The 50,652-nt window shown below is 34.1% G+C and overlaps 2 protein-coding genes across 3 annotated transcripts; one reads left to right on the forward strand and one right to left on the reverse strand.

Annotated features, from left to right (window-relative positions):
- Positions 1 to 12,672: 12,672 nt before the first annotated feature.
- On the forward strand, positions 12,673 to 15,319 carry LOC102605536 (NAC domain-containing protein 30). Its single transcript, XM_006351868.2, has 3 exons — positions 12,673 to 12,897; positions 13,225 to 13,496; positions 14,599 to 15,319. The coding sequence occupies exons 1-3, from the start codon at positions 12,738 to 12,740 to the stop codon at positions 15,115 to 15,117; spliced, it is 951 nt and encodes a 316-aa protein (XP_006351930.1). The 5' UTR covers positions 12,673 to 12,737; the 3' UTR covers positions 15,118 to 15,319.
- A 2,670-nt stretch (positions 15,320 to 17,989) lies between these two features.
- On the reverse strand, positions 17,990 to 39,910 carry LOC102598183 (uncharacterized). 2 transcript variants are annotated; one of them, XM_006351854.2, is made up of 12 exons: positions 39,803 to 39,910; positions 36,372 to 36,813; positions 34,263 to 34,663; positions 33,948 to 34,025; positions 31,006 to 31,108; positions 30,203 to 30,291; positions 28,719 to 28,830; positions 23,371 to 23,424; positions 23,235 to 23,283; positions 20,288 to 20,388; positions 18,561 to 18,679; positions 17,990 to 18,482 (listed from the first exon to the last, which is right to left on the reverse strand). In XM_006351854.2, the coding sequence occupies exons 2-12, from the start codon at positions 36,798 to 36,800 to the stop codon at positions 18,140 to 18,142; spliced, it is 1,878 nt and encodes a 625-aa protein (XP_006351916.1). In that variant the 5' UTR covers positions 36,801 to 36,813; positions 39,803 to 39,910; the 3' UTR covers positions 17,990 to 18,139. The 2 variants fall into 2 exon arrangements, with proteins under 2 accessions (XP_006351916.1, XP_015166182.1); XM_015310696.1 differs by lacking the exon at positions 39,803 to 39,910 and adding an exon at positions 38,101 to 38,243.
- Between the last annotated feature and the right edge of the window lie 10,742 nt (positions 39,911 to 50,652).

Below are 50,652 nucleotides of genomic sequence, written 5' to 3' on the forward strand. Positions count from 1 at the left end.
TTTTTCGGGTTTTTCCGGTAAAGTATTCATACGAACATATAATTTACTTGTACTTCAAATATTTCTTTAGTCCTACCAAAATACAACTATCTAAGATGTTTCTTAAAAATATAACACAATATGATATGATTAATGACACTAAAATATCCAACAAAAATAATAATAATGAAATCGCGTAAAATAAATATTGCAAATTAACAAGTGATAAGTGAAATGATCATAATTCAAAAGTACTAAATCATGCTAAAATAAGTTCAATAAGTATTAGTTACATGACTAAATATTAAAAAATTAAAATTAGATTATGTATTTTAATTGTCTAAACCAATGTAAATCTAAAGAACAAATATTCAATATTATTGTCATTCTTAGTGTTGAATTGATATTCTTTTTGTATTAGTTTAATTTGATTTTGATTTAAGCTTTATTATAGTTACATACATCTGTGGACTATAATCTTTATTGAACCATTCAGAATTCTAAGTTTCAAACTTGAAATAATATATTAAAAAAGATAAAAACTATGAAAAAGTATAAGAAATATTTAAAAATTATATCAAAGTAAATATTTTTATGTATAAAATAAAATTTTAAAATTATATATATAATGTCGGGTTGATTTGGTCTCAGGTTTTTTTTTTTAGTTAAAACCAAACCAACCCAAATATAGTCGGGTTTTTTTTTCCAATACCAAATCAAGTCAAAGCAAACTACTAGTCGAGTCTCTTTTACGGTTTGACTCAATTTGCGGTTTGATTCGATTTTCGGTTCGATTTTGTACACCCCTAATTATATATGTATGACTACTCAATTTTCAACAGTGGTGATTGAAATTATTTGATAATCTTTGTTTGAGGAAGTGTTAAAATAGAATCTAACTTAAATTTAAAATAATATTTGATATCTTAATGGAACAGTGAATTTCTTATTTCACATATGTATAAGTTATCTACCACTAACTTCTCAATTTTGGTTTTAAAGTGTCTTTCTTGACTTACAAGGCATTTTTTTTATAAAAAAAAAAAGTCTGTTGTATTGTATGTTTAAGTTTAATATAATATGCACTTAGAGCTTTTACTTCCTTAAGGTTTAGAGTTAACTTATTTGAAAGTTAATAGTTGGGTGGTCCAAAAAGATAAGTGACTTAACCGACTATTATCCATTTGTGATTAGGACGTTTAGGAAAAAACATCAACTTGTCATCTTCTTAATGGTGCTATATTAATCAAATTATATCCTTAACTTCTTATTTGTATAACACATCCAACATTAACTAGTCTTTTTTTTTAAAGCAAATTTATCACTAGACAGTGTCTAGCGGTCATTTATTAAACATAAAAAATATCAATAGGGACAAGTACAAGCAAGGGGGTCTAGGCCTTACCTTACTAATCCTAATGAAGTACATAACTTCTACTACCTAACAAGCATGAAGAAAATAAGAGCTAGAGAGAACTAAGTATTTTCTGATCATCACAGAATTTGTAATACGATCCATGATGATATTACAAATGAGGATGCTTAAATAATGTAAAAATATGTCAATCAAGAAGAAAGTTGAGTTACCAGCCTCAAACTTTCTATTACAAAAGCATGAATTAAAAAGGACTGATTGCCCATCAAAAGTAACTTGAAGTATTTTTCTCATCTTCTTTTTCAAACCTATCCAACAACACTTGATGATTCATACCTTCTTTATGGATTTATTGGATCTAGTTGAACCTATTGATACTGTCAAATCATTAAGTTGTTAGACATCTATTTTTATTTAGATGAAATATTGAGCTGAGCTAAATACGAGTTTTGTAACAAATATTACACAAAAATCTGGTCCTCAGCATGTCTGTTAGGGTCATTTCGTTCGAAGACAAGTTAGGTTGGGATTAATTATGAAGAAATAAGTTATGATAGGATTAGTTATCTTGAGATTATTTTTTGGTTGTTTGGTTTGTCAAATATGCTACATAAATTATAAGAATTAGTTGGTTTTTTACAAAACTACCCTCTAAGAATAAGTTGTTTGTTTATAAAAAAAGATTTAAGAGGGTACTTTTGTTATTTTTACATTTTTATCCCGAGATCAGTATTTCACCCACAAGTAGGGATAACTTATCCCATTCATAATTATTAATCATGGGATAGGTTATCCCTCACTTTGTAACCAAATAAAAAATTGAGGGGTACTAAAAACTTATCTCGAAATTATTTTTCTTTATTCATTATGCCAACCCGTTAGAGAAATTGGTTATACTTGTAAGGGTTGTAGAAATATTATGCATATACACTGAAAGAATCAAGTTGTAACTACCCACTTGATCGTCCTTTCACCCCAAAAAAAAAATACTTTTTATAGCTTTAAAATATCATTTATGACTTGCAGAAATAGGTGACACAATACGCCAGGCAATTAGATGCGTAATCCAAATTTGGCTACTGATTTTGCAGCCATGATGCCTCTAAAACTTTCTTGTCCAAATTTGATTACATATCCGAGCCTACCATATTTCAAAAATTTATTTTGTTTATATTTATATTACTCTAATTCTTTTCAAATTCAAATTGTAAATGAATATGCTGAAGCGACAAGTTTAGGGTGAGGTGTCATGGTGTATGTTATTTGTGAATAACATAGTTATAATTTGACAATCTTACGATGGAGTTGACACAAAACCAGAGATAGACCCTTGAGTCTAAAAGGTGCATATTGAGAAGGACCAAGACAAAATATTTGCAGTGCATATTTAGTGACGTAACACATGAAGCTGATCTGGAAGTAAGCTTGATACAGAGGTCATTCAAAAGAGAGTTAGTTTCAAATATGTAATATCTTAGGACTATTTTCCAAGAAAATGGTGGGGAGAAGTACGAGGATGTCACTCTCCACGGTAATGGTCCAGGGTGGATGAAATGGAGTCTCGCATCTCAGAGTCTTGTGTGATAAAAAAAAATGTGCCACTAAAATTTAAAGGCAAAGTTATAAAATGATGATTAGACCAGCTATATTGTATAAAGAGGCGGCAATGTTGGATAGTCAAAAACTCTCACTTTTAGAAGATGCAAGTGGTATAGAAAAGTTACTAACTTGTTAATGGGATGTATGAGTCAACCACAAGTTTATTCTGGCTGGAAAGGAGAAAATTAATAGTAGAGTATGTATGTAAAAGCTGCTTACAGACAAACTTGTGGCTGTTTAGATCAGACAGACATGCTGTCCATAGAGATGACATATAAGAATTTTGGATCAGATGAATCTCCAACTATATGCAGTGTATGTATGCCTGTCTGACCAAAGGACTAGTACTTTTTTCTTCTTTTTGTCCTCTTGTTGTCATACTGTCGCGGGATCACCAATAAAAATGTTAATCAACTGGCATCTATATTATATATATATATACTCCCTCCGTTTTAAAAAGATTGGCCTAGTTTGACTTGGCACGGAGTTTAAGAAAATAAAGAAGACTTTTAAATCTTGTGGTCCTAAATTAAAATTATGTTAAATGTACAAAATTGCCCTTTAATATTGTGGCCTTAAACATGCCACGTGGAAAGTTAAAGTTAAAATGTTGCCAAAAAAGGAAAGGGGTCATTCTTTTTTAAACAGACTAAAAAGGAAATAGGGTAATTCTTTTTTAAACGGAGGGAGTAATAATTTTATATACAAATAGACACTTAAAATTATATAAAATTAAATAAATAGATATATTTATTCTATGGTACAATTCACATTGACTGTTAGATAAGACACCAAATTTTGATTTAGGATGTCATTTAAGATAAGGTATCTATTTGTTTAATTTTATACAAGTTTAAGTGTCTATTTGTGCATATAAAATTGGAGGGTATAAAAAAAACTGAAACCAAGTTGAATGACACATTTATATATATATATATTTTTTATAGATGACTAATTAAGTTAATTTTCCACTAGATATATTGTTGTATTTAAGTTGATTATTCTTTAATAATCACTTGTAATTAGTGAACCCTGTCCAAGTTAATGTCAAGCAACAAATAATTTTTCTATCGTTAATTAATTGTTTTCCATCTCATATCTGTATGTTTAAAAGTTAGTGGCTCAGATCAATAATTAGTGAGGATGTTTTTCTCACTAAAATCAAACTTTTTTTCGAGTAAGAACAAAAGGAAAGAACCACTCCCTCCGTCTCATTTTATGTGAGTTAGTTTGACTGAGTTTAAGAATGAAAGGAAGACTTTTAAAATTTATGGACTAAAATAAATGATAGAAATTTGTGTAGTTATAAATCATTCAATTAAGGATAAAGTGAACATTTTAAAGTTAAATTGCTATTGATACAGAAATGTGTCATTTTTTTTGGACTGACTAAAAAGAAAAGTAAGACATATAAATTGAGACATGGGAGTATTTGAGAATATGTCCCTCTCTTTCAAATGGAATGTTCAATTTTGACTTGATAGGGAATTTGAGAAAGAAAAAAAAAATTAAATTTCATGATTATATACTAAAGATATGTTAAATGTATCAAAAAAATTTTAAAATTTTCTGACTTAAATATTTATATGAAAAATTGAAATTAAAAAGTTTTCAATTAGTGAAGAGAATTTTTTTTAAAACAAACTAAAGCAGGAAAATAGAACAAATAAATTGAATCAAGGAATACTTTCTTTTCTCGTAAAAGTTCAAACTTTATCACTTCAAATTTTCATATCAAGCTCATATCAAGCCATTAAACACCAAAATCATACTTCTAACCAACTTAGTTATTTTTAGAATTTCAACCTACTTATGTAAAAATGAATTTTTAGAATAGGAAAAAGTTCTAATATAATTTAATCCATTGATTAAAGGGAAAATTATGTGGATAAACAAACATATACTAGTTAATTAGTTAATATAGCTATAGTTTAAATTAATTACGGCTCACAACTTAATTTTAGTTGTAATTGCGTTACTTATACATATACAAATACAAATTATATATAATACAATTATATGACAAATATATATACAAATACAATTAGCTTCTCCACTCTCTGCCCTCTCTCGCTTGCCTCTCTCCTCCCTCTCCAATCTCGCTCACCTCTCTTCTCTCTCTCCCTGATCTCCCAATCTCGCTCGCCAGATATACAATTACATTTATATACTAGTTAAATATATACAATTATCTGACAAATATACATATACAGTTCACCTCTCTCCACTCTCTGCCCCCTCTCACTTGCCTCTCTCCTCCCTCTCGCAATCTCGCTCGCCTCCCTCTTCCCTCTCTCAATTTCGCTCTCCATATATACAAATACATATGTATACCAGTTGCATATATACAATTATTTGACAGATATACATATACAATTCAACATATATACATATACAATTCGCCTCTCTCTTCCCTCTCCCAATCTCGCTCGTCTCTCTCCTCCCTCTAACATGTAGATACAAATCATAATTAACAAACTATAGCTATAAAACATAAATTAAATTATTATTAAATAGCTATATGCAAAAATTCCACCGGATTAAAAGATGATGCATAGAGTATTTAAAATGAGGGAATTTAAGGGGTAATAAGTTGGTGAGAAGGGGTGATGGATGAACTTACAAATGATTAGGCACATGACATTGACACAATGGAAAAACAGGTGTCAATGTTAGATGGGTGCCAATTGTCCAAGGACGGTGCGCACCAAACAGACAAACAAAACCTGGACAGCAATTAAACACAAAAATAAAGAATGATAAGATTGGTTGGTTGCTTCTTTCACTGTACCGCCTGATATTTATACCTTGTTTTCTGTGGGAAAAAAAATCATTTTAACATAGTAATGATTTTAAATGATTCCGAATATATATGTTCTCCCTCATTTCACTATTTTTTTTATATTATATTAAAAATATATTCTCACTTTTACTTATTGTTTTAAATATAAATATAATATATAAACGTGTTTTTAAGTTAATCTCAGTTGATATTTATGTTTTCCAATTTTAAGTGTATAACAAGTAGGACTTAAATTTATATTAAGTTAAGCAATTAGACACATGTGTCCCAATGACCCCCAAAATCAAGGATTTAAACCTTTATTGTAAGAGAACGTGATAAAGGAAAGAATTGATCCCAATAGCCCCAAAAGTCAATCACACAATCTTTCAACATGTCTTTCTATATTTGAACTGTCCTTTCCGACTGACTGTCAATCTGTCGATGGAAGGTTGTGATGAAAGTGAGTTGAGTGTCCAACGCCTCATGCAAATTACCCCAAAACTTAGATGTAAACTGAGTCCCACCATCTGAAATGATAGAAAGGTGCACCTCGTGCAACTTTACTATTTTCTAGACATAAATCTTGGACAACTGTTGAGAGTTGTAATCCATTGACCGGAATAAAGTGTGTTGATTTAGTCAACATGTCCACAATGACTCAAATCGAATCATATAGTAAATCCGCATGCCTTTGATGTTCATACTTCACATATTGGCAATTTTGACATTTAAAAACATACTCAACAATGTATTTATTTATCTCAACCCATCAATAAAGTTGTCTCAAATTCTAATACATATTGGTCACACCCGAATGAATAGAGTACTGTGAACCATGAGACTCTGTCAATACATTCTAGATCAAGTCACCAAATCGAACACAAATTCTTCCTCTAAAATTGAGTACATCTCTTGCATCGAGAGTGGCATCTTGGGTCTCCCCAAACACCACCTTATTTCTAAGCTTATTCAAATCTTCATCCCTCAAATTGATTACCCTTGATTTCCTCTATAAAGGTGGGATTAACCTCAATATGGCTATTACCCTACCTTTTTCAGAGATGCCTAACCACATGAACTTAGACTCCAAACCCTAAATTTCTCTGACCAAGGGCCGCTTCATGCTAACTGTTTTATGTCTCAATGCATATGGCGCCACATTGGCCTTTCCTAGATGATATTAAATAGTCACATCGTAATCCTTGAGAAATTTCATCCATCTCCTCTGTATTAGATTCAGATTCTTTTAAGTGAACACATGTTCCAAGCTGTGATGGTCAGTGATCACATCACATTTCACTCCATAAAGATATCGCCGCCACATCTTGAGAGTAAACACTATTGATGCCAACTCTAAATCATGGATGAGGTTGCTCCTCTCATAAACCTTCAACTGCCTGGGCGTATAAGCTATAACATTTCTTTCCTGCATCAAAATAGAAATCAAGCTCGAATAAGAAGCATCAGAAAAAACAATGAAGTCCTTACCTTTCACGACAATGTTAGGATAGGTGTTGTTCAAAAGGTTCTTGAGATTTTGGAAACGCTCTTCACACTTCTCTGACACTCGAATGATACCTCTTTTGAGTCAAAGTGGTCAAATGTGTTGCCATAGATGAAAAGTTTTTCACAAATATGTGGCAGTAGCTAATATGACAAAAAGCTCCTAACTTCTGTCACGAAGCTAGGTCGGTTCCAATTCTTAACTGCCTTAATCTTTTGAGGGTCTACCATCATCCCTTCTTTTGAAACCACATGCCCAAAAAAGGCAATTGAGGCGGCCAAAATTCTTACTTCAAAAATTTAGCATACAATTTTTATTTTCCCAGGATACCCAGTACAATACGAACATGATCTGCATGCTCCTATTTTTTCTTGAAGTAGATCAAGATGTCATCTATAAACACAATTAAAAAGGAATCCAAGGAGGGTTTGAATACCCCAATATCAAGCTCCTAAATGTTGCAAGCGCATTAGTTAACCCGAAGGACATTACAAAAAACTCATAATGCCCATATCATATCTTAAAAGCTATATTAGGTATGTCCTCAGGCCTAATCTTTTGATGATGATACCCCGATCTCAAGTAAATCTTAGAGAAGACAAAAACACCCTGCAACTAGTAAAACAAATCATCTATTCGAGGTAAGGGCTACTTATTATTGATGGTGATCTTATTCAATTATCGGTAATCTATGCATATTATCATGCTAGCATCCTTATTTACAATCAAAATAGGAGCACCCCAAGGAGAAGCACTAGGACGAATGTATCCTTTATCAAGCAGTTTCCGAAGATGAGTCTTGTGTTCTCTCAACTTTGTCAAAGTCATACAATATGGAGGAATAGAAATTGGGATAATGCCTGACTCCAAATCAATACAAAAGTCTATGTCCCTATCCAGAGGCATACCAAATAGATTTAATGGAAAGGGACTCTACACTAACATTTTGAAAATGGGCCAAGTAGGACAAACAACCCTGCACTGCTAATTTTTTAACCCGAAGGAAGGATATGATCTTTAATAGCTTAGGCTTGTTCGCCCTTTCCACTCAAATCTTTTTCTACTCGAAATCTCTAGAGTCACTATCTTAGCATTACCGTTTAGCATAGCAAAATAAGGAGACAACCAAGTCATATCCAAAATCACATAAAAGTCTAGCATATCCAATATGACTAAACATACCCAAGTCTGCAGACCTATAAACATCATAGAACAATTGCAATACACATGGGTTACTACTATAGACCACTGGAGTAGCAACATACATAGGAGCATCAAGGGTATTACAAATAAAATCAAGCCCAAAGAGAAATTAACATATGCATAATAATAAGTTAAACTTGGATCAAACAACATTGTAGCCATCCGATCACAGACAAGAATAGTACATGTTATCACAGTGTCTGTTGTCTCAGCCTCTGATTTTCCCAATAAAACATAACACTGAGCTCTGTCATCATTACGGGAAAATCCCCTTCCAGGGTGTGCCACTCATGTCCTTGCATACCATTTCCTTAGCCTTCATGGCCTCCATGACTACCTTTTTGTCCACTCTATGGACGTTTTATATCATAATTACCTCCACCCAATGAAACCATTATTATATTATGCTGCTGAACTTGGCCAACAGTCTGCTTGTGAGGGTATTCCCTCTTGAAGTGTCTCGGCTCAACATAATTAAAATAGTTATAGTCAAGAGAGAGCCTGATGGCGGATGCACAAGAAGCTCTTTATCCACCTTGAGCTAGAGACTATTGTGGAACCCCTGAATGACCACTCATCGAAGTTGGCATAACCGACTGAATTGGACAAGCTAAATACATCTGCGAACCAAAACCCTTAAAATACAAATCACTGTAGTTGCCCACATTTCTAGACCTTTTAGCCAATGCCTTGGCTTGCCAAACCTGTTGAACTCCCTCTACTTTCTTCACAAAATTAGTTACCTCAGTGAAGCTCTTACTTGCAGAGGTCATATGCATAGATAAAAGTTGCAATTCAAAATTCAAACCTTTGACGAACAAGTGAATCCTCTCTTCCTATGCAGTATAACTGGACAAAGCATGGGAATTAGTCTCATAAGTAGCCACAGTTATGCTTCCTTGCTCAAGAGTCATGAACTCATCCTTCTTTCGATCTCTCAAAGTACGACGCACATATTTCTCCAAGAATATGCATGTAACTATGTACAAGTTAGTCAAGGCAAGGTTGATGATCGACATTCCACAAAATGAATTCAAAGGCATCCTTACTCTCGAAACCATGGAACACTGGAAGGTTTAACTTCAAAAGTTGGTCAAAATCTCATGTTCAATGCCAATCATCACAGGGTGAAGTAATGGACAGAAGAACGCAGCAGTTCCTGAGTCTCTAACCATCTTAGGGACCGTAGTAGTAATAAGACGAGTGATTAGAACTTGAGTAGCACCTACACAGTGGGAGTGGCGCAATACCTTGAAACCTGCAACCCAAATCTGTGTTCTCACATCCGCTTAACATCCTCCTCAATCTCTATCAACCTCTTCTTCCACATGATCCTTGGTTGGGGTGGGGTCCCTTTCCGTGGTACATTCTCTACCTGAGTTCCACCTCTGGCGAGTGTTGCCATTCCTTTGACCCTAACCTTATCTCTGCCTCTACATCTACCTCTTCATTTTCCTCTCGTTGTTGGCTCTGCTGCTGGAGTTACTGTCCTTGTACCGTTGCATCTAGTATCAACCATCTACAGACAGAAGAATGGAAGAAGCCAGATACCAATTTGAATCAAGTTATAGGACAAAGAAAGAAAGAAGAAAGAATTTTCCTAAAGTCTTGTAGCTTCTTGTAGAGAAGTACATACGTCTCTGCTCTACTAGACTTGTTTTGGTACGACAAGATTAATGAACCTAGGGCTTTGATACCAACTTTGTCACTATCCAGACAGTTGAGAGTGGCACACACATTAACCCTTCGGTGGTTGAACTGACTTCCAACCCAAACTTTACCATTAAGACTAATTATGGAAATCAATTTATGGAGAAAAAAAAAGCAACTAAATTGCAATTTCAATTGATAAAAGATTGAGTTCTCGTAAACTTAACCATTTAACCAAAAAAATTGCGGAAATAAAACCCCTTAGAATTTGAATGTCGTGGTACCCTCTCAATCTCAAGGACAATGATGCAGAAAATGAGAGGTTTTGAGATATTTTCTGCATAAAATCCCAACTTATTTCGCTATAGTGGTCCGACCCGCTATAACGACCTAGTTATCGCCTGCACATGTCCGCTACAGTGGCCTACCGCCTGCTATAGCAGATTGTACAAACTTTAGAGACTCGGAAACTCCTGAAAAACCGTTTTTTCACAACATACCTTCTTCCCTTGACATCTTAAACTATTCCCTTCACGCCAAGTTTGATTTTAGAAGTTCTACTCACCCGAATTCACTTCTGTAAAGCCCTACATGTTTCTTAATATCTTGGTTACTAGAAAATATAAACCAAGGATAGACATATCACCTCACCCTTTTCCAGATGGCTCTAGACCTCACCTCATCCAGATTCCGTCTAAGACTGGCCTAGCCTAAAAATTTTAAGTCACTACCCGGAAATTTTTCAGGCTCATTTTTTTTCACCATTGGCCTAGTCATGTCACAGTTAAACATATAAATTTATCACACAAAAAAAACAATTAAAAAATATAAATTTAATTTTTAAAATATCCCAAAAAAGACCCGTATTTATGGTATCAGGGTACAAAAGTTACTTTATTGGAGAAGATCAATTAACAAGTTGGTTGGGAAATATAAAGGGTTGGAGTGAGAAAATCTTAGAGCATAATATAACGGCTGCGTGTAAATTCGTTGTCACGCCGTCCAAACAATATGCCAACCCCACGCGTAATCATCAATTAACCCTTAGATTGCATTTTTCTTCTTTTATCTATACTATATAAAAAATATATATATATAAAGATGCAAACATTAAATTTTATAAATAACTTTATATAATAAAAAAAAACTTGTAAACGCATTGTGTCATATTCACTGAATATTTAAGTAATTCTTTTTCTGTAGTGTACCTGCTTATCACACACACTACTCCCTCTTTTACTGACTAGCTAAACAAGTCTTTTTCTATATATAAGTAAATATTTATTTCCTCACCAACAACATTTCAACTAACACCTCATTTATCCATTTTGGTTTCTCTCATTCTTAAGTCTCTCTTTCTCTCTTCTCTTCATCAACAACTCCTCCTTTCAATCTCTCTCTCTCTCTCGCTCGTCTCTTGCTCCGAGCTTGAAAAAGGGTAAAGGGTCTCTCTATCTTTGCTTATTTTTCTGTGGTACTTAAGTTTTGTGGTGTTTCCATGCAAATGAATTCATTTACAATTTGTACATTTTGATCTTAAGGTTTACTAGTTATTTTCTACATTCTTAAGTTGTAACTAGAAGATCATTGCCAATTCTTTCAATTGTTAATGTTTGCATGTTTAATTACTTTTCTTTCCTCTATGTGTAACTCTTAGTTTTTTTTTGTAGAGTATTAATTACAATGTAAGATTATGGACCCCCTTTAGCACTTGATTGGTTAAGAAAATATAAAGAGAAAAAAAAGGCAATTCTATCATTTTCTTGAATGTCATAATTCATTGGTCATGAAGTGAAAAATGTCTATATGGTAGTGTGTGAAAAGGGTTTTTCTTAAGGGATCATGTGTTATTGAGTGGAATGCACTCAAAGAAATCATTTCAACTTATAATATATATATATATATACTTCTTTTAGTATATGTTTTTTGGGTAATGCCAAATGACTAGAAAATTTAAAAATTGTATAATATTTTTTTTATTTTAAAATAAACTGATCTTTTTTACATTTTTTAGTTAAAAGATATTAAAATTAAAAGGGTAAAAATATTTTTAAAAAATAAAATAACATAGGTAAAAATCATTCTGGCCAAATTTTGAAGCCAAAAGGATTTTTCCTTTTTTTTTAACAAACAAAAACAAAGTCAATGTTTTCGTCTACTTTTTATTTTCCTTTTCATCATAGAAATTGCCTAAATGTTACTAGCATGAATTGCATGCAACTAATTAAGGCCATTGCAGGCTTACTCATTATCATTTTTCATATTTTCTTGTTTGGTAGGAACCAACTAATTATGGTTTGCCATTTTCCAAATTTCCCAAAATCAAAAAAATAAAAAGGAGGAAAATAAATCTTGAAAAAAATATTTTTAAATTGGAGGACCTTGACCCCACCACCCCAAAGAATAAACCAAAAAAGAATGAGGTAATGATTACTTTTAATTTGCTCACGAATGGATGTCAATTAATGAGTAGAATCATTACAATTCTTGCAAGATAAGAGAAGTGTAATATTCACACTCTTATATATATAAAAAAGTTTCCTTTTCATATTTACTTAACAAAAGGTGCAAAAAATATCTTCCAATAGTATATATAACATTTTTTTTGTTCTCAAAAAATATAATTTGTTAGATTGATCAAGATGGAAATGGAGTCATGTGTTCCTCCAGGATTTAGATTTCATCCAACAGAGGAAGAACTTGTTGGATACTACCTCAAGAGAAAGATAAACTCACTCAAGATTGATCTTGATGTCATCACTGAAATTGATCTTTATAGAATGGAGCCATGGGATATCCAAGGTACATTCATTCTTTCATCTCTTTAATTTTCTTGTAATTTCTACTTATTAATATTATACTCCGTCTGTTTCAATTTGTTTGTATTACTTTCTTTTTCACTTTATTTTTAAAAAAGTGTATCATTTCTTTTTTGGTGACTCTTTAATTCTGATTTTCTACTTGACATATTTAAGATCACATGATTAAAGAGTATTTTGGTATGTTCAACCTATCTTTGGTTTCAAAAATCTTTTTTACTTTCTTAAACTCCATGTCAGATCAAAACAAGACAAACAAATTGAAACGAAGTTTGAACATTGACATGAAGTTTGTAACATGCATGTACAGATAGGTGTAAACTGGGATATGAAGAACAAAGTGAATGGTATTTTTTCAGTCACAAGGACAGGAAATATCCTACTGGAACTCGAACGAATCGCGCGACAGGGGCCGGATTCTGGAAGGCAACAGGAAGAGATAAAGCAGTGTTATCAAAGGAGAAGATTATAGGGATGAGAAAAACACTTGTTTTCTATAGAGGAAGAGCTCCTAATGGAAGGAAAAGTGATTGGATCATGCATGAATATCGTCTACAAACTTCTCAACATGGACCTCCTCAGGTTACCTAATCTTTCCATCTGCTTCACAACTTGATAAATATATCAAAACATAGTGTTTTACTGCTCTTTCTGTTTCAACTTATGTGATGTAGTTTGAATTGACATGAAATTTCAAAAAGAAAGAACAACTTTTGAAATTTGTCATCTAAAATAAGTCAAAGATGTTTGTGTGGCTATTAAAGTATTTTATTAAGAATAAATCGAACATTTAAAATTTAAACAATTACTGAATATAGTAATGTGTCATTTTTTTGGGACGGATTAAAAAAGAAAGTCAATTATCTAAATTGGAATAGAAGGAGTATATTCTAGGTAGAACATATATACTTCATTCCGTCCTTATTAATATGACACTTTAATATTCTGTTTTATTCTTAAATGAGATGCTTTATAGCCACATAAATATTTATGATTTATTTTAAATCATAAATTTCAAAAAACCTTGCTTTTATTTTAAAATTTTGTGTTTAGTCGAACACCGTCCCAAGTTAGAAGTACTAATTAATATTGTGTCGCGCATGAAATGCTTTGTGTCTTTTATTTGATTAAGTTTGTTTCTTTTTGACTGTTGGACTTTTATCAAAAAATTTATTAATTGGCATAGCAAAGTACTAAAAGCAATAAGTTTTTCTTGTTCCTTTTAGGTTACTTTTGATGTTGGGAAAAAGTTTTGGAGAACATATTGAAAAGACAAACCTTGTTTATTTGTTCTTTATGTACTTCGTTTCCAGTGGAAAATAAAGGAGGTGTTTGACTATGTAGTTCCCAAAAAAAAAAAAAACTTACTTTTGGTGTTAAAACTTAAACATGACATTACATTTTTATACCTATAAAATTGTGTTACTAAGTAAAATGAGATAAATTATTTTTGCATATATGTAGAATAACATTATTCTTATTGGTATTATAGATGAATGTTACACAAAATGAAACAAAGGATAAATGGATTAGTAGCTAAAAGAAAAAATTATCGTCATTGAATGTCTCTTTTGTTATAGTGATCAAGATTTAGTTTGAAAGTTAATTGACAACTCTAATTAAGCTGAATAAGATTATTACTAAATTATTAATAACAAGTTTGGAATTTGTTGTTAATTGACAGGAAGAAGGATGGGTAGTATGTAGGGCATTCAAGAAGCCAAGTCCATCAAACAACAATATTGCTTACAATTATTATATGAGAGGAACCAACACAAGTTATTCAACTAGACCACCTCCCTCCCTTTCACAAATCCCAAGTTATAATATTAATATTAATCCTCTCAACCAAACATCAAATTTCAATCATCAATTCCCTTTTAATCATCAAGTCTCAAGCCAAAATAATATTGTCTATGACAATAATCAACTAGTAATTCATGAACTCCCACAACTTGATAGCCCTACCATTTCAACAAGTTTGGCTACAAATGATCATCAAGGCCAAAATTCCATGAACAACAACAACAATGAAGATCAATTTTGTGATGAGTGGAATATTGATGACAAGTTATTTGCACCACAAGTCATTATGAATATGGAGGCACCATCTTCTTCTTCTTATTCTTACCCTAATTTTCCATTAGTCGACGATGATCAAAATCATATGAGTCAATTGCTTCAATGTTATCCTGATTTATAGATGAAAATTAATCTTCTATGATCAGTAATAGTTTTTTTTTGTATCTTTTTTAATTGAAACAAAAGAAGAAATTTGTGAAATTCCAAGGAAAAGGTGGAACACATATATAGAATTGGAAATGTTGAAGAGTGCAAGGCACGTTAAAAAAGTTGCCTTTTAGAATTTTTTATTGTTTAACTACCTATTGACTGTTTTAAGATATTTTTGTAACTGTGAATGAACTGATGTTTAATTTTTTTTTATCTACTTCTCAGACAAGCTTAATTTTTTGTCCTTGCAATTTTATATTAAACTTTTTATTTCTTCCATTATTATGATTTGGATGTTTATCTTTTGCTAAATTAAGTTGAGATGTATTTATACAGATTACAAAGAAAATATAACAACCAATTACCTACTACAGGCTACAAGTGCTAATTTTCTATTAACAATCCTAAAACTTGATATAAAAAAATATGTACGTACAAATAATACATGGATGAAAAATAATATGAGCTGTGTATTTGTGTATATATGTAGGAAATATTGTATAACAGTTATATGTAGCCAATTGTTATGTATTGCGTTATATCTCATCTGCATCGTTCAATATCAACGTAGGGAAGCCACGTACGTGTCAAAGTGATTAGATTCACTTTCCCTATTTTCAACGTTGTGTTGCCTGTTTGGATTCGTTTATTTTAGGTGTTTTTAACCAAAAATAAATTATTCGATTCCAACCAAAGGGAAACTTAGTAGGCGTTTTGACATGTGATACCATATTGAATCGTGAGATGGAACATGCGATTTCATGCTGATTCCATCTCATGATTTCATATCATGTCATGGAATCTCATATTCTCCGAAAATCATGATTTGGGAATTCCATATCATGATTTGAGATTTTTTAAATATAAAATTGACCCACAAGTTTATATTATGTTAAAACAACCCACATTTATATTTACTAACCATTTATTTCATATGTAAAAAATTTATAATCACATCATTATTTTTAAAAAATTATTATTCTCACCAGGGCGGCTCAAGTGATTGGGGGCCTGAAGCGAAATTTCAATTCGAGTCCTAAAATATAAAGAAACTTCATATACGTATTTATTCAAAATTTATTTTTCTTACACTATTTAGATAAAAATAATTAGTATTTTAATATTGTATTTTCAGTTATTAGTTTTAGGTAAGATTTTTATCAACTCAACATTGAAAAAACATCCTTTCAGTGAGGCAATTATTATATGAATTGCTAACATAATTCTATAAGTAATAAGTTGACAAATATTAAATAAAGATAAGAGTTAAAACCATAGAATTTGATGCAAGAAGTTGATGGCTTGATATACCCCATTTTAATATGCTTGTAGTAATGCTTGAAACTAAAATTTAAAAAGAAATAAAAAAGAATTTGTAACTCACTTTATTCAACACTTTTCACTATTAGTTCTTATTTTTAACAAAGTACAAAAGATGTTAAAGTGGTAAAATGATATATATTTTAAAAAATTATACTTTTTATCATAAATAATCAATTTTATTTAATAGAAATTTTAACACATAAATTATTCTTGATAAAATTTGGGGGCCTAAGGCAAAAGCCTTATTTCCCAAAGCATAGAGCCGGCCCTGATTCTCACCAACATATATAAAATTTATTATTACTTTAAATTTAGTGAATATAAATGATAAAGTAGGAATTGATTTGGTGAATAAAAATAAGAACGGAGGGAGTAATACTTTTCTGGTTTTCATAATAAAAAAAAATTCTCTTTTGGCTACATATGAAAATGTTTAAAGCAATTTAATATGAAAAAAGACAAAATTGATCATGTATGTTTGATAATCACTACTTTCAATATGTTTGATTTTCGTACGAAATTAATGCACTGAAAATGTGTAATATCACACAAGTGAAACAAGGCATGAATCATTATGATATTGACACAGAAGTGTTGTCATAGCTTGTACATTGTTACATAATTATTTGCGAGAATATCAAAGGAGTGATGACTATTTATAGTTTATGAGCATGAAAATTTAGTTGCGAATGATATTGATCAACAAATGACTCAAAGTAACAATGTTGGTTCGTCTTCTCGGCCATATGATCGAGAAATGCAAGTTCAACATGAAGAGATTGTTCGTACTATGTGGGAGAATTATATTAAACACTAGTACACTACAATTTATGTTCAATTTTTTTTATTGAATATTTTTTATTTTTTATCTTTTTGGTAAATAAGCAAAATTTATTTCCAAAGTAAGCATTTGAGTACTTTTTTAATTGAATTAAAGTTAGATGAAACAATTACTTATGTGGAGAACAAATAATTTTTGTAATAATTTATTATGCAATTTTATAAATTTTAAACAATTGGAGCTATTTTAATAGTTTTACAACTTATGAGGTTCTTATGTTTATGAGAAAATATACAACACAAAAATTCTATATTGCATGTCCAAACAAAACTTTAATTCCATCTCATGATTTCATATTATGATATCATAACATGATTCCATATCGCATGGCCAAACGGGCCTTAGAATCCTATTCTCATGGCTGTAACGAAAATTCTATCAAAATTCCAACCAAAGGAAAATATTTTTTTTTTCATAAACTCCCCCCACCAAATCATGATTTATTTTTGCTTTACGTCAACGTTACTGTGGACTGAGTTATTACGATCACTTCATTTGTGTACTGAACTACACTAATTCTTGTTTTTAATCTAAGTTGCATCTCACTAAAAGAAAAAAAAAATCAATTTCATTCAACAGATTTTGATTGTGTGAAGGGATGAGGTGTATGAGGCTTTACTGAACTGGTATGTGTAAAGATAAGATTCAATATTCTCTCATCTTATGCTTTAAAGAGAAATAAGAAAAACTCAAAACAATTTTATTCTGCAGCTCGATGATTACACATACATCTCTACAAGATAAATTGATGGATCATGTTCAGGATATCTTAATATATATATGTTGAGGGCCAATACAAATTCAAACATCGAAGATGACCACAACTCTTCTAAAGGAAATTCCTTTGAAAGGATCCAGAAGAAAACCTGGAAGTGAGACCCTGAGACATGTCCGTAGCATCAAGCTTAACATTTTGCCTTCCCGCTGTCAAATCCTTCTCACGATCCCAAGGTTTCCATGGATGATTTCCTTGCCATTCTTCTTTCGTTGATTCCTGCTTTGATTTTTTCTTTGACTTGGTACGAGCTGTCTCTTGATGCTTTTCTACCATAGATTTTGATCGTCTCGATTTATTATACTGTTCCACCAGTTCAGCATCGACACTTAATCTACTCTTTTCTTGCAGCTCTTTAGAAGCAAGTGCTGAAGCCTCATTGAAAGCCTCCAGATAACTGAAAATACAAAATAATTGAGAACCGAGATATCTAATATCATAACCAAAAGATCTAAATAACAGAGAATGAACATACTTCATTTTGGCTTTCTGAGCTCGATCTGATGGGGTGTCTGTCCAGGCACTAGTATCACCACGGCCTTCTTTCGAGCTTTTGCTAAAGCTCGTCTTTGAGTGCATGCTCACAACGCCAGCCTAAGCAGTCATGGAATACATCATGCAGAGTTTCACGAAGTAAAAGAAAGGAAAAACACTTGAGCAGTTTCTCATTCAGAAATTAGTCAAGGATTTCATGTTGTCTTTCTTTTGGACCCCCACATTATGTATTCAAGAATTTATACATGTATGATAACATATGTTGTTATTTTCTTAGAATTACTGTTTCTTGTTACTTCAAGGTAGGGAATAAAATACTGGATTCGTACGGGAAAGAATCTGGTGCTGCCATTCAATGAACTCCCCAGATGCTGCCATTCAATGAACTCCCCAGAGCCATAGCTTCCCATTCACTTTGTTTTTTCTTCTATTAGATTATTGTTCAATATCAATTCCTTTTCAACAATTAAGATATGGTTTTGTAATATTTCATGGTCACTGAACCCTTTAGGGTGAGAAGCATGCTAATGATGGGTCCAAAATGTTTCCAGGTTACCTAACAAGGGGGGGGACAGACGAGTGAAGCGTATGGAAAGAAGAGATGGCTAAAGAAATTTAGGCACAAATATACCAATGCTTGAATTGTATGTGAATGTTCGGAGGGAGCTTTGAAGTAAAAGATAAAATTCTTGCTGACTTTGACAACCAGCACAAAACCTTGGTCTCGTGAAGAAGCTGAACATGACAATGGCAGACGAGTGAAGCGTATGGAAAGAAGAGATGGCTAAAGAAATTTAGGCACAAATATAACAATGCTTGAATTGTATGTGAATGTTCGGAGGGAGCTTTGAAGTAAAAGATAAAATTCTTGCTGACTTTGACAACCAGCACAAAACCTTGGTCTCGTGAAGAAACTGAACATGACAATGGCAGTTCAAATTTTACATCACTAATTGGTTCGGCTTTAGACTCGGATATGGTGCTGAATAATAATACAGGGCATTTAGGAGTCTAAATAGGTGATGATGACAGGAATCAGTAAGTCAGAAGGAATTTGAAATTATGGTTGACCTGCAATGCCTGATAAACTAATATGTCCAAGATAGGCCAAAATTTATGGAAGAGCTAGGGAGCAATAGGGAGGGACAAGAATTAAGAACAGGTATGTAGCGAGAAGCCAGAGACATCAGGATTGACTTCAAGCTTAGACTGCCAGTTAGAAATTATATTGGAATAGCCAACCAATATTGGATCAACCAACTACACCTCAATCCCAACCTAGTGGCGGGTATGGTTAGCTACTTGTGTCAGTTGTGTGTGTGCATATATACTATCAATAAATCCCCAACGTTTAGATAGTAACTTATCTTGGCCTGCCAGCTACATTCCACTATCCCAGTTTAAAATTCTCTTCTTTTTAATATGAGTGTATATAAACCCTTTATCTCGTACTTTGATCTCTTTCATAGCTTGAAAAATATTATTATGATCATTCCTTGTTGGGTTTCCAATAACCTATATTTAATACTATCTGTAATATGCCAAATGCATCGATTGAGCCAGCTGGAGTAGTAGAACAATTAGATAAGCAATTATGCATCTTGGCCTGAACATTTAAAAATAGAACCAAGTTTGATCTGTCAAAATCTTAAGGAAAAGCAGCAAAAGGACATTCATCAAAATTGAGTGGAAGAAACAAGACCTTACTTTTCTTTCAGGAGGCAGTGTAGTCATCCATTCATCTCTTTTTGGTGCAACTTTGACCTCCATCTCTGCTAACAGCAGATCATCACCTTCCATGGAGATACCTGAAGCAAATAGTAATTTTAATGAAAAGAAATTCCTCCACGTCAAATCGAATGTTATAAACATACTGGACCATGACTTATCCCAAAATATTGAGCCATAATAAATTACTACCGTTGTTCCAGTTTATGTGACATTTCCTTTTAATCTATTCCAGAAAGACTGACCGCTTACTAAATTTGGATAGATTATAACTTAAAACTTCTCATTTTACCCTGAATGGCAAGCTTTTTAGCCACCCAAATGTTATGACATGTTTAAGACTACAAGTTTCAAAAGTTCCCATTTCTTTCTTAAATAAAAAATTACATGCCCAATCAAATTGATTCACATAAATTGATACAGAGGGAGTACTTAGTTGGAGTTTGAAATTGTAATCATAGTATAAGAACAACAACATACAAGGTGTAATCCCACAAGTGGAGTCTGGGGAGGGTAGCGTGTATGCAGACCTTACTCTTACCTTGGGAGGTAGAGAGACTGTTTTCTAGACCTTTGGCTCAAGAAAAATCAGTATAAGAAGTTTCCAATTATAAGGTGATAGAGTGTTTATGTTATCAAGTTATTAAAGGGTATAACGTAAACTGTTGACTATGTATGGTAAGCCCCAAGGTCACTACTTTGTGAAAGATAAATTTGACACAACAAGGAAATGCAGAATTTAATTTGAGAAGACAGACAGTACTCTCTATCATTTTTTTCTTACTAATAGATTATTTTGCAAAGGACCATATCATTTACTAGTTTTCTACCAGACATTCTTTATAAATGTGGAATAACTGAATAAGCCACCGACAATATGACACAATATATAGATCTTGTATCTTGACGCACTTCATAACTATATCGTTCAGCGATCCATGAAACATGACAATCCTCAAGAAACAGCTCACCTAACAGTGAGTTTCTTATTAGTTATAACCAGTGTTGTGAAAGGCGAGGCAAGGTGACCCTTCATCGCCTTTTAGCTTTGTGGCGAGGCGATCTCCAAAGGCGACGCCATGGAGACAAAAGGCGAGAGGCAAGAAAGGGGGGAAAGCCGTCGCCTTTTGTATTATCTTAAAAAAAATGCAACCAATTAAGGGTTTTAAAAGTTAAAAGGTACTTTTAGGGTTTTCGACTAGACTAGACTCCTCCGGCGACCAGCCAGCCTTTTCCGACTACTCCAAAGTCCAACCAATACATATTTCTTCTTCAGATTTCATCTTCCTCGGTTTCTTTTTCCTTCTTCTTCTTCATACTTTAGAGTCACTTCTACCTCTGTTTTGACTTTTGTTCTTTTTTTTCTCATTCAAGTTCTAAACTGTTAGTATGTACCATCTATTTTCAGTTTTTGAATTGAAATATTTGCTAATATGTTATTGCTATTGCTATTGAGAATCTGATTATTTACATGTGCAATTAAATATTTTAACTTTTTGGTATTAATTGGTATCGCATTTCAAAAAGGCGAGTGTGGCGAGGCAGACCCTTGTCGCCTTTTATCGCCTTTCGCTGTCCAAAACACTGGTTATAACACAATGAACCCTAACCATGTAAATCTAGTGGTACATGTAGCAGCTGCAGCAGTCTCTCCAGCTCCCCCCCCCCCTTCCCAAAAAAAGGACAGAAAAGTGTTCCAGAACGGAAGAAGACAGAAATCTAGAACTGCGTAACAAGAATTGACTCCACCAAAGCATGACAGCAGATTTACAGGGAATGGAAGTTCAGACAAATCACCGAGGTAAATAAGCTAGTAAGACAACATATGAGGGCGGAGGACATGATCTCTCAAGTGAAGAAAATAAATATATAAACAACCAGAACGTGAAAGTCCAAGCATGAAAATTAAGCTAAACGATGCATTACTGAATTCAACATTAATTGCATAGACACTATCATCTCTATCTCTTCCTAACTCACATCTGCATGTGTTTGCGCTATCTATATTCAACTGTGTCAGTCTCCTCTAAAGTTGACTGCATATCTTAACGAGAAGCATGGTTGTAGTGGTACATAAACAAACAGGATTCCTGAAATGGATTGATAACGTAACCAAACCTGCAGATAGTCTTCATATGTTTTATTCATCAGTAATGGACTATCTAGTACCACAAATGATAGATGGGACCATATATCCTTCAAAGGTGTGGAGCATGACAAAGGAAACAATCACATACCTGGAACAACACAACAACAACATACCCAGTGTGATCCTATAAGTGGGGTCTGGGGAGGGTGGGGTGTGTGCAGACCTTACACACCTACAAAAGATTATTGTTTGTGCTGCAAATAGAATTTCTATTGTCTAGTCACATGCACCATAGTGTAGTCCAAGCAATGAAGCATGGAAGAAGTAAAAGAAAGTGGAGTTAGGCTTTTAGTGAGAGAAGAGTACTTTGGGGATTATAAAATCATGAAAGGTATATTAAGGCAAACTACTTGAAGAAGAGCTCCCTTGACAGACCCCTTTAAGGAATTTTCTCAATCCAGTTCAATTGAACCTCTCTCGAATTCTTCTAGTAAGTATAGACATATGAGTTCATTTCTTTTCCTCTATTTCATTCTAGTAATTGAATGCTAATAAGTGGGTTCAAGTATACTTGCTTGGGTTGATTACTTTCTTCCTTTCGTTCTTATTCTATTTCTACTTTTTGATTTCCTTGTGTTATTTCCGTCGTCACACATCCACACCCAAATCGTGTCGGATTGACATGGGTGTGGCAAGAATCTGACCAACATAGATGGAGTTCATAGACAATTAAGCAATAGCGAAGTTGAATAAAAAATTAGGTACCAATCACATAAAATTTGAGCAAGATAGTAGAATAAAATGAATGATAAACCATGTTTAGCAAAATGGACCAACCTTGCAAACGTCTCCATTGGGCAGCTTCACGCATAGCTTGTAATTCTGCCTACAGAACCGAATCTTGTGTTAACAGATTGGTAGTCAATAGTGTTTTGAGTTATCTTCATACCCAATGGGACACAAAAAAATGTACCTTCATTTCCTCTTGTTCTTCCTTGCGCTTTATTTTCTCATCCAACACTTTCCTCTACAAAAGAAAACAACATCTTCTTGATAAATTAAATGAAAACAACATTTGGAAAACCCAAAATAAAGCATAGTATACTGTAATGTTCTCCATAATATAGGAAGTTACAAAGTAAGCTCAAGGAACTGAATGAAACAATTGTAGGCCACAAAAACTAGAATACCTGATGTTACGGCATCAAATCATAGCAAGTCAAATTTTCAATGTGTTAATTCTGAGTGGTTATATAATATCCTACTGATTTTTCTCAATGATTATTCTTTTAGACTAGGAATCAACAAAGTGAGGTGAAAGTGATCTAGTAACAGAAACATCTAGAACTGCAGTCCCTAGGGGAACAAACCTACACGTGATCCAATCCAACTGAGTGTTCTCTAATTACAGTTTTCAAAGTTCCCTGCAAAAGTATGATCGTCTTCCTAAGCATTTTTTTTTTGAACTTGGTAAGGTTGTATTATATCACAAAACAGTACAACCCATTGTACTGAAACCTTATATACAAAAGCCCCAAATTCTTACTGCTCTATGGCTAAATTGAGTCTAAAACATCAATTATAGAGACAGTATCATTTGAGTATGACTGATTACACCAAAAACATAATAGCAAAATGCAGTTGAGCTTCACTTTCTGCACACTATTTTCTATGCTCTCAAAACACCTAGAGTTCCTCTCTTTCCATATTGCCCACCATATTCAAGAAGGGATAAGTCTCCATCTGCCTCTGGCAATCCAGTACTCCTGCTTCCTCCCAGCTCTTTAAAAAAGCCTCTGAAACTTTCCCAGGCATAGTCCAGGAGATGCCTTTGTGACTCAAAAAAATCCTCCATAATTGTTGAGTGTACTTGCAGTGTAGAAACAGATGATTTACATTCTCTAAAGTCTCCCCACAGAGAAAGCATCTAGAGCATAAGGTTATCCCTCTCTTCATGACATTGTCTTGAGTAAGAGCTGCTTCCTTGGCCAACAACCAGACAAAGCAAGATACTTTGTAGGGTATTCTGCTTTTCCATATTTGTTTCCATGGCCAATTTTTAATTTGTTGGTTTTTCTGATCCATTAGCTTATAAGCTCTACTAACTTTGTATACTCCTCTATTGTTTCCTGTCCACCATAGAACATCCTTCCCTGTTTGAAGTCCATTGAAAGGTTCCACTGTGTTAAGAAAATCAGCTACTCTCTGAACCTCCCAGTCATTTAGATGTCTTCTGAAGTTGAAGTTCCACCCCTGTAGTGTCCATAAATCTGCTATAAACCCTTGCTGAAATGTAACTAAGTTGTAAACATCAGGAAATAACTCTTCCAAGTTGCCTTTCTCATGCCAATTATCCTTCCAAAACATGGTCTTTCTCCCATCAAAAACTTTCACCTTTGAGTTGTTCTTCACTTCATCCCATAGATTCCTAATGGACCTCCAAAGGCTGACTCCATAAGGAGTAGTCACCTCTTTGGTCATCCATTTGTCTTCTGGTATATATTTAGCCTTAATCACCCTTTCCCACAACAGTTGGTTACCATTTGCATACTTCCATAACCATTTCATTTGAAGAGCTTTACTTTGCAAGCTTAGGTTCTTAATCCCCAGACCACAATTTTTCTTCCCAGCTATCACTGATTTCCACTTTACCAAGTGAAATCCTTTCTTTTCCTTATTGCCCTGCCACAAAAATTTCCTTCTAATACTGTCCAGCCTCTTGGTGACCCCTGGTGGGATAGGAAAAAGGGACATCACATAAGTTGGAAGAGCATCAAGTGCTAAATTGATTAGTGTCAATCTTCCACCCATAGACAAGTATTGTGTTTTCCACCTGGCTAGTTTTTTTTCACACTTCTCGATCACATTGTTCCATATATCTATGGACATAGATTTGGCTCCTAAAGGTAATCCCAAGTATGTAGCTGGCAGAGTGCCAACTTCACCTCCAAGGATTGTTGCTAACCAGCTCATGTTGTTGACTACATTAATAGGGTACATTAAACTCTTTCTCCAGTTGATATGTAGACCAGTGACCCCTTCAAACAGAACCAAGATCAGTCTTAAGTGCTTTAGTTGATCTTCCTCAGCATCACAAAAAATAAGTGTGTCATCTGCATATTGTAGATGTGTCACTTCCAGACTGTCAATCCCTTCCCTAGCCACTTCAAAACCCTTTATCCAACCTCGTAATTTGGCTGTCTTTATCATGTTATTCAGTCCTTCCATAGCAATTAGGAATAGGAAAGGTGACAGAGGGTCACCTTGCCTGAGTCCTCTATATGATTGGAAGAATTCTGTTGGAGAACCATTAACTAGAACTGAAAAACAGACTGTTGAAATACATTGCTCCATCCACTTCAACCACTTTTGCCCAAAACCCATCATTTCTAATACCTTCATAAGGTATCTCCAATTAACGTGGTCATAAGCTTTCTCTATGTCCAACTTACAGAGAATGCCTGGCTTCTTCTTCTTAACTCTGGAATCAACAGCTTCATTGGCAATCAAGACTGCATCCATAATTTGTCTCCCTTTGATGAATGCCATTTGTTGAGAATCTACCAACTTGCCAATCACCCCTTTCAATCTCTCAGTCAATACTTTAGAGAGCAACTTGTAAATACTGCCAATTAGACTTATCGGTCTGAAGTCTCTCAACTCCTTGGCACCCTTCTTTTTAGGAATAAGTGCTATGAATGTTGCATTAAAACTCTTCTCAAACACTCCTTGATCATAAAAGTTTTGAAAAGTGTCCATGATGTCCTGCTTCACCACCTCCCAACACTTGATAAAGAAGCCCATAGTAAAACCATCTGGCCCTGGCGCCTTATCAGTTGCACACTTCTTGAGGCACCTCAAAATTTCACTCTCATCAAAATGGCCTTGGAGAGCCCCCCCTATCTTCCTCTGTTAGGACTGGAAACTGAGTATTTTGGAAGTTAGGTCTCCACTGGATGGTTTCTGAGTACAACCTTTTGTAATACCCCACAATTTCCCCTTTGATTCTACCTGGTTCTTTGGTAGTTTCTCCATGTATCACTAGCTGGTCTATATTGTTGTATCTTTTATGAGCATTTGCCATTTTGTGAAAGAATTTGGTATTCTTATCACCTTCCTTTAACCAAAGAACTCTTGATTTTTGTCTCCATGAAATCTCCTCCTTCTTCAACAACTCCTCATATTTTAGAAGTAATTCAGACTTTTTAGCTATCTCTTCATCAGTGAATACTTTATCTTCCCTCTCAGTATCCAAGTCTGCCATTTGTTCGAGCAACTTCTTCCTTTGTACTCCCAAGTTCCCAGTCTCCTCATTCCTCCATTCTTTGAGTTTGTTCTTCAGAGCTTTGAGCTTGCAGGCCAGGACATAGTCAGGCCTGCCTAAGAAGTTGAAAGAGGACCACCAGTTTTTGACTCTATCAATAAAACCTTCTGTCTCCAGCCACCAATTTTTCAAATTTAAAATAATTCTTGTCTTTTTCCAAGACCCTCCAAGTAGTGCTATAGGGATTTGGTCAGAGCTCAAACTTTGAAGTGGAAGTTGTTTCAGATTTAAGAAATTGTCATCCCACTCATCTGAAATTAGGATTCTATCAATCCTTGAAGCTGTTTTTCTGTTTGGGTCTCCTTTTGAACCAAGTATAATTAGCATTCTCTAGTTGCAAGTCAACTAAATTCATATCTTCGATAAAGTCTGAAAATTCCCTCATGCCTCTAGTTCTGATTGAACAATTCTTCTTCTCGGAGATGTATCTAGTGACATTGACGTCCCCACAAACGGCCCAAGGCCCTTCTATCAGTCCCCTCACAGAACCCAATTCATCCCAAACCATTCTTCTTTCTTTGTAACAGTTGGGAGCATATACTCCCATGATGTGGCACTTAAAAGACTGAAGTTGGGATTCAAACTTACAAGTTATAGAGTACATTCCTATCTCCAAGACTTCCCCCTTCCAGACCCTCTCATCCCACATAAATAAAATACCCCCCCTCGTTCCACTTGCTTCCAGATATATTTGTCTAACCCATCTCCCGCCCCAAATTTGTTTTGCCATTTCTTATCTGATTACAGATTTAGAGAATCCCTACTCCCAGGCACGATTCCCAATGTTCCTTCTCTCTATTTCACAAAATTAGTATTCTCTAAAGATTGCATTGGGAAAAAAAGGAACCACTTCATCTTTGTTAACTTCTGACATTCTGTTGATAAACTAAATACTAATTTTGTGAAATAAGGTATATGATCTTCCGCCTTCATAACTTCCAGTGGTTTGCTTATAAGTTAAAACAACAGCATGTCTTAATGATTTTTCAACTTCTCGAGTAGGCAGAAGTCTCCACTTCTATATTTCCCGGGATTTTTCTCTCCATTTCATTTTCTTAATAAGCTTTTCGACTTCATTGGTTAAACTAAAATTTAAGAATCTATCAACTCCTAAGTAAAATGTTAAGCCTAAAAAGTCACACATTAGTAAACAGGAAGTGACACTGATGTTAATTGCAAAATTGTGCCAATTGCACCAAAATTTCTTGGCACAAAATTGAGATGATGCACTTAAAGAGTATTTTCAAATATTTTTTTTTTTATGACAAGGGAAACCGCAGCCGCTACCCTTTGGGTGCGCATAGGGTAAAACCCCCGCTCCTATGCAATAACTCGCAAACCACATAGGAGAGGTAACCCGCACTAGGCAAGCCCGGTGCGACGAGCTCGACCCAGAAGGCAAATCTCTTGCTTTCGTTGGCAAGGGGTTTCGAACTTGAGACCTCCAACATGGAAGTTCCAAGCCCAAACCACTGGGCCACCCCGAAGGGTAAGAGTATTTTCAAATATTAATGAAAGGACATAAATCATGAGCTCTTATCTCAACCAAAGAAATGTATGCCAGGAGAGCAAGAAAGAAAAATGACACCAAAATAATTGATTCACACAGCACATAGCAAATCCAACTTAGCTATCCTAAGGAACACTAAGGCAAATTTGACAAGAACCACTATGAAATAATGGTCCATCCTCAAAATTAACTAGGTTACTCGAAAAGATTCAACGCAAACCAACTACAAAATTTGGAAATATTCAACATCTGGAACCAAAATATATGGGACAATATCTACACCCAAATGACTAGGAGCAGTTACCCTTGCCAGTGCAGAAAATATGTCCATTTGAAGTTTGATAATGAGAAATAAATGGAAGAAATCTGCATTTAGCCTTGCTATTAGAAAATCAACACAGGGTTTTAAGCCAGACCTTAAGGAAGGTTCTCTTCACATAACAAAATTTGTGAGGAAAATAAATGATTGTATCACTTAATTACTTACTTTATCTGGATCTTGCAAATCTTTAAAGGCTTTGTTCAGCTTGATGAATGCTTGGTGAGCTTCAGGATGCGTGCACTTATCAGGATGCACCATAAGAGACAACTTCCAGTACCTAAAGCATACACCAAAATAACAAATAAATGAGGATGGAGTTTAAAGGTGCATTTAACAGCATGACCGACAGCAGCAGCTACAACTTAACTGTCAACCAGCAGCTACAAGTTAACAGTCAACTGATGCCTAATCCACATCTATGGTTCACATACCAATAGGAGTAGTTACACCATCAGGACAAGGAAGAAAGAAATAATGCTTCCACTAATTCAAGTGAACAAGTTGTGGGTAAAGTTCCTCTTTTTATGGTGATGGTATAAGCGTGTGCCGTGCCACAACCGTGTATATAATTATCAAAATATCCAGTTGTCTCAGGGAACAGCTGGATATATAATCCAAAAATCGTATAATAAAGTAGCAGACATCTATTTAACTCCTCCTCAACTAGAAGTACGTGAAGGCAAAATGCTTAACAAATTAAATGACAGCAACTTGACTTACCGTTGAATATAAAAATCGCAAATTATAGATGTAATATAACATATCTCAAAATAATGTATAAGCAAATACGAAAGCAAACATGTTTGAATATTTCAGTAATCATTAAGGCTACAGCTAGTACCGGACAGATGATTTGGACAACATCCCCCTGTGACAATTTTCAAGATTTACTTAAACTTTATTTTAGAATGACATATTATAAGCAAATAATATGATTTGAATCAACTTAAATGCAAAAGAGGCATTTTGCATATTAGACATTACCTATACACAGAGATATGCAACTTGCATTTGACATTCAGTGATGACATTCAAAAGTGTAACTCAATTTACAGTATTATTATTTTTATTTTTACAAAGGTAACAATATATTGACGGTATTCAGTGACTCAATATATTCAATATTTACACAGTGATTCAAATTAGCTAGTGATACACAATATCTAAATAGAGACTTCAAATTTCAGATTCAGTTTCATCGCCGAGCCCTCAAATCACTAGATACTTAGATCAATATTGTGCAAGGCCAAAAGATCGTTGCACTTCTACAATCACTCAATACTTATAAGCAACATATGACATGCCATCAGGGAGCATTATTACTACCATCCTCCAGGGAAGTAGTGGCTCGCAGCTGTTCAGCCGCTTCTCTAGGGGATAGAAGATGTACCTCTGACTGGGTTCACTATATTTACGCACCAAGACTATTCAGGTTCAGAAATCCAATCAAACATTATTTACAGGAAAAAGGAAAGTCTGGAGCAACTTAGCTCATCTACCAGACCAAGTTCAAGAAATTGAAGGCCGTATGCAGACAACTTATAACCTTGGGCATCAATAATTTTAAGGATTGAATTCTAACCTACAGATGCTACTCTAATCTTAAATAAAAATTGCTATGGCTCTCCACAAGCAAGCAAGCAATTTACCTTTTCTTCATGTTATCACTCAACATATTTCTGTTCGCACCCAAAACATCATATAAGTTGTCTGCATCTGTTCCCATGATTCTTGTAACCTGACCAAGTAAAAGTACTCGTTATACAGAATTTTGATTGTCAACAAAGAGTTACATAGAAAAGAAGATTCTCAACTCACCTTAACCAAATGAACATGAACCAAACCCAAACCCACAATTAACAGTGTAAAATGTGACAAGGCCAGGCTTCACTAAATGTCATATATTTAGAACCCCAAACACTACTAGAAGTTAACAGAACAGAAATAAAAAGCAGCATGGGAAAAGGAAGAGTGGAAGACCAAGAGAAGTTGTAAAGCAGTGACGAGAAAATAAATCAAGGTTCTGTTACTTCTAGCAATTCAAATTTCTAATTTTGCTAACTGAGAGGAAGAGAGAGCAACAAGCAAACAGGTAAAATAAAAACTGTCAATTTTTTAAAATAAAGAACAACCCCACTTCTTTCAAAAGAAAATACATAATAACAGTACCATATAAATACCACATGGCGGATTCTTTTTCGTTTTTTTCAATGGCTCATATGGGGGTTGATTCAAGGTATCTATAAATCAGAGGGTTAGCTCCATTTGGTTTGGTTAAACTAAAAGGAATGTCAAATAATCATAAAACTAATTATCAAACCAAATTTCAAGTGTAATTATGTCAGATTGAAGGTACAAGAAAGATCACACAAGCATGATTGTTAAGGAGAAAGATACATAGAAACAGACAACAGATAGACCGATAGGGAAGAGAAGAGAATGGAGGAAGAACCTCTTCAAAACGTTCGGCCTCGTTTGCTGATTCTACCTCAGTCACCAAAGCAGGAGGTGGGGGTCCTATAAACAATTCAGTATCTTCTTCCAGCTCAACATCCCTGGAAACATTTGTCAGAGACACTTAGTGCAGTTCACTTTAGTCTGGTATAACATAGATGACATCCTAACTGTTATTTGAAGCTTCTTGAGTGTGGAAGGGATTGAGACATGCATCAAAACTGTCAAGTTCTCTGTGCTTGTGAATGGAGAACCTGTGGGTTTTTTTGAATCAGAAAGGGGACTGAGACAGGGTGATCCTCTCTCCCCTTTCCTGTTCATCCTAGCAATGGAGGGATTTAATGCTATGATGAGGATTGCTACACTAAATAGATGGATCAAAGGCTTCAAAGTGGGAGGCAGAGGGGGGGAAGAAAGAGAAATTGGTCATATGCTCTACGCAGATGATACCATCATCCTTTGTGATCCTGTAGAAGAACAGATAAGCTACATTAGAGTGATATTGGTACTTTTTGAAGCAGTCTCTGGATTGAAAGTGAACTGGGGAAAAAGTAGTCTCTTCCCTGTGAATGAGGTACCTCAGATAAAAGAGATGGCAGGCATACTAGGGTGTAGTGTTGGGAAGCTGCCTACCACCTATCTAGGCATGCCATTGGGTAACAATCACAAAGCCTTGGAAATATGGGATGGTATTTTGGAGAAAACTGAAAAGAAGCTCTCTGGATGGAAGGCTCAATATCTTTCACTTGGAGGACGATTGATCTTAATAAACTCTGTTCTTGATTCTCTGCCCACTTATGTGATGTCTCTATTCCCAATCCCAGGAAAAGTAGTGGAAAATCTGGATAAGCTAAGGAGAAAATTCTTATGGCAAGGCAACAAGGATGGAAAAGGCTATAGCTTAGTAAACTGGGAAACTGCTCTACTTAGCAAAGACAGAGGGGGGCTGGGAATTAAGAACTTGAAACTACAGAATGAGAGCCTATTGAAGAAGTGGTTGTGGAGGTACACTGAAGAGAGAAATTCCCTCTGGAAAGAGGTGATCATAGCAAAATATGGTGAGTTAAACCCTTGGTGTACAGAGATCACAACAGAACCTTATGGTGTGGGTGCATGGAGATCAATTAGAAACTTGTGGTCACAAATGGAGACAAATTTATATATCAAGGTGGGAAGTGGCACTAAAACAAAATTTTGGAAGGATGTTTGGATAGACCAATCCCCTCTTAGAGATCTCTTTCCAGATCTCTTCCAAATTTGTGGAAATCCTGATGCTAATGTTGGCGATTGCTGGACTGAACAGGGCTGGGATCTAGTTTTTAGAAGACTTCTCAATGATTGGGAGGTGGAAAGGGTAGCTGAGATATTAGGGATGCTACGCGGAGTGACCATCAACGCAAATGCCACAGACAGGATGTTGTGGAAGCACAGCAAAGATGGCCTTTTCTCAGTCAACAGTGCTTACAGAAGAGGTCTCCAGGTGATGGCAGGGAGACCAAAACACCTCTGGAACTATTTTTGGAAGGGGGATATTCCTACAAAAATGAAATGCTTCACTTGGCTAGTGATAAAGAGAGCTTGTTTAACACAAGAAGTACTTCAGAAGAAGGGTAGACAGCTGGTCCCTAGGTGTTTTTTATGCAATTTGACAAGTGAAACTAACAGCCACCTCTTCTTGCACTGTAATTACACTGCTCAAATCTGGAATTTGTTCCTTAGCATCTCAAATCTGAATTGGACAATGCCAGAACGTACATCAAACGTGTTGAAGAGCTGGGTAAGGAGAGGAGGCACCAAGAGCCAGAAGAGATGGTGGAGGTTAATACCATCATGTATATGGTGGTCAGTTTGGAAGGAAAGGAACAGTAGATGTTTCGACAATAGATCCAATTCCATACACAAGGTCAAATGGAATTGTATAGTATCTCTACTTTTTTGGTGTAAACAGTTGTGTATAGTAGATACAGACCAGATTGTAGATTTGATAGGAAGTTTGTAATTGACACTTTTTGGTGGTGGCCAGCATGCCCTTAATGCTGAAGAATACAACCTTACCAGTTTCAAAAAAAAAAAAAAAAAAAAAACTATTAAACTTCTGAGAGCAAGAAGTACTTGTAGAAACAACAAAGAGAGGCTGATCAAACCTGTGAACTCATCTAAGAAGATCATAGTACTTTTTGTGTTAATATGTCAAAACCAATCTGTTTTTCCATCTCTGAACCAAAGATTTTCTGAAGGGAGAAACTTAAATCTGAGTTACTCTGACTCTTCAAAATCCCTGCCGCACCCATGTCAACACGACATGGGTGTGGATGTAGGATCCACACTGGATTTGGTCAACTTACCTTCAGTTCTTAGACTACATATATGACCGAGAACACAAAAATATAGATTAATTGGGTATTTGGTTTGATTTTTGGGTTTATGTCATATATATATAGAGAGAAGAGTTATATAAAGTATGAGAATGCTCTGCTATAACGACGAGATATCTTATGATTATGATTAAAATATTAGGGTTCATAAAGAAATAATTTTTTATTAGTTTTAGTTCAGTAACTTTAATTAACCGAATATGTACTTTAGATGATGTAATTTATATTTATTAGTCGTAACCCAGCACCTGTATCCGCATTCGGATCCATACTCCCAGAATCCTAAAATTTATGTGATGAAGAACCCAACCCCTAGATCTACACCCATATCCAATAGTCTGAGCAACATAAATTAAAATTCACCAGATGTGATGCATTGTTATCAATGCTGTAGAACGGTCTAGTTCAATAGGCTAAGTAAAGAATCAAATTGTCTACTCCCTTGAGCACATTCCAAATACAGTTTAAGTTAAATACCAATAGGGTCAGTTAGTGTTGAAAAAAACAAGTCCACAAGTACATATCTAAGTGAGGCAATAAACTGCAATGGAGAATTGAGGTTTACCTCAGCTCCGCTTGTGCTTCAGTTAACTTAGCTGCGGCAGCAAGTAGTTCTGCAGAAGGCATTGCAGGGCCAATCACCCTGCACAAGCGCAAAGGAGATCCAATTAAAAATAAGATAACTTAGGACTAGAATGAGGTTTTGATAAAAGAAGAAACCACCTACTCAACCATCATCACCGCCTTTTATTTTCTCAGGTAAAAAAAGGAAAACTGTAATTCCTTTTTACTTTTGTGTTTGGGGAGGGAGGGGGTGAGGGACATGGACTTCTCTCTATGTAATATAACAAATTTGGAGGCGGAAACCTTCTTTACTAACCTCTTTTTTGGGCCAGTATCTTCTTCGGCAGGCAAGCTTAAATTAGCATCGTAAGTGGTAGCATTATCGCTTGGCAAACTCAAATTGGTATTATGACCACTAGCTACTTCATTTGGCAAACTCAAATTGGCATTACAATGTTCCTGTCCAACTCCCGAATCCAATGGCTTGGACTGCTCATCATTTTGATGCAACTCTTGACTTCGAAGTTGCATTTGGGAGCGGATTAAGGGTCGTACAGTCTCCAAAGTAGGAAATGCTTTAGATGGTAATAGAAAAACATGATCACCTGTTTCCTTAAGGTTTAAGGAGAGGAACAGTTTTCGCAGACGCTTGACAAACAATTTTTCAGATAAACCCCTTATATCTACAGCTTGTCCATCATCAATCATTTGTAGAAGCTGTATTGAATTTACAGAAGACGTTAGCTGAATTTGGCTCATAGTTATATGTCATTATAAACTTGAAGATAAAATAATTATGGTTTAAAATCCTGAAATCAAGTGTGCACTAATAAACCAAAGGAAAAAAGAAAATGTAGGGGAAGGGGATAAGTACACTGTCTCGTACAAGTATACCAAATCCTTAATTTAAGGACATATTTAAAGCTTATGGACACAACTTTTTTTGTTAAGGTAAATAACTTTTTTATTAATGGACACAAGTTTCTTTGTTAAGGTAAATAACTTTTTTAATAATGGTAAAATCTCATGTATACCAGCAACACTCAAAAAGTAGACTCTACAACATAATACGTTCACAACAAATGACACCCAATCTACTATAGTCTATACACATAGGAATGCTCATGGACACAAGTATATTCCTATATGCCTACAAAAACAAATAGGTCATGTATATACTCACTAAAACGAAGTAGAAAGGGATTCTTTTGACAAAAACTAGGATATTGCAGGGGGATTACCTATAGATGGAATTTTCTGGAAGGGTAAAAATTCTAGTTCTTCATTAATTATTCAATTGGTAAGGACCTTGAATAATGCACACAATGCAGCCTTTCCTTGGCAGATCATTTGGAAAAATAACTCATCACTGAAAGTCAGAATCCTCACCTAAAAAGCTCCTACATGACCTAATTTAACACAAGAACTCTACAGCAAAGAGTAAAGACGTAGCGATTTGCAGCAAACTTTGTCAGAAGACAAGAGAATATATAAATGGATTGTCACACTGTGAGATGGCTCAACTCATTGGACACTGTGCAATCTTAGCATGGACTCTCTAATTCCTCAATATTGAAGGAATGCAGGTTGCTGGATTTAGTGCAAAACTCAGCAATACTATTGAGCTAGAGCCTAGAGTTAGAATGTGATAACTATTGTTATGAAGATAAAGAAAAAGACAGCTCCTAATAAAAGGAACTCCAGCAAGTGGAAAGGGAGTTATTCTTTGTGTTTCATCTTTATGAATTTTGATAAGCATTTTGTTAACAGCATCTCATACTTTTTGTTCCTTGCAACTTCTTCGTGCCTGTTTTGACACATACCTCACTTTTAAAAGAAAAACAAAGAGTTCCATCCAACCATATTATCCAACTCCTCAATTAAAATAACATTTTTGGTCAAACCGTTTATTTATTTAATACAACCCTAAAGATAAATTACTTGATAATAGACAGAGCCGTTTGCTTACTTTCTACTCCTTGTCTCAAATTCTTTTTCAATTTCCCTTACCAAGAATCAAAGGAAAAAATCTACCATTAAGAATCTCAAATGCACTAGTAGCATTTTTCATGTAGTTTCAGAATACATAAATCTTCTATTCAAAAAAGTACATTATGAAATATGTCTGCTTTAGGATCAAACATTGGTTAAGTTGCTCAAAAAATGAATGCTTCATAAGTGAATTAATGCACATCTAGTTAAGAACAAAATTTGGTCATTACAACTTCCAAGAATTTATATGTATCAATTGTTTAACTATAAAATTTGATGATGATATTTTCTTTATTAAACTAATTGTTATTGTAATTTCTTCCATTATCACACCATGGGAAAAAATGAGTAGCAATAACAATAACAATAACAACAATAAAACAATAACTACAATTAATTAGCTAATTACAGAAGAACAATTAAAATGTAGTACCTGTTCCAAATCACCAGCTACAGTAGGGAACTCCTGCAATATGCCTTTGACCACATCCCCAGGACTATCCCTTCGCCGCTCGGGCTGGAAATCATCACAGTCTGACCCGGAACCGGTGTCCGATTCACTAGAATCCGAATACTTCCTCTTTCCCTCTCGTTTCGATCTCCTACTACTGCTGCTGCCTCTATGCTCCTGCTTCTTCACATGCTTCTTTTTTCTCTTCACCCTCTCCCTATGCTTATCACTCCTTGAGGAGCTCCTCCGACTCCTCTCCCCCTCACGACGCCGTTTGTGCCGACGCTTTTGCCGTTTTTCATCTTCAGAGGAGCTATCAACTTCATAGTCAGATTCAGAAGATGATTCAGATGAGGACGTGGCTGATTCTTCTTGTTTTCTTTTCTTCCTCCTGCTCGAATTCTCTCCCATGGTGATCCTTGTTCTGCAGGAGAAATTCAAGGTGGAGATTATTAGAAGCTTTTGTCTATTCTGGTTGCTGATCACAAATTTGTTAAATTTTGGGACTCAAGTGTCCAATTTAAAACAATTTCTGGTTTTTTGTCATCCATTAGTTTTAAATAAAAAGGATTGTATTTTCGCTTATACACTCCAAAAAGAATTTATATTTGCCCTTCATTATATTTTTCACTAGTGATGGTGTGCCCGTGCTGAGCACGGGCCCAATCTGGAGCAAACAATGGAGAAGAGAAATCAAATAGATAAAAAGTGGCTGAGGAAGAAGATCGCCAACAGAGTATAATGAGAAAATTTGATGATATATAATATCCTCATTCATCTATTTGTGTAATTAATAGACACTGCTCTTTTTATTTGGCATTACAGAGGGAGTACTTTTTTTTCCAAATGAGCTTGAGATGCATGATCAAACAACTAAGCAGATCAACTCAATTTCATCATCTTCATACTAACATTTTTTCTTACTAATGCAAAGCTTGATTAATGATAGAATGATTATCCTTGGAAATGCCTTAAAAGAAGTTGTGATCATTTTTCAAAACCCAGTAAAATTAGTCACAAAAATATGACTGATGCACGCGAGTATAAAGATCCAAGGAAGCAAACTCACACAAACTATGTTTAAAATGTGAAGAAGCATCATAACAAACTGTCAAATTGTGAGAATATTCATCAAGTTTTTCTTATTCTTTTCATCAATCCTTAAAAGGGGAACATAATTACTACTCTCTCCAGGGAAAACAGTTTTCGGAAATGGTCAGCTAAAGGAGATGATACTTCATGAGAAATTAATTCCTCTTCCTCCGCCATTTCACAAAGATCAATTTATATGTTCATCTCATTATCTTATTGACGCAATACATTGAATTATTTTTTATACAAAGGAGTGACCACACACCCTCACAAGTCACATATATGATATAACCAGAAATTTGTGAAGATATGCCACTGAAGCTATAGCAGAAGAATTCAGGAACAAGAGGTTAATTCTGTATTTGAGCAAAAGGAGCAGTCTATCTTGATGACCCAAATTCTATCAATAGAGCAGTCTATCTTTAGGACTGCTTTCTTTCATGTCAGCGTAAATACTTTATAAAGTAGCGATGAACACTTAGTTGAGGGTCATCACAAAGAAGCACCCACTTAGAATGTTTACAATTGTGGGATTAGAATAATAAGAGAAAAGAAGCAGAATCGGATGGAGTTTAAAGATGAAAATAAGAGTGACGCTTTCCTAGGGAATAAGATATACCTTTTTTAGCATTTAGTAACAGAAATCAACTCATAAATCGGTAAAATGCTCCCAGCTGAAGGAGACTTCATTACCAAATTCGAACTCGAGATTTTGGTTAAGAGAGGAGAGAACCATCCCTTCCTTCAGTGGTTATTTTGCATCTGCAACTGTGCAGAACCATTAACCACAACCTTGATACCTATGCATGTCTTGGCTATTTATATGAACTTGGCAGTGGTTTGCTTGAGAATCTTTACTAGCATGATCCATATTAATCCATATACTAAACTAAAATACATGAAATGGTAAATTCACTAAACTTTTTGGGTAGTAATACAACAGTGAGAACACATATGATTTATCCACATCTACACAAAGAAATGGAAATAATCAATTGAGATTTGTCCTACATGAAAATATGAGAAGATCACCTTCTAGGTTGTGCTTCTATAAACGTAAAGTTTCTAACTTCTTTTTATATGAGGAATTGATGGTGGTGTTCGGACCAACTTGCACACACCTCGACTATTTCCAAGTACTATTACCTCCCGCTAGCATAGTAAATAACAACAAACGCTTAACTTTATTGAGTATTAATTCAACATTGTATAATTATTTTGCATCCATATTATACCAACAATTCTTTGACATGAATACTGCCCTCAAGGACGTGTACAAGATGGTCTTTGGTTAAAACTGGAGACTAAAATTGTAATTCAATAGATCCAATTCCATACACGAGGTTTAATGGAATTGTATAGTATCTCTACTTTTTTGGTGTAAAAAGTTGTGTATAGTAGATACAGATCAAATTGTAGATTTGATAGGAAGTTTGTAATTGACACTTTTTGGTGGTGGCCAGCATGCCCTTAATGCTGAAGAATACAACCTTACCAGTTTCAAAAAAAAAAAAAATTGTAATTCAAAAGGTTTCAGTAAATACATGCTTAGCATAACGAACTCATACGATCTAAATATCTTCTCATCTTCACAATTAAGAAGATCCTGTCTTCTTTCTAGGTAAAAGCCAAAAGAAAATGCTTTAGTATAAAGTGTTTAACTTTCAAGAAATACAATAACCCATCTCACCAAAACAAAAAGTAAATTTAATTCTCGAGTACAAGGAATTTGGAGACAGGGGAAAAACTTAATAGTAGCAACAACTGCAAATAAAAATCAAGCAGAAAAAGGCCAGCACAACATTAAAGTTGTACATCTCGTAAAATCAAACAAATGAAATGCTTACAGGCAGGCCTAAAGTGATAACATCAGCCTATCACCATCATCATTACTCGTCTTTCAGAACCCTCCGTCATCCCCTAAATTCCCTATTTGGCTTCGAATTCTAATATTGAAACTTGTGGTGATATTCAAATCCATAAACAAAATTAACGTAGTCCAGAAATAGCTATACTTTCTTTTGGGGCAATTTCACGAACATCTTTTATGCAAGTACGGATGTTGTACCTAATATAACAAACTCTTAATCGATTGTTACTTACCTTGAAACAGATGAAATTTAAGATTAAATCATATCTTGAAAGAGCTGAAACCGATGAAATTTAAGATTAACCCATGAAAAAATAAGCAAAAAAGGAAACATGCAATACAATAACCTAAATTCATGGAAAATTCAAAACATCTCGAATTAGAAATTAACACAATCTTAAACCTAACTAACATTAAAAGGCCAAATAAAAAAAACATAGGGGAAACTTACCTGTAAACTGGGCAAGAAAGAGCAGTAGGAGCTTAGGGAGAAAAAAGTATTCTTGAAGACTTGTGATGTGAAGGAGGAGACTGCTTCTAACCACAGCAAAGTGAAATAAGTAGCAGAAGTGAGGGCCATTAAATAAGTTAAATCAGATAGTTCAACCTTTTATTCACAAAGTACAAACGGCAACAACAGATAAAAATATGAAAATGCCAAAAATATCCTTAAAGCATATCTGGTTTAGCTAAGGTTTTTTTAGACATAATACATAAACATGACATTAACTTGACGTTAGCCAGCAACTATGACCTTTAACTTTTGGTGTACACAAGTAAGCACTTAAATTTCTATAAAATTGAACAAATTGACACATTCGTCCTACATGGCACCCTACGTGACAATTTCATGTCCTACATGGCATCCTATGTGTATTATGCCATGTAGGATAATTGTGTCTACTTGATCAATTTTATACAAGTTTAAATGTCTACTTGTGCAAATTTAAAGTTGGAGGAAATAGTATCTGCTAAAGCCAAATTAAGGGTCATATTTATGTATTATGCCTTTTTTTTACTTAAAAAAAAGTACAACCTAAAATGCATTATTGTACAAAAATAACATTGCTAAAATTAATGGAAAACCCTAAAATATCCCTAACCTGGAATAAACAAACAGCTAACTGTCTTTTTTTATATATAAGGAGTAAAGTAATATATATATATATATATAATTTATCATATGATTCCATTTTTCTATGATTCATTTTTTAATAAAATTAAATCAATGCAGGTGTTAAACACCCCGTTAAAGTGGACTAGAAAGGACCATAAATTAGGAGGTACAATTTGAATAGCTTTTGTCACCATTTGTTAGTGTTGTGTTCGTCCTAACACAACTGTCATTTCTAAATATTGGTAATCAATATAGAGATCATATTTATCCCCACCTAAACTTTCCTTAGTACACCAACAAGGTTTTTTTTTCAATCAAATTTCACCTATTTTAAAAACTTAACCCGTCAACCCGATAAAACCCGACCCACTAATCGAAATAAACCCTCACTTGTGTTTTTTTAGAAGAAAATTTTGAGACCACCATAGATGGGTTCTCGAGAGGATTCAAAGAATAACTATTTTTAATACTAACTCAAAATAACAGTGATATAGAACACATAATTAAAAATTGAAAGATCAGACAAAATATCATACACAAAGTTTCATCGAAATCCAAAACACACAACGACAAAGACTGAAATCAATCAAAATTGGGCTGGAAATGGACCTTTTGAGATAAATATCAGATCTTAGATCGGCTACAAGCGGAACAGTGGTGGTTCGCAGTGGCTATCCATAGAAATGACTTAGAACTTTGTTATTCCCTTCTCCCATGTATTCTCTCAGACTTGGATTGATTTGTCTCACAATTTTTGGTTAGTGGGTCAGGTTTATCGGGTGGGCAGGGTAAATTTTTGGTTCGTGGGACAAGAGGCCAGGGTTGACAGGCTAGGGGTTTCAATTTTTTCAAATTTGGGAATTGGATTTGATTGTGTTTTTTTTGTAATCCTACATAATTAATACTTATGTAACTTATGAGGGAATCTATGTATAATTTATGTGGGATAGAAGGTGGAATAAATTATGTGGGTATTAGTTAGGCGAAATGATCTGAGAGACCCTTATACTTGGCTCAAATTGTCACTTGAACCCTTCTACTTATGATTTGTCAAGTGAACACTTAAAGTTATTAAAATATGTTATTTTAAACTCCTCTAACCATTAACCAAACTTATTTGACATTTATTTTGCTGAATCAGATGAAACGCATGTAACCACGCGTCTAAAGGAGAGTGAAAACAATAATATTATTTTTTAAGAAAATATTGAAATTAAAAATAATTTTTAAAAAAAGGAAAGAAATCTCATGCCATTTCCCAGTTACTTTATATCTTCTTCCTCATAAGCGTCGCCGTCATTGTAACCACACGTTTAAAGGAGAGTGAAGACAATGATATTAAATTTTAAAAAAATATTGAAATTTAAAAAAAATGAAAAGGAAAGAAATCCAATCCCATTTCCCACTTACTTTATCTCTTCTTCCTCATAAGCGTCGCCGTCGTTGTTGCTGCCTCCCCCCAAAACCCCAATTTATTCTTCTTCTTTTTCTCTGTTTCCACGCCTTCTTTCTACTTGACGAATTATGCAAAAAACAAAACACCGGACGGATTAACTTTTCTACACAATAATTTCTTATTACTTTACAAACCAGATTTTAGAGGCAAGTATCTTGGGAAGAATATTGTGTTTGATATGGACATGAGTGCTAGAGATATTTTAGCCCTCTTTTACCTCCTTAAGTTGTCAATAGAAGAAATCAATCTCAAGGTAAATGGCCATCTATTTTAAATTAGATCCTCAACTCAAAATTCAAACTAAATCTAGATGTTATCTTGCTTTATTTACTATCAGATGTTAAGAAAATTATTTTACTTCACCAAACACAAATTATGTTTCAGTTAATTCTATTTACTTTTGGAATTAATGGATTAATTTGTGGTCATTCATAACCAAAACTTCCTCTACCTTGAGTAACATTGATGAAATTGCACTAACTACCCGAATGACCGCTATTTTTGAATAAACTGACCGGGGAGATATTTTTTCCGGTGAATTAGTTTCAAAAGGCTAATTTGGAGATGAATTTGAGATATTTTTTTTAGAAAAAATAGAATTTGTAATGATAGAAATGATGTGTTATCTGACGTGGGAATTTTTATCTTGTGTGGATAGTGTGCAATTGAGAGACACCCATGGTCAAAGGGGTTTAAAATAACATATTTTAATAACTTTAAGTGTTCACTTGGTAAAATCGTAAGTAGAAGGGTCCAAGTGACAATCTGAGCCAAGTATAAGGGTCTCCTAGGTCATTCCACCTATTAGTTATACATGTATTAAAATAATAAATTACACATATACCCCTTATTAATTTACTTTTAAATGTATATTAATTTACAACAAATAAAATAGTTAATACATGTAAAAAAAACACTACTATTTTTTTTCATTGGATTTTTTGTCTTGTTATGCTTAATTACTTTTAGTTTCTTTACTTAATTTCTTGTTAATTGTTTTCTTTGGCAGTAAGGCAGTGGCTATTAATTATGATTAATTTCTTTGTTTAGTTTCTCTACAACACACTGTCAATACAAGTATTATTATTTTTTAAATTTAGTTATTAGTTATTTGTTGTTTGCTTTAATTCAAATTACTTAATTAACTCGAAAATGCATGAACTCACAGAAATGCAAGAACTGAGTCTAAAATGGACTCGGATTGGTATCACATGTAAAGGGACTAAAGAGAGAATTAATATGAGTAAGAGGAAAAATCAAAATTCAGATGAATATTAAGGGAAATATAAGCAACATCTAACTTGGAGTGAAGCTCAATCTGATGATTTAAACTTAAAATGGAACAAGATCAGACTATGCTACCATTAAAGGAGAAAATATAACAAAAAAATCAAAGTTTTATAAGCTTAAACGAGACTCAGACTAAATAGAACCTGATGCAAATCATACAAGCATAGAATAAAATTTGAACAACCAAGTCTGTACAACATATAAAAACAAATGGATCTGCCACATAATTCAAAAATGAAGCAAGAATTAAGCCATATTGATTCAACCAAGCTTGAATGCAAGAAAATCATATATATATATAAAAGAGAATCTTAGGCCCGCCTACTTGGCGCCACCACAAACTAGAATTCCCTTTTAATTTATTTATTTCCAAAACTAGCCTTCCCTTTTCATGAAAAGTTGTGACTTTTATGAAAAGTTGCGACTTTTATGAAAAGTTGTGACTTTAATGAAGAGTTGTGACTTTAATGAAGAGTTGTGACTTTTATGAAAAGTTGCGACTTTAATGAAGAGTTGCGACTTTTATGAAAAGTTGTGACTTTTATGAAAAGTTGCGACTTTAATGAAGAGTTGCGACTTTTATGAAAAGTTGTGACTTTTATGAAAAGTTGCGACTTTTATGAAAAGTTGTGACTTTAATGAAGAGTTGTGACTTTTATGAAAAGTTGCGACTTTAATGAAGAGTTGCGACTTTTATGAAAAGTTGTGACTTTTATGAAAAGTTGCGACTTTAATGAAGAGTTGCGACTTTTATGAAAAGTTGTGACTTTTATGAAAAGTTGCGACTTTAATGAAGAGTTGCGACTTTTATGAAAAGTTGTGACTTTTATGAAAAGTTGCGACTTTTATGAAAAGTTGTGACTTTTATGAAAAGTTGCGACTTTAATGAAGAGTTGCGACTTTTATGAAAAGTTGTGACTTTTATGAAAAGTTGCGACTTTAATGAAGAGTTGCGACTTTTATGAAAAGTTGTGACTTTTATGAAAAGTTGCGACTTTTATGAAAAGTTGTGACTTTTATGAAAAGTTGCGACTTTTATGAAAAGTTGTGACTTTAATGAAGAGTTGTGACTTTAATGAAGAGTTGTGACTTTAATGAAGAGTTGTGACTTTAATGAAGAGTTGTGACTTTTATGAAAAGTTGCGACTTTAATGAAGAGTTGCGACTTTTATGAAAAGTTGTGACTTTTATGAAAAGTTGCGACTTTTATGAAAAGTTGTGACTTTAATGAAGAGTTGTGACTTTTATGAAAAGTTGCGACTTTTATGAAAGGTTGTGACCTTTCCGAAGGGTTGCAAACTTTTTCCAAATAATTGTAACATTTCCGATAAGGCACAATAAACATTTGTTCACACTACCCTTTTTTGTGTATAAATAGAGAGATCTCCTCTCATTTTAAAACAACAAAAATTTTGAACCTCTTCTTCTTCTTCACAATTAGCTATTTGTGTACTTTGCTCCTGTTGAATGGTTCATTGACACCATTGTTTATGTTACAGATCTTGGTATGTATTTTTACAGTCATTAATTTATGTTTATGTTATTAAGGATAAGTGATAAGATGTGATAATATAGTGTTTTAGTTTTAATGACTGATAGGTGGTTTTAAGTATTATTTTATAAGAGTTGTGATCTTTTCGATATGGCACAATAATCATTCGTTTACACTACCCTTTGTTGTCTATAAATAGAGTGATTTCCTTCCACTATTATTTGTAGGTTTTTTCTGGCTATAGGGTAGTCGAATTCAAATACATTAATTAAGTTTCTTATGAAATTTGTTTCATTCCTCAAAGTTTTCTTCCACCTATTTCATGAAGCTTAAACTTTACTATAAGTCATAGTGATTCATGTAACTATAGCAATTTCTTTTTGCTATTTTGGTGACTTTTTTTTTAACTTTGTTAAAAATTTCAGCAAGGATGATTGAACAAAGAAAATTGATTTTAATTGCAATGTCACATTACTACTCTTGCACTTCTCAGTCCACAACTCCTAATGTTGCTGAAATGATTGAATTCATTACATTTGGTTCTTTAGTAAACAAAACTTTTATTTCTTCCACTACTATTTGTAGGATTTTTTTCGCCATAGGGGATTCGAATTCAATGTAACACCTCACCATTTGAAAGAACTAGAAAGAGCTAGAATTAGGAAGAGTTGTTTTTGGAAAGAATGAAAATCTGGAAAATTTGTTGAGTTATGTTAAGTTTGAGTTTTTGGTCAACTTCAAACGACCATAACTCCTAGATCAGGATGATTTAGGTGTGCTTCCAGATGTCGTAGGAAATATCTTGGAATAATCTTTACAACGCCACCGAGTTTACTCAATTCCGAGCTCGTATGAGTGAGATATGTCCATTTGAAGTTGGGCTGTTCAAATAAGGAACGTCTAATCCGGAATTTAGAAGGGCATTATGGTCTTTTCCATACCCCATGACTTAATTTCGTTTTTTGGTAATTAATTGGGGTCTAAAATGATACGATTCAGTTTACGCTTTTACAATATTAAATTAGGGTTTTAGAGAAGAAAAAAGAAGAAGAGAAGAGAGGAGAAGAAACAAGAATCGTTAAATTCTCGAAGCTAAGATCGTGAATTTCGTCAAGGGGTGATCCCTACGAGGTATGTGAGATCACATAGCGTTGTGTTAGTTCACCCACGCGCCAATCATGACTCAATTCAGCAAAATTATAATGTTTTGAAATCAAATCTTATGAGTTCTTGAAGTTAATTCGATTGAAAACTTGTGGGTTCTTGTTGTTGAAGTTTTTGGAGGTTGATTCATGTATTTAGGCGTGATTTTGAGTTGATTCTTGTATATATTGAGGGTATAGTCGATTCTAAGTGTTTGGGGAAAGAACCAAGTCGAAATAGGGGGTTTAGAGTTGATAAACGAAAGAGAAAAGTCGGAGTGCACCTAGGCAAGGGCCTGGGGCACCACCCCTCTCAGAGCCCCAAGAAGGGGCCGCTGAAGTTTGGGCTCAGGGGAGCCGCACCATCCAGAGCGCCCCACCCCATCCCTCTGAAGTTTTAAGTTTGGCTCCCCGCGCCTCTCAAAGCGCCAGGGACGCCAGTTCTTCCCATTTTTCCCCCCTCTTTCCGTACTAGTTCTTTAGCAACGTACCTATGTTTTTTTAGTCGATTTCTATACTCTAAGGTACATCTAAACATCATGAAATCATCCATAATAAGAGATCATGAACCTTAAATCCATAATACAATTCAAGGAAAGTTAAGATCAAAGTCAAAAGAAGTAAGAGTCAAGTCAAGAAAAGTTCTTAGAGTTTTCCAAAAGCCTTTTCCAAATGTTTTAACTTTGTTTTAAGACTTAATGTTCAAGTTGAGTAAAGAGTAAGGAGTAACGATTGAAGTTCATTTCTTCAAAAGTATATGGGGACTATGTATTCCCAAAGAGTTTAAAATGTTTTCACATTTAAACAAGTAAGGAAACCTTGATTTCCAAAGAGCCTTTTAGCTAGTTTTCAGAAAAGAGTAAACACTTTCATAATTAAGCAACAGAGGAAACTTTGATTTCCAAGATAGCTCTTGAGCTAAGTTTTTGAGCAATTATCTCAAATCATAGAAAGAAGTATGTTTTCAAACATAAGAGCTAGTATCATATTTTGGGAGTAGTATTGAGCACCGATATGTGGGAGAGTTCATACAACTCCCAGCCCTCATAAACCATGTAGCCATCATGGGTAGATAAGGATCATACTTTTTAGATGATTCCTTAGTGATTTTTAACATAGACTAGTGGATCCACTTAGTAGTCAGGTTATATACCCTCGGCAAGGTATAGGACGACCCTGGCAGCGTGAGGCAAAATGTTGTATCATCACAATAGCTCTTATAGTGATGATTGTCGGTTAGAGAAACTTCCACAAAGTATTTGTATTCTTGTATACACAGTTTAATTGTATTTTTACATACATTTTAGAGTTATATTGTATCTTTGCATACACACAGAGTATTATTGTATTTTCAAATACACAGAGTTGACATCCATGTTTTGAAAAACTTTCCTTTATGTTGCACTTGTTTTATACTGCTTTATATTGAAATGAGTTCAGTTTAAGTTGAGTTGAGTTGAGCCAGGTAAGTTCTTTAGTTCTTTTCAAGCTTATGTCTTGTTTTAGAATTCCCCTCGCATACTCGTACATTCAATGTACTAATGCCATTTGGCCTGCATCTTTTAATGATGCAGATATAGGTAACCAGGATCAACATCCAGCGCATCGTTGATTTTAGTTGAGCTCCAAACTTGTTGGTGAGCCTCCTTGCTTCCGGAGGATCCCTTTTATTGCTTTTATTAGTTTTAGTTTCATTAGGATGTTGTGGGTCTTATACCGACATCCATCTCAGTTGTTTAAAGGCTTCATAGAGAGTTAGATGTTAGGTCTTGAGTTTTCTATTTCCTGTTTTAGTGGTTGAGACTTGAGTTGCCATTTTGGCTAAGTTTAATATTTCTTAAAGACATTTACATGAGTTATCCTTTGAGACTATTTCTTGTGTTTAAGTCTTCCGCTGAGTAAGTAAGTCAGGCCAAGGGTTCGCTTGGGGCCAATAATGGTTCTCGAGTGTCAGTCCCTCCCAGGGTGTAGGTTCGGGGCGTTATATTTAAATACATTAATTAAGCTTCTTATGAAGTGTGTTTCATTCCTCAAAGTTTTATTCCTCCTATTTCATGAAGTTTAATCTTTTACTGCAAGTCAAAGTGATTCTTGTATCTATTTCAATTTCTTTTTGCTATTTTGGTGACTTTTTTTTAACTTTTTCAATTAAATTTGTGAACTGTAAACTTGGATACAGCCCGACCGACTATCTTTTTGAAAAATATGTTAAGCAACATGCCTTTTTCTTCTTGATTGTTAGGAAAGTACGGTTGTCTTTATTATTATTTGTGGATATTTGTGAGTTTAAGTGCTCACAAAATTATGTTGTGAGATTTTAATATGTTATGCGTTAAAATTTTAGTGTAGAATATCCAGTTGTGAACAATTCCATTCAGATGACACCTACTGCTTGGTTGATAATTGAATTAATTCTTTGTAACTGTATACTATAACCATAACAATAACTATGGTTCAATTCCAAATAAGTTGGGGCCGGTGATATGAAACCTAAGCAAAAGTACTAACTATTTTGAGACAATGAGGAAAAACATTTATAATACTAACAATTTTAGGGTCATTTTATCATATACATGATATGACATACTATAACAAAAAAGAGATTGATGGAGGTTCATAAGAAAGGAGCCCAAGGTCCTCTATTTGAATTAAGCTAATTATGTTCTTGTATGGACGCGATGTTCCACTTTACTTGGGAGTGTTGTTGTTCGAAGCTTTTTGATCTCATCTTTAACGTCTGATGTTGTTCTATATAACTTCTTGGAATTTAGAAAATTTCATTACTTCTGACCAACTATTTCCATGGAGATTTTCTTAGACTTCTTTCTTATACTTAAAATCTCTTTATGACTCATAATTTTTGTATAACAAAAACGTAAATTTAAAAAAATAGCAGTTTAAGATTTCGGAGGAACGCTTTGCCTTAAGATAAAATGTTCTTGATAAAATAGTGTATGTATCGAAAATACGAATATTACCGAATGATCATATGTAAGCTTAATAAAATAGTTCAATCTTGTACGAAGCACGGGTATTTTACCTAGTCTATACTACTTTAAAAGAATGAACTTCCTAATTTTAAATGTTAAATTGTTGTTTTATCCTTCTACACTAATTTAATGTGCTGGCACTTGCCTTACTCTATAGCATATCACACTTCCAGGCCCTTAGCATGAAACATCACAAGTGTCGCCACTTCCTCCTTCAAAAGTCACCAACACCCAACTACAGGCAAACAGACGTAACCCTTGTTATCCTCTCTTTAAAACAAGGATTTGCAGACTCTTTTTCCCATCAAAACGCCCAAAAATTGCACTAAGCGAACATGTATGCACTGTAATATCACTTTTTCGCACTACTTCCTTGGTTTGTAAAACGTTCTTCTTTACTGTGTTATTGTTTTCCCTTTATGCGCATATCCATCTTCTTCACTGTGTTATCCTTTTCCCTTTAAGCACAGATTATCCACAAAAAAACAACTTTCCTCAACCCGCAAAAAGTTGTAAGTTCCCTTATTTACTTAATGCTAACGTTCACGTACAATTTTACTCTGTCCACTCACCTTTTACACCTCATCCATATTCTAACACTCTGCATTTTAACACACTAACTGCTGAAAATCTTCTAACTCGCCAACCTTGACACTACTACTCATTGGTAGGGGTGTACATGACCGGGTTGGTTCGGGTTTTTGAAATATCAAACCAAACCATTTGTGAAAAAAATTTAAATTTATAAACCAAACCAAACTAATAAAAGTCAGATTTTTTCGGGTTTTTCAACCTCAGGTTGGTTCAGATTTTTCAAATACCAAAACAACCCATTGTGTCAAATTTTTAAATTTATAAATCAAACCAAACTAATAAATCTCGGATTTTTTCAAATTTTTGAATTTTTTCGGTAAAGTTTGCGTATAAACATATAATTAACTCATGCTCCAAAATTTCTTTAGTTCAACCAAAATACAATTATCTAAGGTGTTTCTTATGAAAATAACACAAAATATGAGATGAGTGATGACACTAAAATATTCAATAAAAATAATAATGAAATCATCATATAAAATAAATATTGCAAAGTCATAATGAAAATGATCATAATTTAAAAGTACTAAATCATACTAAAATAAGTTTAATAAGTATTAGTTACATTACTAAATATTTAAGGAAAAATTAAAATTAGATTATGTATTTTAATTGTCTAAACCAATGTAAAACTAAAGAACAAATATTCAAATATTATTGTCATTCTTAGTGTTGAATTTATTTTCTTTTTGCATTAGTATTCATTTGATTTTGATTTAAGTTTTATTATAATTATCAACATCTATGAACTATAATCTTTATTGGACCATTCCGAATTCTAAGTTTTAAACTTGAAATAATATATTAAAAGATAAAAACTATGAAATAGTATAAGAAATATTTTAAACTTATATCAATGTAAATATTTTTATGTATAAAATAAAATTTTAAAATTACATATATAATGGGGTTGGTTTGGTTTCGGGTTGGTTTTTTTTAGTTAAAACCAAACCAACCCAAATATAGTCGGGTTTTTTTTTCCAATACCAAACCAAGTCAAACCAAACCACTAGTTGGGTTTTTTGTTCGGTTTGCAGTTTAGTTCAGTTTTTAATTCGGTTTTGTACACCCCTACTCTTTGGTACTTACACTGTTCCTTGCTTCGGCATTCTCCCATTAACATTGTCACATTGTCCAGCACAACTTAATACTGTTCCATAAGGTGAAAACAATGGTTCAGCTCCCAGTTGAACTTCTTCCCGCAACCCCCCCCCCCCCCA

The sequence above is a fragment of the Solanum tuberosum genome, unplaced genomic scaffold (assembly GCF_000226075.1).
Source record: "Solanum tuberosum cultivar DM 1-3 516 R44 unplaced genomic scaffold, SolTub_3.0 scf00134, whole genome shotgun sequence".
NCBI classification, from domain to species: domain Eukaryota; kingdom Viridiplantae; phylum Streptophyta; class Magnoliopsida; order Solanales; family Solanaceae; genus Solanum; species Solanum tuberosum.

Coding starts and splice junctions, on each gene's coding strand:
- LOC102598183 (XM_006351854.2), bottom strand. CDS start 36,800: ATGGGAGAGAATTCGAGCAGGAGGAAGAAAAGAAAACAAGAAGAATCA. Junction 23,425..28,718: donor ATTTGCAAGATCCAGATAAA/GTAAGTAATTAA, acceptor TTTCTTTTGTAG/AGGAAAGTGTTGGATGAGAA. Junction 18,483..18,560: donor GCTCAGAAAGCCAAAATGAA/GTATGTTCATTC, acceptor TTGTATTTTCAG/TTATCTGGAGGCTTTCAATG.
- LOC102605536 (XM_006351868.2), top strand. CDS start 12,738: ATGGAAATGGAGTCATGTGTTCCTCCAGGATTTAGATTTCATCCAACA. Junction 12,898..13,224: donor GGAGCCATGGGATATCCAAG/GTACATTCATTC, acceptor ATGCATGTACAG/ATAGGTGTAAACTGGGATAT. Junction 13,497..14,598: donor CTCAACATGGACCTCCTCAG/GTTACCTAATCT, acceptor GTTAATTGACAG/GAAGAAGGATGGGTAGTATG.